The 72,089-nt window shown below is 41.9% G+C and overlaps 2 protein-coding genes across 2 annotated transcripts; one reads left to right on the top strand and one right to left on the bottom strand.

The window, feature by feature from the left end:
- Nucleotides 1-23,495: 23,495 nt before the first annotated feature.
- On the bottom strand, nt 23,496-35,842 carry LOC142796345 (uncharacterized). Its single transcript, XM_075886715.1, has 8 exons — nt 35,569-35,842; nt 32,063-32,172; nt 31,799-31,996; nt 31,647-31,734; nt 28,363-28,578; nt 26,622-26,796; nt 26,434-26,507; nt 23,496-23,817 (listed from the first exon to the last, which is right to left on the bottom strand). Exons 1-8 carry the CDS (start codon nt 35,707-35,709, stop codon nt 23,557-23,559), a joined length of 1,263 nt encoding a protein of 420 aa, XP_075742830.1. The 5' UTR covers nt 35,710-35,842; the 3' UTR covers nt 23,496-23,556.
- Nucleotides 35,843-36,237: 395 nt separating this feature from the next.
- Nucleotides 36,238-38,697, top strand: LOC142791002 (uncharacterized). The gene has a single exon (XM_075885399.1). It carries the CDS (start codon nt 36,238-36,240, stop codon nt 38,695-38,697), a length of 2,460 nt encoding a protein of 819 aa, XP_075741514.1.
- Nucleotides 38,698-72,089: the final 33,392 nt, after the last annotated feature.

Raw genomic sequence — 72,089 nt, 5'->3', positions numbered from 1 at the left:
GCACGTTGCTTCTAGCGTTCTCCAAATTGAAAACAACAAAGGAAGCAGTGCTATTACGTAAGAAAAGTAAGGATTGTTTTTCAATCGTCCTATACACCTGCTCAAGTATGTTTCAAAGGAAAGGGATCGGGCCTTCGGAGAATATGCAACGTGCGAATATATTAAAGTGTCTTTCTCACTTTAGCAGTACAAAAGAAGAAATCGTTTTGAGAGGTCAAGCAAATGACATACTCTTCATAATAAATGGAAGGATGGCATACTTTGTTTGAATGATCGGTCAAATTCTTGCGCAAGTAGGTGGCACCAGAGCGAAACGTTTCTTGAATGCCAATTGAGAATGTGTGCAATTCTGCTGTTTCTCGGGGCGCCCGAAACGGCTCATGACAGTGATGCCATAACAAAAAGATCCGGTAGTTCTTTTTCACTGCTTTTGTTGAACTGCACTGTGCTGTGTTTTCCGTCGTTTATTATATGAGAGTTGTTCCTCCTGTCAAGGGTTACATTTTAAGATATGTGTAGATTACTTGAGAGGCGCCTGGAATATATTTTTTTTAAATCTCGCAGACTAGGCTGCCTCACGCAGATGTGTACCAGATGCATTGTACCCACCTACAAAAGGTCTTTCCAAAGACGATACTAAAGAGTGTGCGTTGGCCCATATATAAAGACGGTGTAGTGAATCAATAAAAAAGATAAGAGCGTCCTGTATTGACTTCAATAAGAATTTCATGGTGCTTGTGTAATTATCATCCTGACTGCGCCCACTGCACAGCAAAGGCCTGAGCCTAATCCATAAATTAACCCTGTTCTCTCCTTTCGGCTCCCACTTTACACCTGCAAACATCCTAATCTTATCTGCCCGCGTAAGTTTTTGTCAGTTCATTCATAAAACCAACAAACAGGTTGATGCATCAGAAAATGCAAATATGGACCAGTCAGGATAATAACTGACAACCTTCAGACTATGCACGCATACTTTATTAACTCATATAGGGTGGTGGGATGCGTCCCTTGTGGACGTGAAAATCACCACCCATAGGCAACAGTAGATACCAAGATCACTAACAGCAACAGGTACAAAAGGTCTCTTCAAGGTGAATAAGTTTTGTTTCTACGTATTTCTTACCTTCTAACATCCACCCAAATGCCTGGCGGCTTCAACCCATCTCTACATTTTGCCTCAGATAGTATCATTTCCATTTTTCAACCAACCATCGGTTATCTGTCCTGCGATTTGCGTGACACATTGTATCTACTTTATTCCTCTTCAAGTACGCAGATTTTTACAGCGAAAGGTGCTGTAAAATCACAACTCGGGCTTTGCGTGGCGCAATAGTTGCCCACCGCCGCCGCCTCCACCACCCCTGTCCTTAATCACTATTGCATGAAACAAAAGAAAAACTTGTAAGTTCAAAACACGAAAAACACAGCGGGCTCCAACCTGGGTCCACTGCGTGCCAGCCCAGTTTTTCACCACTGAACCAAGCCGGTGTTTGGAACTTGCTCGCGAACTTCAATTAGGCAGGCTTTATGTCAGGAAAGAAATCGAGTTATTATGTGTAATAAAGCGTTTTATAGCAGCGAAAGAGCAACCTAGGCGCCACACAGTAAGAATAGCGTAACGAGTGGGTCGTACAATGTCCAAACCCATTACAAAAGCTTGTTCTTGATCACCTAATAACTGGGGTGCATGCACACTCAGGCATAATTCTTTATCGTTATCAGCCACTGCCTGAACAATTAGCACGAAATTCTTTGTAAGTGTTTAGCGGATACCACGCTTCCGAGAATAATGACGGAGGATAGCATAGCGAACGCCGGTCTACTGCCCACAACGTATGATTATTATTGCCATAGTGCGTACCAAGCAAGTGTGCTTGCAGCAGTTACCCAAAGAATGTTTAGAAAACTCTCTAAAAGGCCGCTTTTCTAGCTTTTGTTGTGACTGTGCTGCGTCTTTGACGAAGGCTTGGCGTAATTCTTGAAATTACAAAAAAAAAAACGAGCGGATAATTCAATCAAGAAGTTTCTCGTCTTTCTGGTGCATTTCATCACGCAGGAAGAGTGATTCACATGACGTGCTTAAGGTACCCACTCTCGATTGGTCTATGTACGCAAAATAGCAGACGTAAAGTGCCAACCACTGGCACGCGTATGCTTGCGCCTACGCGTCAAAAGCGTCTAGTCGCGCCTGTGGAGGAAAAGGGCGTGCAACTACTGGCACGCGTCGACCACGTTGACGCCCACGCGTCCAAGGCCGATGCGCAATGTTGCTTGATCTTTTGGCTTGGAACTGTCCAAGTTCAGCACAGAACGGCACGTTCTCAACTGGAGCGGGAATGTATGTTTCAGAGGATATGAGAACACGTTAACAAGTTGATAGTGCTTCAACCACCACAGTTTAGACTATTTTAGAGGTAATTGACATTTCAGTGCCCAAAGTAACTACAGCGGTAGCACCAGAAATCAACATCGGTGCGTGTGCCGCTCCCGCGAATGAACATTCGCGTCTAGCATACTGTACGGCTATCATAGGCGTGTGCAGGGCTCTCCTTAAGGGGGGGGGGGGGGGGGCAAAAGTTTGTCCCAGTGCCCCTCCCCAGGGCTGACTTAGCACCCCCTCCCTATTATGTTAATATATGGAATTGACATTGAGCTCCCCCCCCCCTCCTCTCTGCGGTGAATGAGGCGTGGCTGCCTTCCTGATCAGGTTTACAAACCACCGGGTTTCTATACCTGCACTACCAAAGTTACTAACAATATCTTGTATATGCTGGTACCTTCAGTATATTTACACAACATATTTTATATCAGTCAACTTAATAATCACGCCTGCAACTTCATGATCTGAGAGATTTAAGTCAGTCATAAGACTACAATTGAGGCCAGAGTAGCAGGCTTTCGGTTGATGTGTGTGTTCGAAATATCCTCTAATGCAACAAAGCACACCCGGTTCTTATTGACACAAGAGATATTGGTCATAAGATAGGAACCAAATACTGCGTAGAATGCCTTCGGGCATTTTCCATAGCTGAAATGTGCTCTAATGCAACTAACTGTGCCTGACACTTCATGATGTGACAGATATTGGTCAGAATATTTCAACTGAACCTTGCACTGGAAGACTTCTGGACGTTGTCTTTAGTCAAAGTATTCTCTAAAACGACAGACGACACCCAACTGTTCATGAAGTGACAGATATCGGTCATAATATTAGAACTGAAACCTCAATACAAGACTTCTGGACGTTGTCTTTAGTCAAAGTATTCTCTAGAACGACAGATGACACCCAACTGTTCATGAAGTGACAGATATCGGTCATAATATTATAACTGAAACCTCAATACAAGACTTCTGGACGTTGTCTTTAGTCAAAGTATTCTCTAGAACGACAGACGACACCCAACTGTTCATGAAATGACAGATATCGGTCATAATATTATAACTGAAACCTTAATACAAGACTTCTGGACGTTGTCTTTAGTCAAAGTATTCTCTTGAACGACAGACGACACACAACTGTTCATGAAGTGACAGATATCGGTCATAATACTATAACTGAAACCTCAATACAAGACTTCTGGACGTTGTCTTTAGTCAAAGTATTCCCTAGAACCACAGACGACAATCAACTGTTCATGAAGTCACAAATATCGGTCATAACATTAGAACTGAAACCTTAATGCAAGACTTCTGGACGTTGTCTTTAGTCAAAGTATTCTCTAAAACGACAGACGACACCCAACTGTTCATGAAGTGACAGATATCGGTCATAATATTAGAACTGAAACCTCAATACAAGACTTCTGAACGTTGTCTTTAGTCAAAGTAGTCTCTAGAACGACAGACGACACCCAACTGTTCATGAAGTGACAGATATCAGTCATAATATTAGAACTAAAACCTCAATACAAGACTTCTGAACGTTGTCTTTAGTCAAAGTATTCTCTTGAACGACAGACGACACACAACTGTTCATGAAGTGACAGATATCGGTCATAATATTATAACTGAAACCTTAATACAAGACTTCTGGACGTTGTCTTTAGTCAAAGTATTCTCTTGAACGACAGACGACACCCAACTATTCATGAAATGACAGATATCGGTCATAATATTATAACTGAAACCTTAATACAAGACTTCTGGACGTTGTCTTTAGTCAAAGTATTCTCTTGAACGACAGACGACACCCAACTGTTCATGAAATGACAGATATCGGTCATAATATTATAACTGAAACCTTAATACAAGACTTCTGGACGTTGACTTTAGTCAAAGTATTCTCTTGAACGACAGACGACACACAACTGTTCATGAAGTGACAGATATCGGTCATAATATTATAACTGAAACTTTAATACAAGACTTCTGGACGTTGTCTTTAGTCAAAGTATTCTCTTGAACGACAGACGACACCCAACTGTTCATGAAATGACAGATATCGGTCATAATATTATAACTGAAACCTCAATACAAGACTTCTGAACGTTGTCTTTAGTCAAAGTAGTCTCTAGAACGACAGACGACACCCAACTGTTCATGAAGTGACAGATATCAGTCATAATATTAGAACTAAAACCTCAATACAAGACTTCTGAACGTTGTCGTTAGTCAAAGTATTCTCTTGAACGACAGACGACACACAACTGTTCATGAAGTGACAGATATCGGTCATAATATTATAACTGAAACCTCAATACAAGACTTCTGGACGTTGTCTTTAGTCAAAGTATTCTCTAGAACGACAGACGACACCCAACTGTTCATGAAATGACAGATATCGGTCATAATATTATAACTGAAACCTTAATACAAGACTTCTGGACGTTGTCTTTAGTCAAAGTATTCTCTTGAACGACAGATGACACCCAACTGTTCATGAAATGACAGATATCGGTCATAATATTATAACTGAAACCTTAATACAAGACTTCTGGACGTTGTCTTTAGTCAAAGTATTCTCTTGAACGACAGACGACACACAACTGTTCATGAAGTGACAGATATCGGTCATAATACTATAACTGAAACCTCAATACAAGACTTCTGGACGTTGTCTTTAGTCAAAGTATTCCCTAGAACCACAGACGACAATCAACTGTTCATGAAGTCACAAATATCGGTCATAACATTAGAACTGAAACCTTAATGCAAGACTTCTGGACGTTGTCTTTAGTCAAAGTATTCTCTAAAACGACAGACGACACCCAACTGTTCATGAAGTGACAGATATCGGTCATAATATTAGAACTGAAACCTCAATACAAGACTTCTGAACGTTGTCTTTAGTCAAAGTAGTCTCTAGAACGACAGACGACACCCAACTGTTCATGAAGTGACAGATATCAGTCATAATATTAGAACTAAAACCTCAATACAAGACTTCTGAACGTTGTCTTTAGTCAAAGTATTCTCTTGAACGACAGACGACACACAACTGTTCATGAAGTCACAAATATCGGTCATAATATTAGAACTGAAACATCAATACAAGACTTCTGGACGTTGTCTTTAGTCAAAGTATTCTCTAGAACGACAGATGACACCCAACTGTTCATGAAGTGACAGATATCGGTCATAATATTATAACTGAAACCTCAATACAAGACTTCTGGACGTTGTCTTTAGTCAAAGTATTCTCTAGAACGACAGACGACACCCAACTGTTCATGAAATGACAGATATCGGTCATAATATTATAACTGAAACCTTAATACAAGACTTCTGGACGTTGTCTTTAGTCAAAGTATTCTCTTGAACGACAGACGACACACAACTGTTCATGAAGTGACAGATATCGGTCATAATGCTATAACTGAAACCTCAATACAAGACTTCTGGACGTTGTCTTTAGTCAAAGTATTCTCTTGAACGACAGACGACACACAACTGTTCATGAAGTGACAGATATCGGTCATAATACTATAACTGAAACCTCAATACAAGACTTCTGAACGTTGTCTTTAGTCAAAGTATTCTCTTGAACGACAGACGACACACAACTGTTCATGAAGTGACAGATATCGGTCATAATATTATAACTGAAACTTTAATACAAGACTTCTGGACGTTGTCTTTAGTCAAAGTATTCTCTAAAACGACAGACGACACCCAACTGTTCATGAAGTGACAGATATCGGTCATAATATTAGAACTGAAACCTCAATACAAGACTTCTGAACGTTGTCTTTAGTCAAAGTAGTCTCTAGAACGACAGACGACACCCAACTGTTCATGAAGTGACAGATATCAGTCATAATATTAGAACTAAAACCTCAATACAAGACTTCTGAACGTTGTCTTTAGTCAAAGTATTCTCTTGAACGACAGACGACACACAACTGTTCATGAAGTCACAAATATCGGTCATAATATTAGAACTGAAACCTCAATACAAGACTTCTGGACGTTGTCTTTAGTCAAAGTATTCTCTAGAACGACAGATGACACCCAACTGTTCATGAAGTGACAGATATCGGTCATAATATTATAACTGAAACCTCAATACAAGACTTCTGGACGTTGTCTTTAGTCAAAGTATTCTCTAGAACGACAGACGACACCCAACTGTTCATGAAATGACAGATATCGGTCATAATATTATAACTGAAACCTTAATACAAGACTTCTGGACGTTGTCTTTAGTCAAAGTATTCTCTTGAACGACAGACGACACACAACTGTTCATGAAGTGACAGATATCGGTCATAATACTATAACTGAAACCTCAATACAAGACTTCTGGACGTTGTCTTTAGTCAAAGTATTCCCTAGAACCACAGACGACAATCAACTGTTCATGAAGTCACAAATATCGGTCATAATATTAGAACTGAAACCTCAATACAAGACTTCTGGACGTTGTCTTTAGTCAAAGTATTCTCTAGAACGACAGATGACACCCAACTGTTCATGAAGTGACAGATATCGGTCATAATATTATAACTGAAACCTCAATACAAGACTTCTGGACGTTGTCTTTAGTCAAAGTATTCTCTAGAACGACAGACGACACCCAACTGTTCATGAAGTCACAAATATCGGTCATAACATTAGAACTGAAACCTTAATGCAAGACTTCTGGACGTTGTCTTTAGTCAAAGTATTCTCTAAAACGACAGACGACACCCAACTGTTCATGAAGTGACAGATATCGGTCATAATATTAGAACTGAAACCTCAATACAAGACTTCTGAACGTTGTCTTTAGTCAAAGTATTCTCTAGAACGACAGACGACACCCAACTGTTCATGAAGTGACAGATATCGGTCATAATATTAGAACTAAAACGTTAATACAAGACTTCTGGACGTTGTCTTTAGTCAAAGTATTCTCTAGAACGACAGACGACACCCAACTGTTCATGAAATGACAGATATCGGTCATAATATTAGAATTGAAACCTTAATACAAGACTTCTAGACGTTGTCTTTAGTCAAAGTATTCTCTAAAACGACAAACGACACCCAATTGTTCATGAAGTCACAGATATCGGTCATAATTATAGAACTGAAACCTGTAAGGAAGACTTCTGAATGTTATCTTTAGTCAAAGTATTCTCTAAAACGACAAACGACACCGAACTGTTCATGAAGTCACAGATATCAGTCATAATATTGGAACGGAACCCTGTATGGAAGACTTCTGGACGTTCTCTTTAGTCAAATTATTCTCTAAAATGACAAACCGCACCCAACTGTTCATAAAGGCAATGTTATCAGTCCTAATATTGGAAGTGAACCCTGTATAGAAGGCTTTTGAACGTGGTCTGCAGCCGAAATGGCCTGCAGCCAAAATGAACGTTGTCTGCAGCCGAAACAACGCACACCCTACTCTTCATGATGTGACGGATTTAGGTCATGAGGCTGTAATTGTGCCCTGTTCAGAGGGCTTTGAATGATAAGCGTATTGGAAATATCCTGTCATGCAAGAAACCGCATCTAGCTCTTAATGATACAACAGATACTGTCATAAGAATGGAACCAAGCACTACGTAGAATGCCTCTGGGCATTTTTTGTAGTCAAAATATGCTCTAATGCAACTAACTGTACTTGAAGTTTTCATAATAAGACAGATATTGGCCATAGGGCTGCAACTGAACCTTGTAGGAAAGACTTCTGGATGTTGTCTGTAGTTAAAGTATTCTCTAAAACAACAAACCGCGTCTAACTCTTCATGAAGTCACAGATATCAGTCATAATACTGGAACTGAACCCTGCATGGAAGGCAGCCAAAATGTTCTCCAATGCAATAAATATACCCGACACATCACGATGCAACAGATATTAGCGACTAGATTGGAACCGAGCACAGCGTTGAACACTTTCGGATGGTATATTTATTTATTTTCAAATACAGCTGCTCACTGTGAGGCTACTGCAAAAGTGGCATACATATATACAAAATGAAAGAATATAAACAGTAATATCACATTAAGTGTGCCAAGGTAAACAAATATCACTACCCTTGAGTGCACCCCTGTAATAAATGAGAGAAATAGGACATTATTATAATACAAGTGCCTCCAAAAAGTCAGACACACTGGGATTAGGAATCAAACCAAGTAGATCAATCCAGTGTTTGATAACTTTATTTGAACGTGTTAGAGAACTCTACAAATGACTTCTAAGCTGGGTGGTGATTGCGGATCAGTGCTGTGTTGAAGACTTCAGCACTTTGCTGGTAGTTTAAATATCCTTTAACATCTACAAAATGCATCTGACACTTCTTGATGAGACAGACATTGGTTTTGAGATTACAGCCAAGCACTGTGGCTTTAGCATGTCATTAATTGTCAAAATACACTATAATGCAATAAAGCATGCCAAAAATTTTTGATGGGACAGATACTGATCAAAGGATTGCACAAGAGCACCGTACAGAAGTTTTGGCAAGTTTTCCAACAGAACTACACAGAATATGCTTAAGTGAATGCGTATATATAATCCAAGTTAATGCATATACTAAAAAACCGAACAGAAATGAAGGACTCCTTGGAAACACATACAAATATTCAATGTTCAGAACCATCGAATATATTGAGCTCATTACAGTCTGGAGGCACAGATAAATACAAGCACAGCTCTGAAAGGACTCATAAGTCACATGAGGTACTTTTTGCATTTCTTCTACACAAAGTGCAGTACCATACTAGTGTACCTTCATTCATTCTGTGCATACATGTGGTGATCTTCTCTTCCCACAATCGTGTCATCGTGCAGCTGATTTCAAATCAGGTGCTTCTCACAAGGTTTTCAGTTATCTGTCCAGCTGTAAACAGATCGCGCGTTATGTTATAGTAAACTGTAAAATGACGGAGAAGCGCCATTGTATGCCTATAGCTATGAGTATCAGAATGAACTACAAATTAAGAATGTGTGTGTTAGAATGCCTCCAAACAACGTATGTGCTACTGAGCGTAGCACAGAAGCAGAAGAAGCGAGAAGTGAAATAGCAGGCAATACCAGCAGCACTTAATCATGCAACTTTCTTTTTCGATCACCACAGCGACGCACGCTCGAGTTTCTGTCTTGTACGTGAATGGAAATGAGACCGCTGACAGCCCAGTGTGTCAGCGTCGCTGGTACCCGACACGAAGTCGCATCTCACTGCTACCAACCAGCGCACGCTTATGATTAGCTTGGCAACACACAAAAACGATTAGCACCGAAGCCAACGAATGTTTCCGCGTCATACAATTCGCGAATACACTTATATAAGTACGTACGTTTTCACATCACGGAAATGTGTTGGCTAGTGCGAGGTTCGCTTTCAGCGATGATGAATATTGATGTTGAAAACAAACACAAACACAGTGCAGATAAAAACTCCTCCGTATGACCTACGCGATATTTCGGTCGTCGTATATGGTGTCTATGTTGCGACGGAAACTACCGTAGAGTTTTTTTCAGCCGATGTGCCTCGCATGTGCTGGTTCATACGAACTAGATGGTAGAGGCCTGCGCTGGATGCAGATGACACCGATCTGAATTGCCTCCGCGGTAGGCGAGGGCTCACGCTCAAACCTTCGAACCTCCGAAGTATGTTCGCACTCGTTTTTAGCACAGAAAGTCACAGATGAAAGCACAAGAACACCGACATGCTCCTTTCGCTCGGCCGACGATCGCACAGGGGTCCGGCGCTAGCATAGCCGGCCGGCATTCGCTGGATTTGTCGGCGTCCCTCGAACTCGGCACGAAACCGCGTCACGCTGGTAGCACTCGCAGTCGTTCGTCGTTTCGTTGTCGTTCTAGATTACGAAGCGGTCATTCAGGAACGTTAGGAGTAGTTTTCATGCTTGCTTTCAGCACTCGGCTGTGCCTTCGAAGCGGCGGCCATTAGGCACAGCATTCGGAGTCATCGCGGCCTCTGGTTGGTTGGCGCGCGGCCTCTGGTTGGTTGGCGCCGCTGTACGCGTGGTGACGTAGCGTACGCGAGGCGAAATATCAAGCCCGGCTTGATCCCTCGCGCCTGCTCGCGTATTCCCCTCCGAAGCCGACGCCGAGAGGCGCATTTGACGCTTTTGACGCGTAGACGCGAGCGAACGCGTGCCAGTGGTTGGCACTTAAGTGTATCTTATACAAATTGCCTACGCAGCCACCCAGCTGTTTTTCATTGTCTCGCATAACTATCGTGCCCTCTCAACTGATTTCACTTCATTTTGTGTGTTTACGGTTTGCGCAAGCGTGAAGTCGGTAGCCGAGAAGCGCGAAATCTAGACACCCTCAACGCTTAATGCTGACATTCTAAAAGTCCTTTCAAAAAATAAGCGGCGAGGAGGAGATATAGCTTGTAGGATAATGCGAAGAAGCCACACTCTTGTCTGGGGTGGAGAAGGGCCCTTCAATGCCAACAATCATGGAACGAACGATAGAATTTTTATGCTCGCGCCTTGTCCAGTGGTGGCGGCCGGCAATGTCACCACGTTGCCAGTAAACCCTTCTCTGGTCACCAATTACAACGTTTTTCCTGGTGATTCATACAATGCTCTTTAGATTATACACGCCACCACCTATGGCATCCGTTATCGGTGGCACGCGAGCTTGCCTCTTCATCATCGCAACTATGACTTCGGTCTCGTCACTTCGTAAGCTCGGTAGCATGTGACAAGTTCCTACAGTGAGTGTTACTCACAGGTAACGACATCCTTCCGAGCCCCTCACCTGCCTGCTCTCCAACTCCATTAAAGAACGCTTGATAGCTCCACGTCTGCAATTGATGAACGTTAAGAATCTGACAACCGGCAGCTGCCAGTAAAGCATAAAGTGGCAGGTGGTTAATGTACCGATCAGCGGGGCCAACACTATGCAGTTCCAGGCGCAAAACGTGTCCGACAACGCTGCCTTCAGCGCACACATCTTGCGCCGGCTCATTAACAAGCTTCCCTACAGGAATTGTCTGGCAAAGAAACGCCCCGTCCTCCTGCAAGCAAATCTCAGTGTCTTGAGGCTGTTTACTGGTCTTTATTTGTCATTTTTGTCATGTTTTGAGCACCGTCAGTGCCTTTTCTATATTAAACGTATGCATACCTTTATACAGGGTGTTGTGCTCCTAATTGCAGGGCGTTGTGCAGGTTGCCCAACAAGCATCAAAAACGCTTGCTGGGCATTCGAAGTGGTTATCATAGATATACCGCGTGCCTACACGTCGGTACAGCCACTGAATCAACATTTCAGCACTGCACGACCTTTAGCTTGATCGTTGCGATATCTTTTAGCCAACTGTGCACGCACCTTTCACAGGGGTGTTCGCGGGCGTTTGTTCTCTTTTGGACAGGTTTGTTCGTTCTACCGGCACCACGGTAGTTTTCACTCTCGAAATTAGCAAGAATGCAGACGCAGAAATCTCGTGCTGCTCATTTTGCTTCTATCAATTATTGCAATTAAATATAAGGGCAGGTTTTCATCAGGGGCATCATGATGGCAATGCGGCTGCGAGTGGATACATCGTGAGCGCGATGAAATTGAATGCAACACATAATATGTACAAGACCTTCTAACTTTTACTCCTGCGTGCGTGGGTGCATAGGCAGCGCGATAAAAGTGATACCTGAATTGTGTCGCTCGCAGGTGTTGCAGTGTGAGCACTGCTCCTCGGCAGGAGCAAAAGTAGTGGGCGAACCTTATCTTCATCACGGGCATTTATCAATCAAACTGATTCACGCTTGAGCTCGGATATAAACTCGTTGATACTGAGAAGGCCCAGTTCAACTTGTGACTGTCAAGGTGCCTTTGTAGGTCAGGCGTTTGAAGCCATGGATGCTAAGCAACAGCTTCTTGCACGTGAAATAATTGTCACCTTTCACTGCCATGGAAGAGCTTTTGATAACACAGCTTCTTCGAGCTATTCAATTCGGTCTTCTATTCGTCTGCTTGATCTGCTTTGAAGTGAAGGCCGCATCAGCTCACCTAATTTTATTTATGCTGGTTACCTAAGGCGTATTGACACCTAACACTGAATGTTTTGTTCTAATTGATAAGGTTTCAGTTGAAACAGCAATAAGTTTTCTGGTGCAATAAGCCAAACCACGATTATTATAGAGGTACTAACAGATTAGTTATTAGCATGATAAGGAAGCTCATCTGGTCAGCAAGATTTAATTAGCATAGGTTTACTTAAGGTGTTCATGAATAACAAAGTAATTAGCACAATTTAGTTGGCATTTCAACTAGTATGCTTTAGTTAGCATGGTTCTAGCTTCGCGTGCCTTCATTGCCATTAGGGTGGCGTAATTACCTCGCTCTTATTACGACTTCGCTCAATTACCTTGGCAGTGGAATGTCCTTGCCTGACTAGCCGAGTATATCGCCCAACCAAATGGCTAATTAGCCAGCCGCACGTGCTCGCAGGCTAGCAGACGATGAAGATGACAAAGGCGCGCACCAGCAGAGCAGCGTGCTGGAGTGTACAAGCTGGCCATGATGATTAACACGTGGCTTCAGATTCAGCTGCGCTTTTAGTGTTGTGAGGTGCTCGTTCGGAAGAAATCTCAGAGACCGGCGTGCTGATTATTCTATAGCAGGCTTAGTGTAAACACTAAAAGCTTCAAAATTATTCTAAACAGCACATGCGTCTAAAATTATCATCAGGAAATGCTTCCACCTCTTCTGTTGAGTGGGTGCACTTCTGCACCCAGTGGAACGACCAAGAAATAAGGAAGCCGCCTGTGGTTTGAAAACATCGCCGAACTTTGCTGACTGCTCTTGACGCTATGCAGGGTTCCATTGTAACCAAAAAAGAACATCGTGATGAGGGGTGGATTTGATTTTTTCGCACTGCGTGTTCATTCTAAAGGGGGTGTCGCTGGAGCTCGGAAAGATCTCGAGTTTTTTCAAGCACGGGAGATCCTGCATAACGCACCAATCTTCTCTTCACTTACGTGACAGGTTAGCTTTTTCATATTGTTATCGTCACTGCTGAAGATTGTGATTTCAACTTTAGAGCGCAGCATGCATATGTAGTTACCAATAATAATTATTTCTGTACTGTGAAAAAATCATTTCACCTGGATTTCTTGAACATTTTAAGACGTGTAAATTTGGAGCAAGTACGTATTTTAGGCACTCCCATTGTTTTATTCTAAGCACTTCAATTGTTTTAATGCAGCGTCAGATGTAGAATATCAAAGTTACTATTAAAGCTCATTCCTACGTGTTGAAGCTCAATCTTACGATAATGAGGTCTTATAAAAAGCCATTTATTTTGCCTTTTGCCACGCCTTACAAAATATACGGTCAGTGCGAGAAACGCCACGCTACAAAAATATTCCTACTGATTTCTTTCATGAGGGCTCTAACACCAAGTTCTGCGAAGCGACAATACGCGTGACCGCGTTTCTTCAGTGATGACACTTTCATCCTTGGTGTAGATTCTGTAGAGAAAAATGCTGGAATGCGTAGAGCTTCTTCTGCTTGCGTTTCTTGCAGGTCCATTCATCAAAGTGGAACGTTCCGGCGGCTTTTCCCTGCGTGAGGCAGCCCGAGATGGGCAAGTGAACGTCAAACTGCAAGACAAAACTGTCTAGAAGTGCATGAGGCTACTGCGAAAAAGCTCTCAGATAGAGGATAGCTTTGCTCTGCGAATCGCGATCACGAACAACAACGAAATATATTGAGAAATGCGGCGCGCGCTAGCTCTTTATCTGGCATTTCGCGTTGCACGTTTGCAGAAGCCAAGCACTTTTTAGCAAACTGTCAACACTCCAAGCGTTTCTATCTATCTATCTATCTATCTATCTATCTATCTATCTATCTATCTATCTATCTATCTATCTATCTATTCATTTATCTATCTATCTATCTATCTATCTATCTATCTATCTCTCTATCTATCTATCTATCTATCTATCTATCTATCAGTCTATCTATCTATATGTCTATCTATCTATCTGTCTATCTATCTATCTATCTATCTATCAGTCTATCTATAAGTCTATCTATCTATCTATCCATACGCCTACGTCTGGGTTCTCTAGTGATCGCCTCCTTAACTTGGTGCTGAGCAAAATTGTCATGGAAAGGCAAGAGTGTTTGAGGGATACGACTGTCATGTTATCTCATAAAAAATTCATAACTCTATCACTAACTTCATAAAAGTTCTTTTTTTCAGACCATTTTGGCCCATACCACTACTATATGGGTTGCGGAATGCGGGTATGTGCGACAGGTGACTGACAGTGTGTATCTGTCGCGGAAAGGGGAACACACACAATAGTGACTCATGTGTCATAACATCACGAGAAATATACATTGACACCGTACGCCTGACGAATTCAAAGATGCACATTAAGCAGATCCCACGTACCTCGGGAATCATTGTTATGAGACGCATGCCGATGGAGTGTGCCTGTATTGTAGTTCTCTATTTCGTGAAACATTACAAAATGACACTCTAAACAAGTAGAAATGCACGCACAGACACATTAAACAGCCGGATATGTTTTATATTACGAGTAATTTGCAGTTGCGTAACAATTTCATCAACATATTGTATATTAGCAACACCTGAAGCAGTACGCTGATATGAAGCACTGGTGCTCGTGATGATGGTAGCCGTTGACACAGCCTGACATAAGGGCGGTGTTCTAGGAGTACATAAGCAGTGATTATAAAATTGGATAGCAAGCACTGCAACCACAATTGACGTTTCTCGAACATTAGGTCTATTTGAGGGTAGTTCCAAGCCCTGGCGTGGTGCTGTGGTGGAATATTTAGTCGGAACACAGAATGCTGGGTTTCAATTCCTGCTGGGACCTGGCAATTTTAATTTGCATTCGTCGGGTTGACACTGCCTATGTCAGTTCTTCCAGAAAACTCACGCGTTAAAAAAATCGATGTCTTTTCTCACCCTTCCTGGTCACATATAAACAGTCAATCGACTTTCGACCGATTAGCAAGGGCTTTCTATATACCGTTCTAGCGAACTGAAAGTCGACAACAAAGCCAAGTCCTGATGTCATTAATGTGTAAGTTCAACTCACGGACGAGTACAAAGACTTTGTGCGTTAGGTGTTTATTACAGTTTCATCCCATATGTAATTGATATTGTTACGCGCAAGGCTACTTTGGTTGTACGACTCGTTGAGGTAGGCCAATAAGTGGCTCAGTCCGAACTTCTTTGTCCTCTACCACAGGTGGGTCTCCCACGCGAAACCATGTGTCATTAAATCCCCCTTTCAGATAAAAATGCTTGTAAATAAAAAAGTCACAACTACTACAAGTGCTAACACAGAGACTCAGAGAGCGAGTACCAGGAAAAAAGTAAGACCACGCACCGAAACTTTCACCATGCGCTAACGCAAAACCATCAACGAACAACTATTAAAAGATACTGTAAGATCACTGTGAGATCATTTTCAGAGGTTAGCCGAAGTAACTAGAAAGCACAGAGGCTACTGTGTTTAGTACGGCTTGAGTTGTATGGCATGCACAGTTTCGAATCATAGTTGTCGACGTCAAGACACCGTGCTGTCCCGAAATATTGCGTAACTGGCTCACTCAGAGGTCGTATACCCTTGCATGGTCCGAATTAATGGCTCAGAAGCTTTTGAGACAAGCCTAGTCGTCGGAGAGGAGTGTACACCCCCACTCGTTTACCAAGGTGGTATGCGACCTTTCGACAACGAAGATTGCAACGCCGCACATCTGCGTCATGTTGGTGACTGATGTTTACACGAGCTAGCTGACAAGACTCTTCGACGTACTGCTTGTAGTGCTTGGTTTAGAAAGCAAGCTCATTACTAATACAGTATGGCAGCATAGCGTCAAGCATGGTTTGTAGGTTGCGTGCATAAACAAGAATAAAAGGTGACAGTGGTTCCTACATTGCCGTATTGTACGTGAACGTCAAGTATGACGAAGTCATGATTAATCAGATATGTCATGACTAATCAGATATGTTCTTCATACTGTCATGTTGTGTCACACTAAGTTTGGTATCGATACCATTATCGAAACGGCCCGACGGCCCGGAGAGCTAAAAGTCGTAGGCTGCTAGATAGATAGATAGATAGATAGATAGATAGATAGATAGATAGATAGATAGATAGATAGATAGATAGATAGATAGATAGATAGATAGATAGATAGATAGAATAGATAGATAGATAGATAGATAGATAGATAGATAGATAGATAGATAGATAGATAGATAGATAGATAGATAGATAGATAGATAGATAGATAGATAGATAGATAGATAGATAGATAGATAGATAGATAGATAGATAGACGAATAGAGTGCGTGTATTTGGTTAACCGAAAATCACCTTCGCAACTAAAAGCAAGCCTTCCAGAAGGAGACGATTATCCGAAAGTTGTGCTATATATAACAAATTCCTAACAGTCACTTGGTTTTCCGAAATAAAGAAAATTGAAGCGGATTCCACGGCTGGCAAAATCATCTAGGCCTAAACATCTGAGCAGGCAACGAAATGCCACAACTGTACAAACGCGGAATGACTTTACTTGTTTTTTTTATTTTTTGTTCCACATCTGCGTTTTTCTTTTCTTTCCAGACTCGTTGCACTTTCTTTTTTATAATTTTTTATAATGGCATCTCTCCATTCTCTTCTTCCGAAGCTCAGACGATTGCTAAGGTGTACTGTACACGGCTATGCTATGGTAAACTCCCCTCCTCCCGCTTCTGTACATCCGCCCTCCTCATGTTCACAGTCGCTAGCCTTCTACTTTACAAACTATGCAGTGACTTACTCCATACCCTCCTATTATTGATTCACCTTACCATCATGGCACTACTTATCACGTCCGCCTAACTTTTTCAGCACCTAGCTATACTATGCCTGTAGGTGCTTTACTCCCGTCCATTTTCTCTGGTGCGTACGCTCTCAGCTTTCTGCAAGTTTAGGCTTTAAAGTTCGCCAGTGAGCCTTCTCACTTCGGCCATAAATAGCTTCGTTGTTCGAATTGTTATAAACGTGTCTTCTGGGGTATGCCCTCTCTAGTTCTCTACACCAAAATAAAAAATTGGACTACCCTCCTAATAATATTAGGCGCCAGAAAACCTTTGTTTTTGGGAGCCAAGTAGAGGTCTGTGGCACATGAAACTGACAATATTTTTTGGCACCGTGGGCCACGCCTACTGCAATGTGGATCACTCAAATTATTCTTACGCACGCCTTTCTTACAACCTTTCCCATTGAAATTAAATGAACAATCAAATCCTCATGTTGGCTAAGTCTGTGTTCATGTAGGATTTCTCGTGTATTGTTCATTTGCTAGAAATATATATGTCTTTTATGGGGTGGGTTCATGTACATCAGCTTGGGTCTACGTCTTTAGAGGTGGATGGTGTCTGGCAGTGCATATTAAAAACGCAACTCGTACGCTGTGCCTTTCCTCGTGTGACCCACCAGCAGTGTTATATGTAGAATTGAAGAGACCCGTCCCACAAAGACCATGCATTGAAAACGTCGATCGTTATCGGTATTCTTTTGTTTGACATAGTCACAACGCTTCATAGTTTTATCTAGTGACCGCGGGACTCACACGGCTACTCAAAAGATCGCCTTTTGTGCGCATAGTTCACAAACTTTCAAGTCATCTTGGTAAGTCTTTAGCGGTCTAGTAATTGCAGAAGAGCTTCTCAATGTCAATGCAGAGAACACAATACCTCAGCATGTGTGAACAGAACTATGGTCTTTGTGAAAGAGTTATACGATCGCTTTGACCCCCGAAAAACTGTGGTCGTTGGCTGACCCCCTTGAATATGTATGCAGCGAGTCATTGAGGAAATAGCCGCGAAATTTAGCGCTGATGACCCATACCAACACAGACTGCTACGAGAGTACCTTCTTAGCTGCTAACGCTCAAACTCTTCGTTTATGAAGATGGTGAATCTTTACTTGAAGAAAGAGGCGCACGAAACAAGGAATACGGAAATTCGGACCGTTCCTTGCTAGCGTACTAATTGGGACTTTCAGATGCTTTGATGTAGTGTTTGAAGAATTTTATGTAAATATTTTAGCAATTTTGATATGTGGGGTTTAACGTCCCAAAACCACCATATGATTATGAGAGACGCCGTAGTGGAGGGCTCCGGAAATTTCGACCACCTGGGGTTCTTTAACGTGCACACAAATCTGAACACACGGGCCTACGACATTTCCGTCTCCATCGGAAATGCAGCCGCCGCAGTCGGGATTCGAACCCGCGCCCTGCGGGTTAGCAGCCGAGTACCTTAGCCACTAGACCACCACGGCGGGGCAAAAAAAAAAATATCTTAGCAAAGATATCTTTGTGTCTCGTTTAAGTGTCACAGATTTAGCTGCTCTTTTTGTTGTGTAAACTATGTAGTTATTTCTTTAAATGCATAAGATCGCATCGGGTCTCTTTTTTCTGTGAGTTATCTATAAACCGCGTTTATAGTTTTTTTTACGACACAATATTTAAGCAAAGAAATGTAACAGTCTAAGGGAAAAAAGTATATCATATTTTGATGCCCTGTACGAGGTACATAATATTATGATAATGTTGTAATGCCTTTCATCTGCTGGCATTACTCATAAAAGGAGCGAATGATTCCTCAAACCATCATTAAGCCTTTTTTGTCCGTCTCCTGTTACACTGTACTGTAAAGAATCGAATAAAGCAATCAATCAAATAATCAACCAATCAAAAATATTACCAATTTTTTTTCCCTGGTGGTATTTCCACGGTCATTAGAATTTGTGTAGTTCAAGGGAGGATGATCTGCCAGGTACGGATAATGAGAAATTCTCAATTCAACAATCACAATGCATGCTTCCAAATAACCTACTGGGATGTAAAAGCATATAGTCTTTAGTTAGGGATAACGGCTGCGAAATGTCAAATTTTTCCAAGTACAGTGTTTCAGTGAGGATGTGCAGAAACTTTTTTGAGGTGCATAGTTTTGTTAAAGCTGGTTAGCGTTATGCTCATGAACATGGGGAAATCTGTACATATAACACAAAACGAGTATCTCGAGCTCTTTAGTCGACAGTTATGAACGCCAAAATGGTTTCACCTTCAAGGCGCCACACCAGGGCCTCGTGGAAGGAAATAACAATGGACCCCTTTACAGTGCTCGTTCAAAGCCACCAGGCAGGAATCGATTTTGGCGGAGCCGTGAGAACGCTCCAGGAAAGTGGGAAAAATCCATATGTCGTACCGTTTGCCAACTTTTGCACGCTGTACCGAAAAACAGCTTCGCATTTCCATGCCACCTCAAAGCCATTTTCCCCTTTTGGACGATTTCGTCAGTTCTGCCTTAAACATGGTGCTCTCGCGGCTGTATGCATAGCTTCAGCACCCGGAAATGACTCTTTTGGATATATATTCGCCTTCAGATCTCTCTCTTTCCGTATATTTGTTGTGTGTCGAAGGAACATAGTTGCGTTGTATTTTGTGCTTGCGGAATACCCAGACGTCAGTTCAGTGCTTTGTTTATTTCCGTATTGACGGTGCGTAAAAAAATGTTTTCGAAAACAATTGGTTTTTCTCTATGACCCGCGGGAGCTTCTGGTCGGTGCAACAAGCCAAGAAAACACGGAAAACAAGACAATTCCGGTAGTCTTAGCGCCATACGAATGTCAAACACGCAGTAGCGTAAACATCGTTACTGTCAATCAATGCGTGCAAGGTGGCGTCAAGTGCAGTTTCTATAATTTATCAGAATCCTTGCTTACAATATTTGATCCAACTGCGAGGTAATTTTCTTCTGACTGAACGCTTACATTTGTGCGTCTGTTTGTAGGAGAAAAAAAAGAATAACTCTTGTTGAGCGAAAGGAAATGAGATTTGAAGCTAAACGGGTGGGGGCCTGTGTTCAGGGCTCCACTAAGGAATTCTGTGGTTCGTGTGATAGAAATCACACTGATGTCAGTCACACTTGGCTGGAGTTACGTTGCCGGGAGACAACGCCGCACACTGTAAACAGAAATAAGCTGAGATGGGAGTAAATGACCTTGTCCTCTAGCGCACGCCCCGGTGGGAGTTTCACAAACACCGTCCGGAGGGAGTAAAAAATTTACTGCTCATCAGTAGGGGGTTTTTGCATGGTGCCAGGGGGGTTTTTATTTACATCCATTGGAGAAGCTTTTCAGGTCAGTATGGGAGTAAAATTTTTCAATCGACCGAGAAAAAATTTACGTCAGCAGCCGTACCATGCGCAAGCGTAACTTCAATTACATTACATTTAATGCGAACAACAATGATTACAGTACACAAACATTATCACAACGTTCACGTAATATCACAACACTCGCACTCACCGCAGCTTGCCACACGCAGTACACACCTACCATATAGTCACCGGGTATATATAGGCACCACATTCTTACCTCCCATGTAGCCCTGGTGGAAGCCTTTTTTCGCTAATAATTAAGCAATAAATACGCACGGCGTAAGTATGAACTTGCAGTGGTCTGATGTAAGCACTTCAGCACACATGCCTTTTATCCTAAGCCTGCCTAATATTCAATATTTTTCTACTATAGCGAAAAAGATTTATCAGTTGATGCTCTGTCGTACGGGCTGAATTTGCATTAGGAGTACTGTTTGTGGACCCGCAAAATGCACTGAATCTTACACAAAGTGCGCGCGGCCTTGAATGAACACATTAACGAGGCACATTTAGCAGCGCCAGCGATGAACCGAGGTAGACCACCGCTACCGCATTCGACGACTAGGCCTGACTCACGAGTATGGCACGGTGATTCGATGAATGAGAGCTGGCGATCACAAAATGCTTGCTGATGTGCAGTTTACGTCTCGTTGTTTTTCCCATGCACAGAAATAGGTGTCCGCTATCCACGCAGTTTAAGCTACGGAGCGATAGACTTAAACGAATGAGACGGTTCGCAGTCGCTGTTCCCGTTGCTCGCATGCACGGCGGCCTGTGCGCAGTGCGAGCTCGATACGATGCCGGCTTGATACCGACGCCATAGCCAGGCCTTCCTACCGCTTAGGTGTTGCAGCCGGTGAAATACCGGTGACACTCCGAGAACTCACCATCGGCGGAGACGGGGCGAGCGCGTCGCCTGCGCAACTCTCACACCGGTTGCTGACCAGCCTGCCGTGGTAGAGCGAAGCCTACTTCGAACCGCTTCAAATTTTTTCACTGTTAAACTCCAGGAGCAGCCGCTGACGATCGTAACAACTTACTTTTGCCACCAATATTTTATTCTTCGAAGTTTTTTGTTTCTCGGCCCTTTGAAGCGCGGCATTCACAACGTTTCGTTGAGGATTCGGACCGATGTGCAGCGTGGTTTAACGGTGCGAAATATATTGAAATGTTCACAGTAAATACCAACTGGTCGTTGCTTTTCTTCGCTGCACTCATAATTTTGTTGCCTATTGACAGATGATTTCACGGTTAGCCACACAAAGCACGTGTGTTTCACACCAACGTGCAAACACATGCCCGTACACACACACACACACACACACACACACACACACACACACACACACACACACACACACACACACACACACGTCACGCCCAAAGACGGTTTTTAAAGCACCTATAAGGAGTTTGTAATCATGTGACCTGAAACTCCCTGGGGAGTTTAACAAGGTCATGTCGTTCATAAACTCTGTGGTTAAGCAGGGGCGTTTTAGATGACATGTGCCGAGTTCACTTCCTACCAGGGAGTAAATAATTGGGGCAGGGGAGTTTTGTAGGCTTATCTGCTGGAGAAACTCTCATCTCGGCTAACTTTTGCTTACAGTGCACACTACTATCGTTCTAACATGTGTGTTGTTGTGTTATTAGACGTGAAGCATCCTATAAGTGAGCTTCATATGGTGGTGTTCGCGTCACACTGCGCATGTGCGTCCCCTCCCCCTTCGTCACCTTGCATCAGCTGGCATCCGCTAGCCTACGCTTTTTCCTCTTTTTCTTTTCTGGGGATCCTTCCCAGTAGCGTTGACACCTACATTGCGCATGCGCCTTCCTTCCCCTGTCTTCTATTCTACATTCTCTTCTCTTTCCTCTCACAAAGCCGACGCAACCACACTCTTAAAAAAAGGGTTGTAATACTTACTAAGTTTCACTTACTAAGTGCTTGTCACATATGTTACTACCCTCTTAGTAACTGGAGTTAGTAACAAGAGGCTTAGTAACCGCTACTAAGCAAGTATGTTAGTAACGGATACTACCATCTTAGTAACAGGTGCTACCCTCTTAGTAACAGAAGTTGCAGCATCTTAGTAACATATACTACCCTCTTAGTAACTGAAGCAAGCAGCGTGTTAGTAACAAGTACTACCCCCTTAGTAACTGAATCAAGCAGCATGTTAGTAACAGATACTACCCTCTTAGTAACAGAAGAAAGCAGTACCTTAGTAACAGATACTACCCTCTTAGTAACAGGTTCTACTATTTTAGTAACTACAGCAAGCAGTCTGTTAGTAACAAATACTACCTTCTTAGTAACTGCAGCAAGCAGCATGCTCGTAACAGATAGTACCCTCTTAGTAACTGAAGCAAGCAGTATCTTAGTAATAGATACTACCCTCTTAGTAACTGCAGCAAGAAGTCTGTTAGTAACAGATACTACCCTCTTAGTAACTGCAGCAAGCAGCATGTTAGTAACACATACTACCCTCTTAGTAACTGAAGCAAGCAGCCTCTTAGTAACAGATACTACCCTCTTAGTAAATAAAGCAAGCAGCATGTTTGTAACAAATACTACCCTCTTAGCAACCAGTTAGTAATTGGTCCTAACCACTTACTAAGTGCAAATCGTAACACGTCCCACACTACTTGATAAAAACATTACGAACTTAGAAACTTCAGTAACATACTAATCGCTAATCACTCTCCGACTGCTTTAGTTGCACGGTAAAGTGCAGGAAACCTCAGATAATGAGAGGATCCCAAATATAGGTGAAGTGCGGCTCTACAACTAGATTTCTTGTGCATGTTGTTGGTGAAAGGCTTTCTGCAGACATGACGAAAACCACAAGTTTCATCATCTAACATGCCATAAATACATAACTTTCAGCATTTGATACACACACTTCAATCTTTATTATATAAGCTCTGCTTATTGCACATTGCTGTCAGATCAGCTCTTGATCGACGAAATCGTCCTTAAAAGTAGTGGTGCTCTGGGCACACTTGGTAGTCCACAAAAGTACTCGAGGAGCGTTAAGGTGTTTTTGTTACTCTCCGAGTACATGATGTCCAGTACCCAATACAGTTCCATGATAGCCGTCATGCCGGCTATAACATCGACGACATGAATGTTGAATGCCTCAAACACTACGGTCATTTCTTCGGCCTCTCTGATACTTGTTCCCTCAAAACAAAGAGCAGGGTAGATGTCCTGTAAAGTTAAACATTAGTATTAGCCATTAGCAGAATCAAAATGCTAAAAAATGGAAAAGAGCAAATTTTTTTCAAATGGTGACAACGAATAATAAAAGAAACAACACAAATGAGAGTTGACTCGTGACTCAAATTTCATTGCACATGAAACGTATATATTGTCACAGAGTCATGATCCGGACGAAGCAAGCAGTCGGGCTGCCGAAGATTAAATCTTTATTTCGCTGAACTTGTGGCCGCGAAAGGAAAAGACACTTTGCAAATAATGTACAGCCGCAGTCACGTCTGCGTATAGTGCACGAGCAGCCGGCGTTGCTCTGTGGCAAGACACCTTGCGGCCGTTGTAGGTTGTGACGCCGCGTGCACAGGAGCATGCGCGGCCTTACAAACGTGCAGGCCTGCTCTGCACGGGTGACAACGTTGGCAGGTGTGCTTGTTTAACCAAAAATCCGCGCTCGCTCAAGGCACTTTGGTCATATCTATTGCATAAGAAGAGGCGCGTTTCGACTGATAACACACGCTGCAAAACAACGCACTCTTTGTGATCGTTTTGATTCTGTGGCCGTCTAGACTTTTTTTTTTCCGCAGCTGTTGGCATCATCATATCTACATATAATCGCATGCCTCAAAAAAGCCACAAAGCTTGCATCATTGGTGCAGGCTCGCTATATCCATCAAAATGCCCTTTGTTTTATGAAATAGATGTGACGAAAGTGCCCTGAGGGATCGCGAATCTTTGGCTAAACAGGTACACTTTCCACCATTCTCACCTGTGCAAAACAGGCCCGCATGTCTGTAAAGCTGTGCATGCTCCTGTGCACGCGACATCACAACCCGCAATGACCACACAAGGTGTCGTGCCGCAAAGCAAGGCCGGCTGCTCACGCGCTATACGCAGACGTGGCCCATCTGTACATTGCACTGTTAGTGGCGAACAAAGCGATGTCCATTGGTCCTCTGACAGGTGGTAAAGCGTGCTTGTTTTTATACATGTGCGATCAAAGATTCCAGCATTATCAATGGTGGCCGCGTAATCACTCAACGAAGCAAGACTACAGTCGACGTCGGATTTCCCGGACGCCCAAAATTCCGGACATGCCCGATTTCCCGGACTCATCTGCGGCACCGTCAAGTTCCCCATAGAGTCAATGTATTAAAAAGTCCGAAATTCCGGACGCTTATAGCCTTTGGCATCCAATTTCCCGTACTTTTTACTGTTAACCGCCGACCGAAAGTTACCATTGACGCCGCCATTTTGTTTGTTTTTATATCCTCGAACCCGCCATACTCGCACCGTTGCCAACTCCCGCACCGCGCCGCGGCTGCCGTAACCTCGAAACCGCATGTGTCAATCTATTGCTAGCCGCGGCTTAGCCAAGCCAAACCTCGCTGAGTTCGTTCACGTGTTGTTTTGTCAGCTCTGCAGTCGTGCCTGCGGTTGATCGTTTGCTGCTGCGCGCTATCTTCAGTGATCACGTTTCCCGACCTCCAGCATCCATCGAGTTCCTAGCCGTTTCGTGCTGCACTTTTCGTCTAGCGGATTCACCATTTACAGCGATGGCACCAACTGCTCCTTCGTCCTGCGCCCTGCCGGCGTGTCGATTCCAGCTGGGATAACCTTTGAGGGCTTCGCCGACGCTGACAAAGACCTTGAGCTATGTGCGGACTTAACCGATCACGAAATCATTCGTCAAGTTACGGAGGATTCCGACGACTCTGACACCGTGAACGAAGAGCCATCACCTACCCAGCCAACGAGCTCGGAGTTGACGTGAGCACTGATGACACTATCATCAATGTACAGCAGCAACATGACGTTGACTGAAATTGAGGCAGACATGATCGCGGGCAAGAGGAACGTCGTGCAAAAGAAAATAGGCGACTACTTCGCGCCCAAGTGCTGACCTATGAGGTAGCGCAGGCCACGTCAGATTTTTTTTATAAATAAACGGCTATTTTCAGAGCCACCTAAACGATGTATTGGCTGAATTGCAATGGAAATCTTGTACTCCGGTCATTACCCTCTCAGTCAGCGAAAAATACCTACAAGAAAAGGTGCATTTTCACGTGCATTCGTTTTTGCGGACGTTTTCGTGGTCCCTTGAGGGTCCGGGAAATCGGACGTCGACTGTATTGGCGTCCGGCGCGCAATCATAACGGAATCATCTAACACAATCGTGAGGCTTCCAACACACCACGCCGTGGTCTGAGTGGAGTCTTGTAAACAAACATTGCGGGTGAGACCCGAATACATCAAGATAATATGCATTGCAATATACTAAGAGAAAATTTATCAACGGAAACGCTAAAGCACGACATGACCTTCTGGCATAAGCACACGTGCTCATCTAGAAATGACAATTCCCTCTGCGACAAACAGATGCAGAAGAAATGCTCATTTCTAAAGAAGCAGGCATGGTCATTCCAAAAGGTCATGTCACGCTTTAGTGTTTATTATAATAGGGTTTTCCTTAACATATAAACTTTTAGGGTGCAATGAAATTTATGTCAAAAGTTTTTATTTTTCACTTTACCATTGTTTCTGTGCAAAAAAATTGTGCCGTTTCCTTTTCAATATGCTTTACTTTACTAAATGAAACGTAAAGTTACTTACAGGGCCCCTCAGAAATTTCGGCTTCTCTTTCAGCAGCAGTGGGAGGAGTTCTATTAAGGCAACTGCAAATCGATCTGGAAAAGGATTGTTATTGCAATATCACAGCAATAATATCACAATCACACAGCAATATCACAACAGTAATACAAAGAGAACCTAGAATGACTGAACATACTTTACATACTTACATTTACGGCTATTGCCTTCCAGTTTTTCAAGCTCCTTCTCGAGCTCCTTCACCAGGTCCTTTGTTGAATGGCGAGTTTTCAGTAGCTCCAGAATCCTGGGTCCAAAGTTGTTGAAAAATTCCAACAGCTTTTTTTCCATCTGGATGCTTGTTATTGCTGTAAATTCTTCATGAAGCTATAATCATAGAAGTATATTTAAATTAATTTGCAATTACAAATCTGGGCAACAAGTTTCCAGCTAACATATAAATGAAATGAAGGTCAAAAAGACACTTGGCAGTCAATTCGTCGTAGAGAAAACAAAAACACACATGGGTGTATCTAGATATTTACAGAGCAGGTCCCAATTTTTTTTGGCTGAACACATTAAAAAATTTTTATATCGCGAAGTGGCTTATTTTATCAAAAACAAGTTTATTTGCTTCTGCAGGTGTAGTTGTTGTCAGAATGATACTAACCTAAAAAAAAATGATTCAAATGCAGTTTATGGCATCATTTCAGTGCTTACGTCAGAGTGAATGCGAATGGACAATGCCCAATATACCTTGATGCATTTTCAGATTTGTCTGAATTTGAGCACGAAAAAAAAAATTGACTCAAATATTGACTCCACTGCAGGCCTTTGTCCTGCAGTGGACGTAATCAGGCTGATGATGATGATTCAAATTATCAACACTATGTGCCATCTGCTACCCAAAATTATTTTTTTTTTGGCAACATCATAAGACATTCTCGAAAATTTCTGTTGTAGCTGACAGCCATCATGAGTAAAAAAAGAAAAATAAATGCAAAAGCAAATATATAAAACTAAGCAGACAAAGTTGTCTCAATGCACAAGTCATTTACTGCAATCTGTTTTGCTATTGCTATTGTGGAATGGTGGCATAAACATGTTATTATTTTACATGTCGGCCAGTGTTTGCCCACTGAAATGAAATCAATTAAAAATGCTTTGTCAAACAAACAAAAAATAAATAAAAAAGCCAGGAGTTAGTGTCAAGTGCTTTCATAACACTGGTAGCGGCTTAGGCTTGTTGGATATTCATGACAGTAGAATACTAGCGCGAGAACACATGGACAGAAGAAGAGTGAACGGCACACTGCACTTGTTACAACATAGTTTATTGCTGCAGCCGTAACATACACCTAATTAAAAAAACACGAAGGTGTGTAACATAATTTTAATTATATACTTGAGGAGTTGCACCTACATGTATTTAAGCGCATGTTACAGCTGCAGCAATAAACTATGTTGCGAGAAGTGCAGTGTGTCGTCCACTCTTTTCTCCATGTGTTTTCGTGCTAGTATTCTACTGCTTTCATAAGCCTGGTAGTCAAGGATTTGGGACTGTATAATGATCGTATCGAACCATCCACGGGACGCTTTTTGGTAAACTTTGTTAGAGTGTGAACATACTTAAATTTTAAAACAGATTTGGAGCCAGTGGTCTGGGAAGCAGAAATATGCTCGAAATAGCTAAGCAGACAGCCTCTTGCTTCCCTGCATGCATTTAACATAAAAATGAGGCTTTAAGTCAGTAAAGAATGAATGAATAATTCCTTAAAAACTTGACCATAGCACTGTTGTGCAAGCAATGCCTGCTTCAATGTAGTACAGCTAAAGACCCACTAACCTGTTCACAAGCTACTTTTGAAAACCTATTCAAGTTTCAAAAAGACAGCTGGTAAATATCGTAAGTGAAAGCATGCAATGCAGATGCTGCATTCACATGATACTGACCATCTCAACATTTCCTAAAGCGGGATACTTTTCAAGTATCTCAGCTGTTGTAGGCACTGTATCTTTCATCCACGACCTCCTAGAAGAGCGTGTCTGCTTCATCGATTCGCTCAATTTCTGGAGGTCCGGAGCACGCTTCGACATCTCTTTGGACATGAATTCCAAGTGTCCCACTAAAACACCTTCATCGTGGTCATCATATGGGATGCTTGTTGTCTAACAGGGTAAAAAAAAAAAGTAGAACGAACACTTGTATAAGGCAACCATAGTCTTCCTGGAATTAAGGCAACATGCTGCTACCTAGTTATGTCATTAACCCCCCCCCCCCACATTTTTTATTTTTTTTAAAATGGGGCTTGTTGAAGCAGAAAAAGACAGCTCATGCGGAGTGCCGTTTTAGTGCCAAAACATTTCACTTACTCAAGCGATGATGAAGCCGTAGACTGTTATTAGCGAGCTAAGCCCCATGCAAATGTTACTTGTAAAACATTGAAATGAACTTAAAAACAGAAATTGCTACCACGCGGCGTTGCCGTTTAGTTTGTGCAGCAATGGCACTATCTTGAGGTTTCCGTTTTCCATAGACCTCCTTGGCTTCCTGCACAGCAGGCAGAGTACTGAGAGTTCTTCGCATGTACCCGAATTTATACTGGATGGATACTTTCCAAGAGTCCTGCAAATAAGCATATTGGACTTTGGAAGACTATTTACATAGAGATTACGTAGTGGTCTCATTGAAGTTCATGCTACATAAACAAATATTTGAGATAAAAAGAAACATGATGTTAGGTGCAACACATTAAAGGGACACAAAAGAGAAACAATGAATTTGTTAAGATTGATAAATTGTGCTCAGAGTTCTATAGCGTAATTTATTTCACCATCATAGGTGTATTGATAGAGGAGAAAATTGAGTTCAAAATTTCATTTTTAAATTTTGTGTGCACGTGATCTAAAATATTTCAAAGCGTATTGTATTTTGATAGTGCCATTTTTTGGGCTTGCTGGTAAATAGAACTTGACGACATATTGAGCGCTAAGAGACAGGGACATGAGGGAGTGGACAACACAATGCGCTAGCTTCAACAATTTTTATTTTCAGGAAACGCCAAGCTATATATCCGTGCACAGTGGTGCCACCAGTCTATCCACTAGCCACTTTCCCGATCTAACAGGTCAACTGACGGTGCACTTACGCACGTGTCACCTTTGCGAAAGATAGCATCAGCTTCAATTATCTCTCGCACGTCTGTATCTTCATGCTTCGCCACAGCAGGCCTGCTGTCAGGTGCTCCTAGAACTATCGCAAACATTCGCAAGCATGATACATTCGCAAGCAGAAACATTCGCAAGCAGAACTATCGCAAGCATGATATCTCGTTAAAGAGCCCTGAGCCTAATTTAGGCATGTGTCAAGTTATAAAAAAAACTTTTAAGCATCTGCAGGATCCTTCATCCGATGCAAATGAAGCTGCAATCTGCAACCACAACAATAGAGTGTTCTTCACACTTAAAAGTGGGAAGAACACTACGGTTCATAAAAATATATGTTGCTATATCAAGGACACATAATTTTGCACCAACCTATGGCACTGGTCAAACATCATCACTTGTATAGGATTGTGTGTGTTCATAAGTGCAACTTATCTGGTATATTCAAGCAACAAATATCTTTTTCTTTTCCCACATTTAATTAAATGTGTAGGTAACAAAGTATCACACACATGAGTGTTAATTACCCCTTATGTAATCAGACAATGCGGGCCATCAATGGAAGCCGTACGAGGTTAAACACACTCCAGTAGGGCTCGCATTTCTCACTGACCAAGGCTAATACTCAATATAAAACATTACAGTAAGCACAGACAACAATGCAACGATGATTATGCGATTATGTAGTCTAGATGTTCCGCTGCAGAACTTGAGCCAACGTATGTTTTACTTACTGCTAGACGCATTTCTTCGATGACAGAACACGTGCAAGAACCAGTAGTACACTTCACAAATATTTAACTTTCTTAAAACAAAAAGTAATTTGATAAAACTGTCTCCACGAATAGATAATTGATGTTGCTAGTAAATATGCTATTTAGCATAATTTTACTAGAACAACCTCAGTGTAAAATTTACGACAAAACTAGAGCAAAAATTACCTTTTATGCAACTTTGTCGCCAGCTTTGCAAGCCATTTGACAGTATATGTGTCTCAAACTATTTTTTGTGTGACAGTAAAAGTTTCTGACACTCAAACAATACAAAATATTGCATATCACTAAATGTAGTCTGTTTGTAAAAAAATCCCAAACATTAAAAATTGTGTCCATATTTAAGGTAACATAAAAACCCATGCAAACATAAAAGTTTGTTAAACCTATTTTTAGTAAAAAGCCTACCATCATTCTATAGGAAAAATTTTGTCCTAACTTAATTTGGAAAGACCAGATTTTTTCACTACGCGTGTTACAAGCTAAAGTTTCAAGCTTTCCGAAAAAACTTCATGTGTGGCTTGCTGCTCCCAGTCAGTCAGTGAAGAACTTTGTTTATTGATCCTGAGGACCTTTTTTCACCCAAAAATATTTCGGCGGGCCACTTCTTGCTTTATATGGATGGTCCATTGTTGATATCGCAGATGGTTGAGCGCCAAGGCTCGTACAAGTTGGCGTTGAATGACCCATACAATGACCCATACATTAGCTTACCGACTTACCCAACTCCAACGCACACAACATTTACATGAAAAAAAAAAATAGTGCAAACCCCGATTCTAATGTGCACTTGTGCTCCTTCACCCCCCCTCCGCCCTCAGATAAAAGGACTTGTTACTTGCTTGTGCTACATTCTATGTTTAGCCTTGTAGCTCTCAAATGTTTGTTTTCGTTCTTTATTCCTAGTTTTCCCATTCACATACATTTTGCTTTTTTTTTTATTGCCATGAAAGCAGATGTTGGTGCACAAATGAGGCACCAGCTACTCCTTAGTTCTAGAAGTGACAAAACATGCCACAAGCCAGGTTCGAAAATTGCACGTAAAATAGTGCATTCCGCGTGACACCAGATTGTTACTAATTAGCATGCAGCACACACAATATACAATTTTAATATCACCGTGCCGGTCCGATATGATGTCTCGAGAATGCAAAGAATATAGTTATTCAAACAATCTTATATGTTTCACCGTTTTCTTTTCCAGTCCCTTTTTCTTTCCAACTGATAGCATTATCATAATCTGCCAAACATTTTCTGTGGATATTGCGATATGTCCAAATCGTAAAAAATTTCACTTACCCAACCAGTACCAATTGTGTCTCTAAGGACAGGGTATTCAACAACGAGTGCCTTTGAAGCAGCCTCATAGAGCCGCCTTCCTGGGTATCTATGAAAGCAACAAATGTTCAGCCGGTATTCAATAATATACAGGAGAGTACGGAGGCACTTACACAGTGAAGTTCATCAAATGGTGGCTTAACCAAGACACAATCCTTGATTTTGTCCGACTCGAAACTTTTCCGAGTTCTGTATTGCCAATGGCAACTTTTAGGTCTAAGGGAAGGGGTGGCAGTCTATAATCACTTCCGTGAAAAGGTTGAGTAGTTGATGGCTCCAACTCGGGAGAAACCACAAGCAGTTCATTTGTGCTGAAAACAGGATAAAAATCAGCAGGCTTTCAGTTTGGTGCAACAATTCGAAGTTGAGCTACTCACCTGCAAGCATGAGGCATGGCCTCATCAGTGATTATTCTAATTTTGCTCCCATCACAAAAGACATGGTTCCCTGGAGGGTCGACATAAGCTTCAAATTGTGCATTGTAAACCTGAAAGAAATTTAATGCTTATACAAACACAATTACCGTGGGCAACAAATAATAAAACTTTCAGCTGTCAGTATTATTTCAAAGACATTACTATGCTAGCCACACAGGTGCAATTTGTATGCATGAAGTGAACAAGTGGCAAACTGTTCTTGTTCATTCTTTCCATGTCCCTGTCATGTTTATTTACACATACCAGTTTTACTTTCAAGTGGCAAAAGACAGGCTAGTTGGCGCGTGTACGAGATAAATTAACAGCGCAACCACAGGACGAAGAAAGAAAACATGAGGATAGACGCTGAATATCAACTGTATCAGATAAATTAACAGCGCAAACACAGGACGAAGAAAAAAAAAAAAACATGAGGATAGGCGCTGAATGTCAACTGAATAGCAAATCCCACATACATCTTGCTGCATGAACATCGAGTGAAGCTTTGGGCTAGTTGGTTTTGCATAAAAAAGTCCATATCGCGCTGTATGTAATTCATTATGAACATCGAATTTTATAGACGATGCATGTGGCAGACTTTGTGTGTTTTTGGAACAAGCAGCACATCCTCTTCTCTTTTTGTTCACTAGGCAACACGTACCACCTGTTTCGTGGGCACTGAGAGCACATGTGAGCAGTAGCACGTCTGCCAGCCTCCTTGATTCGACACTACACCCTATGGATGTCGGGACTGACTGCAGCTTGTCAGATGAACTTCAGTACGACATGAGCAGATGATGCAGAAAACCAGCAGTAGTCAGTCTCGAAAAGCAGGGCTGCGTCTTGTGTGTGCGAGTGTGGTATAATGAATTTTGAATGATGGACAGTTCGATACTTTTTTTCTTCTTCAAATAAGTGAACTCAAAGAGCAACAGGCTCTGCTATGAATGAGGCTTTCAGGAACGACAAGTGCAATGTTTGTGAAGAGGAGACAGAGAAACATTGAAAGATGAAGAAATGCGAGGGGCGCACGAGGAGGCCAGCATGGAAGGCTGGAGTTTCATTGCTTGTTTCCAGTTGCTTGATTTCCATCTGTGCTTTTCCTATACAGCTGGCAGTGCCTATAATGTGCCAAAAACACATGTATTGACTCAGGCTCGGCACCAGTTCTCGGTGACTTTCTGGAGAATCGGTTGGTTTATAAGTGGTTCACATGTTCGGAATGTGGTCGATCTTCTAGCGATATTTACGTCTACAATGGGGAAGCATTAAGAAGCACAAAGCATCATCAGAACATTCGAAATCGCTCGGAATTTGTTCACACTAACAAATGATCTTTTGTCAAAAAGTAGCATAAGATTTCTTGACCTTGTTATGCACTTCTTCACCAGCTGTGTTAGCTAGGAGTATTCACCCTCTCATAGAGCTTGTTGCCCTTTTGAGAGCAAAAGGAGCTAGTGAACCATCTGCCATGTGGAATGCAGTATTTCGTTCCTGCACACACAGGGTGTGGCCCAGCTTTCCAAGCTAAATTGAGACTAATTACTGCTGGTTTTGCATGTCATCTGCTCGTGTCGCTGCTTGAAGTTCTACTGATGGTGGTGCATGAGCATGATGCAGAATTAGTAATACTACTGTCATTCCTTCTTTCCATAGTGTGTCGCATCAAATAAAAATGACAGCTGGACACACTAGTGCTCACATGGTGTTTTTCAGCACCCTTGAAGCTGGTTATACATCACTTCCTGAACAAAAGGTAAGAGGCAGTGCCACTTGTTTCAAGAAAAAGACCATGTGTGCTACAGGCAGCATCTAAGAAATTCAATGCTGATGCGGCAAGATCACGGTGCAAGAATATTCTAGGTGAGTGAACGCCGGGACTATTCGCTGCCTGATAATGTTCTGGTTCGCAAGAGGCCCGAGAGATGGCGCTACAAATTTTGCCCCGGCTTCTCTCCCCCCCCCCCCATCTGGGTGTAGGAAAACCCCGTGACGTAAGAAAGTAACGGCGCTCATTTATTGTCGCCACAACAACTTCGCGCCGCCATCAACCCCGTTCCCTTATCACCCCCCTTTTCAGTGGTGCCGCTCTATGGGTGTCGCGTGGTTGATATCGTGCGATAGGCCAGTTTTCTCAGATTGGGACCCACCGCCCACGTGCTGGATGTGCTTTGCGGATTTTGCCAACAGCCCGCCATGGTCCTCAGTCTGTCGAGCCATCTATCGGCATGCCGCAAACGAGAACATAATCGGTACCTCCCCGCCAAGCGCTCGCTTCGCAACGTTCGTTCACCTGAAGTATTCTTGCACCGTGGGCAAAATGTATGTGGGACAGGCTGAGTGGTGAATGAATAGGTGGCTTCGAGAAGATGCAAATTAATTAAACACTTGTGTCGGGAGCAGCAATTTTGCCATACGTTGTCAGCACTCGTCCTCATGTTTTCTTTTCTTCGTCTTATGATTTTACTGCCAATAACTACTTTGATGCAAGCATGGCTGATACTCTGCAGGATCATTTCTTGTGAGCAGCCTATTATATTCAATGAAATTTCAGTTTATTTTATGCTTTGCATTCTCTAGTGTTGCAAGGTATTCATCATAACATTTCGCAGTAACAGTAACATTTTGGCATTTTTCACTGTGCCAAAAGTGACCCTTTCTCCAATGTAACATAGATAACATAGTAGCAAAAAGGCTGGCATTATTTCTTGTCGTTACAGCTGCATTACAAAACGGAAAAGGGACGTCATTTTAGTGGAAGTAAATACAGCCAGGGGCTTAGCACTTTATTAAGTGCACAGTAACAGTGTGGCCACAGCAGCTAATACAGAAGCTACAACTACACCCTACATTCATGCTTCCCATTATCACGTTTCTTGGTGGCATTGGTTCATCCAAATCCCTTTAGCCATTTGTGCACTGACAAGGCCAGCATACCACAACCTACTATCCCTGACTGAACTGTTGGAGTGGCTTCTGGTGCTCACACAAATGAAACACTTAGGTTCTATTCAAATAAAGGCATCCGATTTTTTTCATTTGGTTTACGTCACCACTTCCTTCGAATTGACACATCACACGTGACACACTATGTATTTTACCTTGGTGTTTATCTTTACGCACATAAGGCCAGTGCTAATTACTTGCGTGAACGAGCACCGGTGCTGAAACACGACCGCCACATTTATGCTTTCATTAAGTGCTTAACAAAGGTACACTATATACGACAAAAATATTGCAGCTCCTCAAGTAAAAAAAAAAAGACTGCCTCCCAAGTTGGGACACACTTTCCTTCTTTGTTCTCCTATTCGCGCGCTATTGCAGATGGGTCCCCTGGGTTACTCAGCAATGCCATGTATTGTTCTCCTATTCGCGCGCTATTGCAGATGGGTCCCCTGGGTTACTCAGCAATGCCATGTATGAGCAATGTATGAGCGAAGAAAACAAAAGGCACTTCCAGAACGTACCTCTATTCTGCCGGTTGACGCGACATCTCCAAAATCTGTAGCCTTCACGGCAGCCAAGACATCTTCCATGGTGTGTCCGTTAATGGAGATAATCTTCTTGCGCTCCTTCCATGACACCAAGCATTGAATCGGTGTCGACATTTTCACGGCAGCAAAAAGAAAAAAGCACACAAACGGAGAAGCAGTCCTACGGCAAGTTCAGCAAGGCGCGAAAGAGGCGAACGGCTTACGTGCTTGTCTTGGCTTGTACTACAGTGGCACACAGCGATGGAGAAATAAACACCTCGTTCTTTTACCTCTTTACTCTAGTTCTAGAAAGGCTTCAGAGGTAGTAGTGCGCGCTACCTGCAGTTTTTTTTTATTTGATAATAAAAAGATATTTCTGACGTTGAAGAGTTTAGTTACGCCAACTGCATGTGCCTTTAAAAGAAATGAAGGCAGCGCAACATAAAATTAGCACATATTTTTTAGTAATTCCTTAGTAGAGCCGATCTCCTTCATCATCGTATTTGTCTTGGAATGTTGCTGTTGCTGTGATGGTATGCTCAAGCTAGTTGCCGTGGCTGACGTTTTATTGTGCTGTGCTCCTCTAGTTTCGGGCCCAGTGCGCGCAGATTGTTCTGCGGGAATGAATCGCCGTAGTTTGTGTGAGTGAAACAAATTCACGCCATGCATACGTGCCCACGGTGCCCGTTTTCGTCGGCAAAGTTTTGCAAGGTCATATGGCACATCAGAGATCATCGCCACGATACGGATTTTTCTGTCATGTGTGGTGTGCAAGGGTGTGCAAAGACATATCACGAGTTCGAATCGTACCGGAGACACATTTACCGCTGCCATAGAAGCTACGTGGAGCTCGACGAGCCTCAACAGGGGAACGCTGCAGGAAGTGTTACACCGCGGCTGGATGCTACAACAGATGTCACTGCTTTCGACGACGCAGAATTGCCTTCTTCGAGCTCATTTGCCGAAGATACGAGCAACGGACAAGAAAGTACCTGCACTGTGACTGCACACGGTTCTTCTAGCTCTATTCACGACTTCACACTAAAAGTCAAGAAGCAGATGTGTTTACTTTTTTTTCGCGTAGCTGAAGTGCACAAGCTGCCGCACTCTATAACAGAGAGCATTTTTGCCGATTTCAAGGACACCTTTTTTGACATAATGAAGGCATTTGCTTCTCAAATACAACAAAACATCCCCTTAGATTCTGCTGGAGAAGATGTGCAAAAGTTGCTTGCTTGTGACTTTCTGGAAGATGTGTTCCAAAGTGCCAGCACGAAGTCACTCCGGGAAAATTTCGCAAAGGAACATCTTCCTTATGTCAAACCCGAGGAGCACATTCTTGCTGTTGGCGAGACATTTCAGTATGTGCCTATACGTCGTGTCCTCCAAAACCTGATGTTGTCCGAGACTTTTCGTGAACGTTTAGACCAAAGCTTCACAATTGGGCAGCCATCACCAGTTCTCCGAAGTTTTTTTGATGGTGTATTCTTCAAGGAAAAACTGTCGGCACTTCTGGAGAACGGGGCACAATACACTCTGTTTCTTGTTCTTTACAGCGATGAGCTCGAGATTGTGAACCCCTTGGGGTCAAAACGAGGCATTCATAAAGTAATTGTTGTGTACTTTAGTGTGCTCAACCTACATGCTCGTCACAGGTCACAGCTACGCTCCATACATGTAGCTCTTGTTGCGCCATACAGGCTTGTTGACAAGCATGGCATGAAGGCAATCTTGGAACCTGTTGTTTCAGACATTGTGAGATTGGAAGCAACCGGCTTTACAGTGCACATAAATTCAGCTACTGCTAAAGTCAGAGCAATTCTCGTTGCATTTAGTGGCGACAACCTTTCTATGAATAGGCTGGGTGGATTTACCTGTTGTTTTAACAGAGGGCGCCCGTGCAGGTTTTGCACTGCACCATATGCAACTTTTAGCTCTGTATTCCATGAAATGGATGTGCGAATTCGAAACAAGAGTTTGCATGAAACTCACATTGAAGGTGCTAGGGTGAACCAGCCACTAAGCACTGCACTTTATGGTGTGAAAGGTGAATCGCCCCTTTTAAACATTTGGTACTTTGATGCAACACTGCAGCTACCGCCGGACCTGATGCACGATGTGCTTGAGGGAAGCATACCTCACGTTTTAAAGCATGTTTTGCAAGGCCTCATCAGTACCAATGTTATTAGATATTCAGACCTAGATTGCATCACAGCATTCAGTTTTGGTGCACATGACAAGAAAAACAAACCACAAGCTGTCGAAAAACACTTTCTTACTTCGAAAACTCCATATAAGGGCACTGCATCGCAGAAGTGGTGCCTGTTTAGGTTTTTGTCCCTTATGATTGGAGACATTGTTCCGGAACTCAACGAGCACTGGGAAGTGTACTTGCTTTTCAAAAGGATTGTTGACCTCATATTTGCTGACAGCCTTCCACATGACCACCTTGCATGTCTGCAGGATGACATTCGTTACTTTTCATCTTCTTTTGAGATTCTGTACCCTGGCCACGTAATTCCGAAACTTCATTTCCTGGTGCATTATCCAAGACTAATCAATGAACTTGGCCCACTGAAGCAATACTGGTGTATGCGCTATGAGGCCAAACATCAGTATCTCAAATCCATTGCTGTGCGTAACCAAAATTTCAGGAATATTTGTAAGACAATTGCGGGGCGACACCAGTTATTACAGAGCTATGAACTCTGTAATTCAGAGTTTCACAACTCTATTCAGACAACTAAAGCCAGGCCTTTAAAAGAGAAAGATTTGCCCCCTTGCATGGCTGAAGTTTTCTCACCCGGCGTTCCTGTGTGGAAAGTTAATTCTGTGACTGTCGATCAGATAACGTACAAAGTCAAAGATGTGGTCATTCTGCAGAAAGCCATACTACCTAGTTTTGGACAGATCTCAGAGCTGTACATATATTGTGGAGATGTGTTTTGTCTTGTGAATGTGCTCGGGAATACAATGTTTGACAGACATCGTTGGTGCTATGTCGTCGAGAAAACATCAGAACAGAAACTTGTCAAACCGACAAACCTTGCATCATCACAGATTCTCGACCTCTACTTTGATTCTCGACTTGTGTTAAGGCCTGAAGTAATGCTGACTGGTTGAACTCGCAACACTCATCGTATGCAAGCTCAAAAGCTTGAGAAACTACATGCAATACATCGTCGTGCAGAACGTAGATACATACGGACAAAGTGCATGGATGATTAGAGGCTGGCTAGACGATTTGATATATATGTGGCGTTTAACGACCCAAAACCACCATATGATTATGAGAGACGCGGTAGTGGAGGACTCTAGAAATTTTGACCACCTGGGGTTCTTTAAGGTGCACGCAAATCTGAGCACACGGGCCTACAGCATTTTCGCCTCTATCGTAGGCTAACTAGATGCACTCAAAAGAAAATACGACGGCACATGAATAAACTGGCTTGGTGACGTTGGGCATCCTTCTGCGAGTCGTCGGATCCGTGAAAAGCCCCTATTTCTGATATGGAGAACTGTCCGGGCTCTTAGCACAACCTTTGGTCAGCGAGACCCATTCACATCTCTGGCACTTCACCTACAATGTAGATAGATTGACCTCGCAGAATCCTTCTGTCGAAGAATCGCCGTCAAGTCCAATTTCATGAAAACAAGAATAGCAATACTCGACAACCCGCTTCTCTCACGTGATCCCCGCATAGAATGCCCACTTTCTATGGATGAGGTAGAAGTGGCACTGGCACTGTGCAGACGTTCTTCAGCACCCGGACCTGACTGCATTGTGTACCCTTTGTAACCTTGGAGACGAATCTCGGAAGGCACTCTTATGCCTATACGATGACTCCTGGCAGACTGGTATGGTTTACCAAGCATGGAAGTCAAGTCGCCTCATTCCGCTTCTCAAAGCTGGTGAATCTCGTGGATATTGCCTCATACCGTCATATTGTGCTTATCAGTTGTGTGGGAACAACAGTGGAAAGAATTACTTTAACACAAATGAAGTGGTATTTAGAGCACTATGAAATTTATCTAGTATCCATGACTGGATTCAGGCACGGCCATTCATCAATTGACAATGTTGTTAATCTGGTGACATATGTTGAACACCAGAAAGCCTCTAAGAAACTGTGTGCTGCCCTGTTTCTAGACGTTAAGGGAGCTTAAGACAATGTCGCCCATGAAGCCATCCTTAGTGCTTTGGAAACAGTAGGTCTTGGTGGAAAGGTATATGTGTGGGTGTACAGCTACTTACAGCTGAGATCATTCTACGTGACGATGGTGAATGGCCCAACACCTGAGTATTGCAGTAGCCGAGGAGTCCCTCAAGGAGGAGTGCTAAGCCTTACACTTCGCAATATAACCCTCAGTGGACTAGTCGAGCACCTACCAACCACTGAAGAATTTTCTATCTACGCTGACTTCATCAGGTGTGACAAGGCTACAGCTTCGAGACTGCCTTCAGAAAACTGCCACAACGACGTCATGCTACGTTCGTAAACAAGGTCTCGAGGTGTCCTGCGGAAAATGTGCAGTGGTAGCATTCACGCGGAAACCGATGCCTGCTTACAGCATCTCGATTAACGGAGAACACATATCGTTCAGCAGAAGCCACAGATTCTTAGGAGTCATAATAGACAGAAACCTGTTGTGGACTCCGAACGCGAACTATGTGAAGAAGCAGTTGATCGCAACATTCACATGTTCAAATTCCTTGCAGAAGAGAAATGGGGAGTGCCCGTACCGTCCATGCTACAACTGTACAGGGTGCAGTTTATCGGATTCTTATGGTAGAGTTTAATTACAATATCTAACACAGGCAAGACTAACCTGCATAAAATTCAGAGCATTCAAGCCCAAGCACTCAAGATATGCCTTGGATTACCCTGCAGTGTTTCAACAGCTGAAACCATTGTCATTGCCCGAGATCACTAAATCAAGACACATAATATTACCGAGACAACGCGTATGCACCACAGGCATTATACCAGGACCCCTTCCCACCACCCGGGGAGCCTCGCTGCTGAAAGGCCCCGCACGACATACGGTGCCACTGTCTGCAAGCAATGCTCATCATTTACTGAGGCGTATGCACCTGCATCAAAGCCACTGCTTCCTCCTTGGGGCTTGAGTCGGCCACGAGTTTACTTAATGAGCCCAGAAATGCGGAGAAAATCTGACCTACCGACACATGCCCTAAAACAACTGAGTCTATTAGTACTGGACCAGACCTGCAGTAACCACGTGCACATCTACAGAGATGGCACGTCTACATCGTCTAGTTCATGTGGAGCAGTGGTTATACCATTACAAGAGGTAACTCTGCGTTTTAAGACTTCGCATGCGACGATGTTCACGGCGGCAGAACTCGAGGCTTTGCGCAGTGCACTAGAACTCGTCAATTTTGAAGAAAGACCAAGTAAATGGGCCGTGTTTTCTGACTCAAAACCAGCGTTACAGTGCGTGCCATCAGTTCACCGACGCGGATGCCACGGGCAGTTGACTTATCGAACCGTGAAACTTCAGCACCTCTTAATACAAAAAGGCCACGACATCGACTTTCAGTGGTTACCTGGGCATTGTGGCAGCAATGGAAATGATTCTGCAGATCATGCTGCTCACACATCAGATCAGGAAGTAAACAGTGTTTTGATTCCGCTTTCAAGAGCGGACGCTGCGAGGCAAATTCGCCAACTGGCTCGCAGTCTCACATTGACTGAGTGGAACACACCAAGCATACGACGTACCAGACTACATGAACATGACCCTTCACTACAACTCTGACCTGCACCCGGCCTACATCGACGTGACACTTCGCTTCTCTATCGTTTTTGACTGGGACTTGCTTTCACGAAAGCTTGTACCACGTTAATCGGAATGACTGATAGTGCAGCATGCGATGTTTGCAACACTGATGAAAATATTGAACACCTGCTGTTCTCGATTGACCTCAGAGAGACAAGTACTTGCCAACGCATTGCGGCGACTGAATGATCGGCCTCTTTCTGTGCAGGTGCTAATACAGCACCGTCCACATCCCTCGACAGCCCACAAGACAGTGAAAGCCCTCTTATGTTTTTTGAGGACTACGAGTTTGTGTGAATGCCTCTGACTTGCGGTAGAGTTCTACACGCCACAGTGAATTGACTGTCTGTCTTTTCCTTTTTCTTTTTCTTCTCTCTTTCTCATCTTTCTTGTCCCCTTCCCTAATTCCCCAGTGTAAGGTAGCTTACCTGATGTCTTTCTGGTTAACCTCCCTGCCTTCTACCTTTGGTTGCTTCCTTCCTTCCTCACTGTACGCAAAATGCTTGCAATGACAATAAACTTATTAATTTAAAATCATGTTTATTTGTTATATACTACCTACACATTACTTGCCACAGTTTGATACATATCCAACTGGAGGAAAAATTTAGGCAGAAGACATTTTGATATGAGTGCCAGGGTTTAATGTTGTACATTCATAATCAGTTCACCACGTTCATTATTTCTATCTATAAACATTTTGTAGTCCTCTCATAGAAAATTTCAAGAAGCATTATATCACATTGTGGACATGAACGTTTTCATAAAGTGTCATGCCAGCTACAACAAAACTAATGTAAAGTAAACTTGCTTTAAGTGAGGACTGCAATACTAGTCAACTGTTATTTCAGAACTTGAAGCAGAAATATAAGATGCACAGTGAATGCAGTTTCATAATTGCATACATGCCCAAGCTAAATTTAGCCAGAAAAAGTAACAAAAAATTGCATACAGACTATCACAATACAACCAAAATAATGCTTGTGGTTATTGCATGGAGAATATTGCGCTATTTCGTTGCTTCATTTAACACTGATTAATTAGGCAAGAATTATGTATCAGCTTTTGAGGCAATGAAGCTGGCCGAAAAAGTTTTAAATAAGATGTAGTTGATCGGTTTGTGAAACATCCCATTTGACTGTTTCTAACTTATTGTGCTTGAAGTATTGCTGTTCTCTGATTATTGCAGATGCCCGCGAAATAAGAAAAAAGTTTAAGTGGCGTGCCCGCTTACGCACCTTGAATACAGTGCTCCCTAATGTTCCGCGCGCAAACGACCCCTGTATTTGACCGAACGTTCTGCCACCGCGGCCGCTCTGCGACGATGGCTGTGGCTCTGCGACGACGCACCTGGTGGTTGCGAGAGCAAAAGTGATAACCGCTGCGCCTGCCTATCGCTGTTATGAGCCGCCGTGAACGAAGCATATAGCTTATACGTTAAAGGGCCATTAAGGATAACAACAATTTTATCTCATTAGTGAATTTCCAAAATCGGCGCGCTTGCCACGAGAAGACCCGCAAAAAGGAAGTGTGAAGAGAAAACACCTGAAGTTCCCGAACCAAACGCCTTGACGTGATAGAGTTTGATCGCGTCTACGAAGTCCTATGTAGTTCGTAATCAGTGAAAATGAAGTACATTCTCCACTGAGGGGGCCATCGGTATTACTTACCAAGTTTAAGAGAATATCGTTTATCATTCACGCGAAAGTACAAAATATATACGTGGACTTTGCGGCGCAAAATTTAAAAATGGAACAGTGATCAAAATTTTCTCTTTTAGTAGACTCTTAATAGTGAAATTACGACATTAAGGTTCTCAGAGAGCAACTTATCAATCGAAACGATTTCATTGTTTCACTTCGTGAAACACATCGTGGCGCGAAAGTGAACACGTCACAATTTTTTTGTAATTCACGGGCTCCTCATTAAGCTCATTATGGTGAAACAACGCCTTACTAAACGAAGGACGAGAAAATGTGCACAGGGCGCAGTAGCGAGTTCAGCGCAGGCAGTGTTTGCAGCATAAACTCGCCTAGCAATGACGTATACACCACCATGCGTTCCCTAGCAAGGTGTTGGAGGAAAGAAAAGTGGATAAATGCAGAGAAGAAGAAGAAAAAAAAACTCATAGGGTCTCATGTGCTTTCACGTAAGACGAGTCGAAGACGAAAGCCATCATCTTGTTCATCTCCGTCGTCGTATTGATCCCTCCGAAAGCTTCTGCACCTAACGTGCATGGTTTTGCACATCATCCGTGATAGATCTACCTTTGACCAAGCTACAATGTCGTGTGATGACGTTATTTTGTAACGGGACGTGATAACGGCATAACGGCGTCACATATTTTGGCGATTTATGACGTAACATCAATAGTGACGTCATCACGACATAATTTCTCGCTTCACTTGTGCTTTGCCCGACGCCGCGGGACGCTGACGGTAACTTTTCAGTTCGATAAATCATCTAAGGCTATTTTGGCTCAAAAGAAAAAAAAAACAAATTTCTGGGCATAGTGGGGTTCAAACCCAGGGGCCCATGGTCCGAAGAAGAGCGTCGTATCCAGAGGAACAAAGATAAACACGACAGCATAAAATTTCGGGTGACATGCAGTTAGACTCAAATATCAATTCCTCTAAAAATGTTGGCCGTATAAATTATATGCATTCAACCTATGATAAAAAAAAGTGAATATACGGGAAGGGTTTGAGAAGGTACGAGGGGATAAATGGCAAAATTTATTAAAATCTTTCACTCAGTGAGTGAATGCGTGTTTTTGCAGCACTGTGAAGGGTTATAAGCAAGGTAGCTTTTTGTTACTAACTCGAGTTAGTAACTAGGCGGTTTGGGTAGTAACAACACGCCTGTTGCTTTCAAGTTTGTAAAAGGTTAGTAACTGTCTCAGAGAGTTAGTAACAGTGGCTGTTACTAACATTTTCCTTCCAGTTACTAGGTTTTTACGAACTTTTTTTTAAGAGTGCAGTGTCTGCTAGTGAGTTTATATATTGAACAAACAATCTCCACGCGCGGCGCAACCATTAAGTGGCCACCCCGTATATATAGACACTGCATCTTGACCTTCAAGGCAACGCCTCTGGGTGATTTCTCCTGTGCCTTGTTGAACAATAAAAATCCGCAGCTTGCCCGTTAACTTAAAACACACTGCGTGTATCTGTGTCCAATCAGACTCTTCTGTCTCCCATTGTTCATTAGCAATGATTCGCATCTTCCGTTACGAAGTACCGGTTCGTCACTGCGTGATTTGCGCCTCTCAACATTTGTCTCCCGCACAACTCTGTGATCCGCGCCAGTGGCCTAGCCACCAAAAAAGTAAATACTGCCACCTGTTTCTTCACATCCACACATAATTCCTATTAGCGGGAACAGGTGTATTTTTCTGATACGATGGCTAGCGTTAAGCGCTAAGTATGCTGTACGTGTTCTACAGGATCGTGAAAAACCACGGCACAAGAATGACGAGTGCCGTGAGAGAGTTTGTATAAGCTGCGCTGTCAAATAACTCCTCATGCAGGTAAGAGTAAGGGGTGGAAAAGTATAAATACAAATTGAGCGCAGGCAACATAAATAAAATTGCCCAAGCAAAACCTGAAACCGTCTGCATATTGTAGCTTTACGAAAATCTTGCCTCAGATTTTGCTACACCTCACCATCTTGAGATGATTCGGTCAATTACAAATTTATCTGAAATGTGCACACAGAACTATAAGGCGCAAGTGACACAACTGTAACACAATCAAGCATAGAGTCCATTTCTCGCCCTAACATTCGTATATCGTTTTGATTCATATTTTGATACTGAGGGTTTCATAGTTTTTTGAAGGATTGTGTGTGTTATATTGGTTTAGAGTACTTCCTTTATCTGCGCAATGCTTTTAATTATACACACGTTATGTTTATTGAAGAGGTGACTGAGTGAACATGTTGGTGAATCTGGGAACATTTAATTTTCGGGGAATCAAGCGACGGTAATGTAAATAAAAAACTTGGGAAATACGCGTGGTCAGCCCCAACTAAAAGACCACTATTGCTATCAAACTGTTTATGTATTGAAAACTGGCATCCCATCTACTTTCATGAAGTCAGTGATACACTTTAACCCCTATTCTGGTCTTAGGTAAGTTAAGTCAGAAGTGGACCATTTTCCTGACGTTGAATTAATAACTACGGACCGTGTGTAATGATTGTTCCAGAGAGAAGAGGGTAGGTGGCAATTTATCTGACCTCAGAAAATACGTAAAGGTGGACACGTCCAATCAAGTGCAGAACGAATAAGCTATGGTCTACTACGAACAAATTGGATACAAAGAGAGGGGAAACACATACGAGAGAGCCAGCAAGTTCAATTCAGTGATGAACACGTGAACATCGTGAGCCCAAAATGGAAAGAGCTAGCATAGCTTAAAATAAATTGTAGACAAATAAAAGTGCCAGCATCTGGCTCTCAACATATAATGATGAATGATGATGATGATGATGATGATGATTTTAATAAACACACCTATTTCATCGACTTATCTTTAAAGTAAACTACCGCGGCATTTTTTTCTGGTGCAAATAGAGTGGGCTCAGTGGGAAAGTAGGAAAAGGTCGCCTGGGCATCTGAAGAGCGAAAGGGAACACGAGTGGGATTTTGCCTTTCCTTCGACCGAGTTGCCACAGCGTCGCTTCACGACAAAAAATAACACCGTTCTTTCCAAGGACTACTTCATATGATTGCAAATATTCCTGTTCTTCTTGAGACGGCTGTCCCATTCACTTTCAAAAGTCAACATAGAGAATTCAGTGAGTGAAAGTTCTAGAATTCAGGCGTTAGACCCCGAGCACAAGCAACGACACCACAATACTACGGAAAGACGGGATAGGTGGTTTAGCTGCATACTAAAGCTTTATCGCGCACACACGAGGACTAAAAAGAAAGGAACACAAGGACCAACGCAGACTAACAACTGGTTTTTAATAAATATTTAAACATATATACGCTCTTTTCAGCAGACCATGATCACTGCGAATGAGCAAAAACGGCATAGTACAAAAAATTCAACCAATAAATCCTTTAACATATGCAGCACAACATCACATGTTATTCAACAATTCAGTTTTTTGGGGGGGTTCAGCGACACCTAAGGATGATTACCGCACATGTATTTAGGTCTAGAAATATGCCACGCTTGTCTAATTTTTCTTGTCTAATTAAGGTTAATATACAAAACATCAGGTTCAGTAAACTTAAACCTACACGTACTAAAAGAACAACGTGTCTGATTTCACCGCAACGCAAAACCGCAAAATGTTGCGTAAAAGTGCAGTATCTGACAAGACAATACAGTATTATTATCATCACAAGAAAGCTGTTCTTAATACACACATTACTTATAAAATTGAGACATTAGGTGGTACGTTGGCTTCAACGCCATTGCTGACATTATTATCACCACTTCATCATTACTATTTTTATATACCTACCAAATTTGGCACTCGTTATATTACTGGCAGCACATTTATTTATTCATTTATTCATTTAATAAATTACTTTTTCTTAAGGGTCCCTAACAGAAGGGACATTACTTGAGGGGTGGGAATACAAGAAATGAGGAAAGGCAAAGTTGGATGTGCAACGAAACAAAAAACAAGTTTTAGGACATAGCTGAAGCGGCAGAGACAAACAAAACAAAAAATAGAAGAGGGGGGGGGGGTGTAGCAGGTACAATTGTTTGTGGATTTCAAATAAAAACATTTTGCGGGGACAAAAGATACCCCTTATCAAGTACAAAACATTGCCAAGTACACAAAATATACATACACGCTACACTAGGAAGATGGCACTATAAACCATTACACAAGAATTAGCATGGTAAGTCACCTATTACTGTTCAGTGTTGGTTGACAGAGAATTTTTAAAGGCTTCGGCATCCTGAATGCTAACAATAATATCCGGTAGGGCGTTCCATTCCTTAGCTGTCCGAACGAAGAAATATTCGGCAAATGGGGTAATTTTGGGACGAGGGTAATGTACTTGAATAGTGTTGCAACAACGAGCAGAGAAATAGGGGCGTTGGGTGACGTAAAGGCTGGACGGGGATGCGTGATAGAAATTGTGGAATAATACGAGCCGCGCTGTTTCTAGCTGTTGACTAAGAGGAATGAATGCCGCGCGATTCTTTAAGTCTGTTACACTGGCGAACGATAAGTAATCGGAAAAGGCGAATCTGGCAGCGCGGTTTCGGATGGCTTCGAGGTTTTGGATTAGATAATGCTGGTGTGGGTCCCTAATTGCTGCGGCATACTCCAATTTGGGGCATAATATTGTGGTGAAACTAATATTTTTAAGTGGCTGGGAGCAAACTTCAGGGTTCTTTGGATATAACCTAAGCATCTACTAGCTGTTGAAATGGCGTGATTGACGTGGAGGGTGAATGAGAGGTCACTTGAGATATGTACTCCAAGGTATTTATATGAGCTAGTCGGTTGTAGAAAACTGTTATGTAGAGCGTAGTTGCACTTTAACGGATTAGTACGTCTGTGAAAAGACACTTATCTATATTTAGAAATGTTTAAACTCATCTGCCACTTGTGGCACCAATTTCGAACGACTCTTAGGTCGGCTTGTAAAGCTTTTTTATCTTCATGACTAGCGATTGTTGCGTAAATAAATCAATTGTCGGGGAATAAACCTATGTCTTTAGTAATACAGTGTGGAAGGTCGTTGATTTAAATCAGGAAAAGAAGAGGGCCCAGTACGGTTCCCTGGGGAACACCGGAGAGGACGGGGGAGATTTAAGACCTAGCTGTATTTATGACGACGACCTGTTTTCTCTCAGTGAGAAATTTATTAATTAAGGACAAGACGAATAGGTCGAGATTAAGCAAAGAAAGTTTGGTCATAAGGTGGTGGTGATAAACTTTATCAAAAGCCTTTTCAAAGTCAAGAAATATGGCGTCAGTTTGCATGTTCCGGTCAAGATTTTTGTGCAAGTTATGGATGAAGGCAGCAAGTTGCGTTTCACATGACAGGCCTTTTCGAAAACCATGTTGGGAAGGGGGAATGAAGTTGTGCTGTTCGAGGTGATTAATGATCTTGGTAAATAAAATGTGCTCCATAACTTTGTATAGGACACTTGTAAACGATATGGGCCGGTAGTTATATGCGGATGCTTTGTTGCCTTTTTTGAACAATGGAGTGATTTTACCGAGTTTCCTATCACTTGACACCTGTCACTGTGAAAGTGATTGAGAGAAGAGAAGCTGAAATGCTGCGCTAATTATCAATTGTGTATTCTTTAATATTTTGCTGTTGATGTTATCAATTCTACTTGCAGATGAGAATCTCATTTTTCTAATTACGTTGCTTATTCCAGTTGCAGATACTTCAATGCGTAACATTGGCTCGCTTATAATAGACTCAAGGTTCTCCCTGGAGTTCACACAATAGCTATGTTAACGCGTGAAAACAGAACAAAGAGCATGGTTTAAGACACTGGCCAAATCTACGTCACTGAGAGGTTTGTCATTAGTACTGGATAAGCTTATCGGCGATATGTTTCTTGCGTTCATTGTTTGCCAGAATTTCTTAGGGTTATTTTTGAGCATGTCTGGTAGTGTTGTTCGAAAAAAATCGTGTTTCGCGTTTTGAATGTCAATCGAGAGGCATCGCACAGAGTGGAAATATTCTTTGCATAAGCATGGTTGGTTCTGTTTTTGCCACGTCTGAACAAGCGTTTTTTCCGGTTTATCAGTTTTTTAATCACTTTGTTAAACCAAGGGGCGGATGTTTAGTTTTTAATTTTTATGCTTGGTATATATGCATCAGTTGGTTGGTGGAGTTTTTCGACTAATAACTTCAAATTGTTTTCTAAGGTGCTAAGACGTGGTGCAATGATATGATGTGGCGCAATCAATAAAAGTATCACAGCATGTCCACGCAGCAAATGATGAGTGGGGCGAAGCATCCATCCAAACATCCGTCCCTCCACCTGTCTGTCTGTCTGTCTGTCTGTCTGTCTGTCTGTCTGTCTGTCTGTCTGTCTGTCTGTCCGTCTGTCTGTCTGTCTGTCTGTCTGTCTCTCTGTCTGTCTGTCTGTCTGTCTGTCTGTCTGTCTGTCTGTCTGTCTGTTACGCCTGACGCAGAACAAGGTTGAACTAAAGAGAGCTTCGCCCTAAAAACGCCAAGTCTGTGCGGATCGTGAAGCACTGTCACAGGAAAAGCTCGAAAAGTGGATTTTCAAAGTCTTTTCTCGACACTAATTGAGTAACTGCTACAAGAACATTTTCTGTGCACGCAATATGCGACAATTATTCATAATTTTTGTTTAGTAGACTACCATTCAATACGCTTCCCTTCATTGTTTTTTTGGGAGGAGCGTGGTGTCGATTTCACACTTGCTAAGAAATACGTGCAATATTTTGATGCAGTGGCTCATGATGATAATGAATTACACCTGAAGTGAGTATGCGCCACAGTTAATCGGTGACGATGAAGCTTTCATGATGGGTTGGATCTTTCAACGACGTTCTATTTACGTAATTCGTATTGTGTGACGCCTGGTTGATTCTTTGGTGTTCTAAAACGCTTTATTAGTTATATCGTTGCGATTCCTTTCTTCACATCAAGCCGGCCTAAAGGAAGTTTTGAAATCTGTATTTTACCACTGAGCTCTGACGTGGTCTGAGTGGTAAAATACTGGGCAGGAACGAAGCATACTCGGGTTTGAAGTCGGTTGCACCCTTGGTGTATAATTACAGAGTTTTTTTTTCTTATTTCTTGCGATATCGGTTGCGGACACTGGCAGGCGGATCACTACGGCGCTGCATGTGACCTGTGTCCTGATGTCATAGCAGTTTTCGCTGTAAAACGCCTGAACGTTTAACCACGGTACATATTGAACTACAGTTTAGTCGTGTCACACACTCTACAAATTTCTTCATGTTTTGATGTTACTCTACATTGAAGATTTACAAACACTGCAGTATAACATCTCACGGTATAGTCATTCTAAATAATGACTCGTAACTTAAGCTACAACCCAATATATAAAACGAAATAGGCTGAGAAAGTAAGGTGAAGATAAATACATGTCTTTTCTATGAATATTTTAACATTTAGTCGATAAACTTTCACACTTTAAGCTTAAAGTGAATTGGTAGAAATGGCGGACAGAAATAGCTGCTTTATTCTAAATATGGTGTCATTCATGGAATTCTGTACCGGAACAGTACGCAGATTGCACTGACGTGTTTGTTCCAATAAAAAGCAACCATCAAGAGGTCGGCAGACGAAGACCTCAGTCCTAAAGTGCCTTCCTAGAAAGGCGGATATATATATATATATATATATATATATATATATATATATATATATATATATATATATATATATATATATACATATATATATATATATATATATATATATATATATATATATATATATATATATATATATATATATATATATATATATATATATATATATATATATATATATATATATATATATACATATATATATATATTGGAATTCAATAAAGGGCCTCTCAATTGTGTGCCGTTGGGAATCGAAACACTCTAGCATTTCAGATTTGCTGGGAAGTGCTCTGCCTCGTCTAGGTTAGATCTGTAAAAACACCTGGAAAAATCTTTCTGATCGCGCAAGAGAGCACACTCGGGGTTATTTTGAAGTGACACTGAAAACTACTTTAGCTCAAATGCATCTCGCTGTACTCGCGACGTCTTGAGGGAAAAGCTTCGATGCCGTTGACAATAAAAGTATCTCAGTGAGAGAGCGTTAGAGAGAGAAAGCCTCAGTAAAAGATTTCTGCCAGCTAGTGGCCAGTTAACAGATCCTTCCAATAGGAAACGCATCAAAATGCCCCGTTTAATGTTTCCTACACAAAGGCATTTTTGCTGCATTATTCAAGGTAACGAGCTGTTCACGAAGCGAGGTCTTGCGCTTATGACACTGGAGATTGAAGATGCTGTCCTAATGTGCCGAGTACACGTCGATGGTCGGCGTATTAGCCGACGCAAAACCAAAAAGTTGCGTGAGAGCTAGTGTGCTTGATTGGAATACACGTGTATGACATTGCATTTCAGTTTTATTAGGCATGGTAATACTATTAGTCCCTGATACCTTGAGCTTGTGAAATATTGTAGTATAGGAGTTAGATTAGTGCACTGGTACCGAAATTGCCCGCGGTGGGGCGCCGCTGTTTCCTCCTTTGGCGGCGGCGCGTCTACGGCACGAGGTACATTGAATCGGCGGTGGCACAGCGCGGGAGGAACGGGGGGGAATCAAAATTTAAGGGTCGGTTGGAATAAAAATTTGTCCCTTGAATTCTGAAATAAAAAAGTTTCTCTTGACACGGCGAAGCAGCTAACGCTATGGCAGCATGATTTGATGTTACTTATTTAAAAATTCCGCTGTCTCAGATAAAAAAAAAACAGGTTTAAATATAAATGTTGAGCACCTTGAAAAAATACAGTTTAAAGAAATACATGTTTACGCAATTCTTTTTTTTTTCAATTGCGCAGTACCGAGTCTGCGCAGGTACCCTGAATGCTCACTCCAGAAATGCATGTCCTGCAAAAAAACAAAGAAACAAATCAAAACAATTCTGAATTGATCTTACGGTCATGTGCTCACAACTTGGTGCTCGTCAAAGAACTCCAGGTGTTCAAAATTTCTAGAGCCCTCTACTATACGTCATCTCTCATAATCCTATGGAGATTTTGGTGCAATAAACTCTACATATCAATCAATTATCAATAATCTAACGGGCACAATATATGCTTGATGAAATCGTCGGGTATGACGTGCACAAAGTACAACGAAGGATGTGGGTGCTGGAACGCTTAAACCCCAGTGTCTACTAGCGTATGTATTCAGGAAAATGACACTAGTGCAAATGCGCCAATGTTAGAGAGCGGCAGCAGCGATAAAACATGCGCATGAAAGTAGGCGGGAGACGCTGGTCATAGCAAAAAAAAAATATAAGCAGTGTGGGTTAAAGAAACAGCTCCTAAGATAGTTACGTTGTGTTTGTGGTGAGACGACCAAGTAACCAACACATAATCGAGTTTGACCAAAGTCTTATGATCTGCCAGTGTGTAATATTTTGTTGAGTTCGTTAACGTGCATCGCAGACTCAAAAGTTTTTAAAGAACATGTTGCAGGTAATTTCTACCTACCTGTGGCATTTTAACTTTGCTGTGAGAGTGACACCAATGTATTTACACTTCAAAACACCTACTAGACTTACACGGGCAATAGTATACGTAAACTGAAGAGTCTGTTTCTTCTCTATGAACGCCGTGACTACAGTATTTTTGAAGTTCGCAATGCTGTACATTGCCGTTACAAAACGACGAAACAATAAAATTATTCAGCGCATTTGACCTTGAGTATTAGAGTTGGTTCTACAGATAACACAGTCATCTGCATACATTCAAATTTTATTTTCAGTATCACTGATACTTTCTTCTCGGTCATTCAAATAATTAAAAAACTAAAGGGGACCAAGCACCGAACTTTGAAGCCTATTCCTGATGTTATATGTCTATGAGATGACTTTACGTGGTTAAATGTAATATTCTTTGAGTGCGAAAGCAAGTAATTTGCTATCCATTAACCACCTTGTCACAAAAAATGCATGAAAAGGGTAAAAATTCGGTCTGGTAAACCATGTCAAAGACGATCGAATATGACATCAACCTGTTTTCGGTCGTTAGCTAAAGAATCAATGTCGTGCGTGAACAGTAAAACAGCCAGCACAAAAACCGAACTGTGATTGTTAAAGTACGTGTTTTGCATTTAGGTATTCTACTATATAGTAGATGCAGTGATCTTCTTGGCATACTGTAGACACCTTGAGCCTCTATATACGTTTCTATCGATACAACTATCTAGCCAGCTACGTCTCGGTGCTCTCATGATGAGCCCCTTAACTTAGCGTAACCAAAATTAGTATGGAGTAGCGAAATAGATTAACGGATAGGACTGGACGGTCATGACAGGAATAATGAGACAATACGGTCTGTCTCATTACGGTCAAATGTAGTTACGGTCAAATGCAACGTACAGTCACGTACGTTGTCAAACCCTTGCCAAAAACACTGGCGCATACTATGTGCCACTGGTGTTCGACAGTTTCTCTACCCATGAAGGGCGAGAATGCACATGGATAATTTCATCCCTTAAGCGTTAAGAAAAACCTGACATCGGCAGTGTTGACCGGACGAATGCAAAGAATAAGCGGCAATGTTTTAACCAAAATTGAATTCTATCATTCTGTGTGGCAATCAAGTACTCTACCACAAAGCCATGCCAAGTCTTGGAAATATGTTTCAAACAGACCCATATGTCCGTGAAACGCCTATTGTGGTTGCAGCGCTGGCTTTCCAATTATGGTAACATTACATATGTACTATTATGATACAGCCTTAACGTGAGCTTAACATCAAATCTAGTCAGGTGTCATCCGCAAAACTTCACTTATGTAACAGTGTCAAGGGCGACAGTCCTCGCGAGCAGCAGTGCATCAGATCTGCTTACCTCCTATAGTGTTGCTGATACGCATGTTGCTGTTGGCATCATTACACAAGTGTGAAGAACTGGTGATATAAAACATAGGTGGATGCCTAATGCACTTCTGTGCGTGCTTTTGTTATATGTCTTTAGAGCAGTTTCAAAACACTTTGCTACATAAAAAATTACCCCACACGCACCTTGCATGCGCAGTCATCGCATAACATTGACTCTAAAAGTAGGTAAGATCTGCCGATATTTATTTGAATGCGAAGCCACTTTCAGCGACTCTAACTCTATCTATCTATCTGTCTATCTATCTATCTATCTATCTATCTATCTATCTATCTATCTATCTATCTATCCATCTATCATCTATCTATCTATCTATCTATCCGCCTACATCTTTTAGCTCTCCTGGCCGTTTCAATAATGATATCTATGTCAAAATTATTGTGCCATAACATGACTGTATGACGAGCATAAATAACTATTCATAACCTGAAAAACAGGACAGTTTGTCATGAAAACCATGATTTACATTTTTATGGTCAAGCAGCTCTGGCGGTGCTTTCGTTCGCATGACATATAGCAATACTGGTATGGTATGGCATGACTGCGTGGCAAACATAAGTGACAGACCCTAACATGGAAGACATGACATGCATGCCATGTAAGTCTTGACTACGCGCTACCCTCATGGTGCGCTCGCGGTCTTTTTGCTAGCTTCACATATACCAAATGTCGTATTACGGGACGCGAATTGACGATGAAGGTAAATGACTCGTTGAAACATCATAGCCATGACATGCGTGCCGTGTAAAACATGATTAGATGCTACGCTCATATTGTGCTCACAATCGTTTTCCTATCTTCATCTATACAAAATTCGGTGTTACGTGACGTGAATTGATGGCTAATTCATGTGACTGGTGCAAACAGGATTATCATGATATGCGTGACATGTAAGCACATGACAACATACCATGCACATCATGCGCTCGCAGCAATTTCGCTAGCTTTGTTTTACCAAATTTGTTATTACGGGACGTGAATAGACGGCGAAAGTAAATGACACATTGAAGCATGATAATCATTACATGCGTGTTATGTAAAACCTAACTACATACTACACTCATAGCGTGCTCACGAGCGTTTTGTTAGCTCTGCAATAACGTTTTAAAATCACGTTTATTACAACCTGGACCTTTTACATCATCTCATTTATATAACAACCTCCAAGTACCCAATTCCCGTAGCAACACGTTGACGTACCTCGTTCACTTCTTCATAGAACTGGCTGTGGATGAAACCACATGTTTGCATAACTCGTCAGTATTAATAACACTGACACATTCCGCAATGTATTAGATACGTCAAGTTGACTTCATTACATGCTTACATGATGCAGCAACCTCTGTTTTTTTTCTGTTTCTGTTTTCCTATGTATATACTATTCTTTTTTGTCAAATATGGCTTGTTGTAATTCTGTGTTGTTGTTTTACTAATTTTCTCTAATGATTGAAACTCAGATGTCTTAGTTGGAATGTTATCTTCTATTTTGCAGTTTCTCTTGCCCCTCCTCTCTATAATCATGTAAAGTTTTCAGGGTAGAATAAATAATTAAATATGTATACCGAATTTTCTATAAGGTGACAAGAATAGACAACAAAGGTAAATGACACGTCCAAAACATGAGAATTAGGACATGCGTGACACTTAAAACAGGACTATATGCTACGCACTTAGCGTGTTCACGGCCGTTTATCTGGCTTCACATGCACCAAGTTTGATATTACGTGATGTCAGTGCACGACGAAGACCAATTCCAACCGCAAACGTGATAATCATGCCATGGAGGTGATGTACGGAATAATTTACGTCCACCTCTTAACATGATGCTGATTTTAATGTTGCGTATCAACCTTCCTCATTCGTGTTTCGCGTATCACTGATTCTCAATAGATGTCAGTTATGTCATTTTTTAGTAAAGTGCTCCAACAGTTTACGGCTCGTAGAAAGCAATTGTAATGATATATATTTTCATATTATTTGCATATTTCTGGACGTAAATACGGGTAGACATTCGCTTATTTTCACAGCTGGGGAGCTGCTTCAAAGGTTATTGATACCTTAAATATAACAGTAGGATATACGGCACACAATGCTGAAGACTACTTTAGAAAATTATTTGTGATGATGTCAGGACTAGACCGTTTCGGAACCTTAAGAGTTAGTATAAGCTTATATTCTTAAGAGGTGCTCAATTCAAGATAAGAAAAAGTCGGTAGCTTGGTCCACCCGGAAAATGAAGCAGTGATACCGCTACTGGTACAAAAAACAAGTCCGATAAAAATAAAGGCTTTTGCTATAGCTTGGGGATTTCAAGAAAATTGGTCGTTCAGAATAAGCGATGAAATCACAGATGATGCAGCGTTAGTTGACCTCTAGAACTTGGATGCTTTTTTTTATTAATGAAGCAACGGCATTGCCAAAGTTGTATTTTTAGCCTCTCTTGTTATACCTTCTGATTTATCTATTAATACATTATGTGATGAAGATGTACTATTACACCCTGAATGACGGTTCTAACGTAAGCGCATTCTGCGATGAGTGAGATGAATTATATCTTTATGGTACTATGAATGGCTAGGATTTTATTTAATATATTTTTGAGGCATATACAATAATTGAAATTAACGCACAATGCTAAAAACTTAAGAAGGAATACATCAACTTTGCAAACTTTGCTACAACATTCAAATCGTTCATATGATGAAGATAAAGTGCCCAATACGGAAGTGTCAGGAACTTTAAGAAAGTTCAGAACAGTTTTGATCTCAGAACCTTGAGGAAAGCACGCTAAGTTTGTAACGCCTTCAACCGTTTTATGGTCGGAAAATTCTCGGGGACTTCATATATCACGCCGTGCAATAGTAGCACGCATTTCCATTAGGAACAAAGGCTGCAGCGAAATCTCTTTGGCTGATTTAGCGAAACTGCAAAACTCTGGTGTATTAAAACACGGCCACTACCAGAAAAAAGAACTGTGTTTGTGCAGTAACATATCAGCGCATAGAAGGGTACACGTGAAGTTCGCTGAGGCCTTCAGGAATAGCATACTCTTATGACCACGCCCTCATAATGAAAGTTCGCAGTTGTGAATCAAGCCTCCTGCCTCCTACCTGCGTATCTCTTCATAACCCTTTGTTCGGCAAAAGATTGACAGCTATCTTTCAGGCTCGTGAGCAACCAATGGCAGGCATGCGGAGTGATGTTGTTGCATTCACCCTACGTGTGGATAGTGTGGACGGATGGGTAGTTTTTTTTTCATTTGTGCTTCAGCAGTGTTCCTCGATAACGCTCGCGACATTACATCCGTGGGAACAGCGTATACAGTGTGCGTACAAAGCTATTGATTTGAACTTTACACAGAACATGACAGTGTTGAAAGCCGTTAAAAAGTGTTCATTTATTATTTTCTCGCAATAAAAATAGAGAGATATCATCAAAGTGGACTGGCCTTTCTTTAGGGCAAGCTGCGTCATCTTTGCTTTTAAATAATTTTTCCGTTGGAAAAAGCTGGAGCCTCTTCCTTTTGTCTTGTTCTCCCTTACACTCCATTACGCAATATTTACAAAATCTTCTCGATTCGCCAAATCTCTTACACGCTATGGCTCTTCGACATTTATGTCTTCATAAAGCACGAGTGCAATGAGTGTTCTAAACACTCATTGCACTCTTACGCTGATTTGCATTGCATCTGCGATAGGCAGACGCAATGCAAATCAGCGTAAAAAACAATATTCAACTGATATTTTTAATATGTGGACCATTCAAGAGCATCTACGCTAATTATGTCACCATTTTTGCGTCACGAAGAGCGCAAAAACAACAAAAACGCCAAGAGTGAACACAAGCTCGATTGTATGTCTTCAGAAGCTGTTTTAGGGTCCTTATATAAACAGGGAATGCAAACACGTATGCTGTAAAATAGTGTAGACTCGGCAAACACCGCTCTCGAAAATTCTAGAGGTGAGAGAAATTAAGTGAAGTGATCTGTTTTAGGCGCAGATCCCTTGCTTGGGTTAAAATAAGAGAAACAGCGACGCGCCAAAATTATTGCGTGGCGGTGCGAACGATGTGAGTTAAAAAGTGTGGCGGTGGTGGCGCGGCGCCACACAGCTTTAGAATACGTGCATTATATGCGTTGAAAAATATTTCTGAGGGGTAGTGAGACTGCTATATCATCAAATTGCGCAAATTAGGATGACATCTTGGCACAAAAAAAAAAGATAACGCTATTAAGATTTGACTACAACTCACACAACGCAGAAATGTTGGTTTGTACATGGATTTCACCCAAGAACAACTGTTTACAACACTTTTAACGACACAATACTGTTATATCCTGCCTTATTTAAATTTCACTGAGATATTTAAGGAAAATTTAAACGAATATTTTTGATGACACTTCTAGAAAATTATAACATTTTTGTTCGTGTAATCTTCCAGCAACCTGGTGCAACCATTACATACGAGCGGTAGCCTGAAGGGCTGCCTGATTATAAGAACAAGGAATCAGTTGTGGTCAAGAAACATAGCAAAACTCGTTTTGTTCTAACGGTCGCGAATGTATCCTGTTTTCGATCTATGTTCAATTCAGGTATACCTTGCATAAATATTTTAACAGCACCACGTGTCGTTAAATAGAGGTTGTGTAATTGGTCGGGGTATTCGGAGACCTACTCGACAAACAATGATAGAAACAAGTTTCGTTTTCATGGTGTGAACAATGAGGCTGTCCTTTAAAAGTGTTATTTCAGGAAACAAGACGTCATAGACAATTATAGCCGCACACTTGCAAACTGCTTCTGAATCTCATCACGGGTTTGTTGCGTGAATTGTTCATATTCGCCTGCTTGCGTGGTGCAGCAAACTTTAGTTCTGAGTGGAAACCACTAGGCTTGTTATTAAAATCCGCAGTCGCTAACGCTCAGCTGCCTTTTGTTGCGCGCCGCTGCGTACAACGCAAGCGGATAGGTGGTGCGTAAAAAACTTTATTTGTGGCCTGCAAGGGGGACTTTGGTGGGTATTTTCAAACAAATGCTTCAGGGTAACGTGCTTGCTTCTGGAAATTAGCGGTGTCCTCGAACAACTCTGACATCCATGTGGCTTTATTAAGTTCCCTAACATTACGCAAAGGAGTTAACGTACCTTGGACAGAATACTAATTAGAGAAGTGAAATGTTTGAAATCTGCTGAACACAAAGAACAATCCTGTGTTCTAGGAGAATACGTGGCCCACCCAGAAGGTGTATAAGCTGGTAAGTGGAAAGCAAAAGCATTCTCGTGCGAAAGATTCAATGCACCTCGTTGACGGACTAAAACGGGAGATGACAATTTTCTGTAGAGTCGCAAAACGCAAATTTTAAAGATAACATTGACTTCCAATTTAGTGTATGTGTTAAAACTACGTTGAAATTATCCGCGTTGAAAAAGCTGTAACCAAGTGTATGTGCATTATTTATTACCAAGTTTTCTCGTATTAGTCTGTGAGTACTGCATTTGAAGTGCCAAAATATCATTATCGCTTGAGTTCAGGAAGTGGACCTATTTTATTCCCGTTAGTAAAAAATGTTTCCACTTCGATGACCCCAACACCTCTGCACTACAAGCAGGATGCTTATCTCTTAAGTCCAGCATCGCCCCACTATGCTGCAGTTTGCAAGATATCTGCTTGTTTGCGATACATTATCGTTTCTACCCTCTTCAGTCACGAATCATGATGCGCAATCAGAAACACGTCAAATTTGCGTGGATTAAATCCAAGGCACTCATTAATACTTTACAAGAAAGAAAATGAAGAAAAAGATGATTCCGTGTAAGTTCTGGTAACTACAGTTAATCAGTGCACAACTAATTTTCTAAATATTCTGCCACCAGTCAGATTCAGTACTTGCATAAAAGAATCCGCAATTATTCCGGAAATGCAAGTACAGTTTGTTATAAGTTGCATCTGTTTTTGATATGTGGGGTTTAACGTCCCAAAACCACAATATGATTATGAGAGACGCAAAGATTATGAGAGACTGCATCTGTTTTTAGCGAAGAAAAAAATACTCTTCACGTTGGTCTTCAAACGTGCCATGTTGAACGATTGTCGAACATGGTATTGTATTTAGTAAAGTGATCTTCCTCAGCAACACATTGCGTAATGATAATAAATGATTGCTTTTTGTCCCCTCAGGAAGACTGCAAGATAGTGCACACTACGTTTGAAGCCGTTTTAAGAAACACGTAGCGTGTTACGTGCCATTATATTTGGCGTCTTCATTCGTACACACCATGACTGAAAAAGCTATAGTTTTTTTTTCTCTATATTGTCGCCCAGGTGTTTTTAAGTTGTTTAGACTCAGTTCCAGTAATTACGCCCGCCTCTGATTTGTTCGTTGCTTTGATATATATGCAGTTCGTTCCTGAAAACGATGAAGAATAGGAAACCACCTACTGAGTAAAGACTCATGCGTGAGAAAAAACTAAACAGCTTCTCGATTTTGTTCTGCATTCAAGTGATTTTGGCCTGTACTTTGATCAAACTCAATGTCTTCCTATTAGACAGCTGAAATCTACAGGTAAACGCTATTTGTTGAAGAAGCGAACTGCTGCTCTATCAAACAAATATCAGGGATTGAAGAGCACGGCCCCATGAGTCCGTTTATACAACTTCTTTCACTACGCATTGGGGTTAATGAAATATGTGCCCTCCGTAGGCAGGTATACATTGATCCGAAACATGCATTGCAAACAGAGACAGGTTAATGAAAGAGGAAGAGATAAAATGGAGTCTAATTTCTGTTTACCATCGCATTGCAGCGTAGTCGTTATGTGGTTGATTTGGTTTTCATTGGAGAGCATATGTGGCGGTGTCTGCAAGTTTCGGGCTTGTAATGTTCACCCTTTTTGTAAGATTAGGATTTCCATTCCAAACTCAAACGTGAAAGTTGTGTGCTGAATTGTTCTGCGGAGGATTTCACCACATGCAGGCTGGTGCTTATTTACGAGGCAATTTTTACTTATGCTAATATTGTGCATAGTGGTGGAACTTCAAAAACGAGTAGAAGTGCTGGTGGCAAAGACTGTTATGCTCTAGATGCCACGGCTACAAACGCCAACAACTAAAACTCCCAGGCTTTGATTGAACAGAAACATCCGATGAAGGAAGCGGGATAACAATCACCGTTGTAGCTCAATTATTGAGCATAGGAAGGATTCTGCGAACGTTTGGAGTTCCGTCGATTTCTGCGACCAGTTGACCTTTTGTCAAATTTAATTAGGTCAGATTTGTATCACAATGCACAGATGTCACATTTACAATACCCTATTAAAATCTAACTAGCCACTCTGGTCTGGTGGCTCAGACAATTGGGTGTTGCCATGCGGATTGCGCCACGATTCTACCCTGAATCAATGAAAACCCAGCAACTAAGAATATTTAAAATCGCACAATTCATGAATGTGCTAAACAAGGACACGAGCCTTTGAAATTCCTTTATTTCATGCGTACATAAAATGAATAGCAAATGGAACGCTTACATCAGTCTACATGCCTTTACAAACTTGGTTGGTCCTTAATTTGATGTTTCGAGTGTCCACTTTTCGCACATATTCCCGTGAAATGTGCCCACTACCACCAATTTACTAGGTATGCCTCTAAAATATATGTATAGACATTTACAGTTGTGGTCACAGTGAAGGGTGGGGAGGGGAGGAGAGACCTGCATAGCTATATATAGAAATAAATACATTAGCTTCAGACACATTTTACACAGGCCGAAATACAATGAGGCAGGCAAATTTGAGGAAGTTGACTTGAACCAATAAAAATTTTTGTGACCAATACAGTCTTGTTTTATGGAGGGATATAGTGAGATCATTCATACTGAATTACATATGCTTTCCAGTATGTCAGAAATAGGTGAAGCACTTCAAGCTATGCGCCATGAAGGTTACCGTGAGACGTGCTGAACACTGTTTCCATAAGTTGCTGAAAGAAAAAAAAGAAAAGGTGAGTGACATGTTAAATGCATCAGCACTCTCACTCACCTGTTCTTCATTTTAATGCAGTATGTACGGCACTTCGATCAAGACAAATTGCAAAAATACCAGCCGGGCGACATCAGTGAAAATTTCCAGAGCCCTCCACTATGTCGTCTCTCATAATCATATGGTGGTTTTGGGACGTAAGCCCCACATAGCAATCAATCAGCCTGCCAACTTCAACATTCAGTGCAGTGAGTTGCGCTTTGTTCTCTGCTCTGGTAAAGGCCGTGTCAGTAACCTTACTAGACATGCATGAGGAAGATAACTTGCAACAAAACACACTTTTTTTCATATAGAACTTTTTATTTCCATATATTTTGTCGACATATATTTAGTCATAGATCTCAGCACATAGCAGTTGTACAGAAGCTCAACACTCCTGAAGTAGGATCTAGACTTATGCGACTGTGGTGGCCGATAAGGGGCTTCAGTAGGCTAAAATACGTATTTTGTTAAGTGGTCGATAAACAATGCGAACTCCGTGAAGAGCTTGCAGTGTTTGCGACAATTGCTTGATTACCGCTTGATTACCGTTTTGTAGGACCGCATTTTAGTTATTCTTTTAGGGACGCAGCACCTTCGGATCGGGGCTTGTCCGTCCATGGTGCCCGTTGGCTGTAAACGGGAAAATGCGTAGATGTGAGACCCCAAAAAATGATCAAGAATAAATTATTATCAATCGTAAATCCCGATTGCAGCCCACGGGATGGCTTTTTGCTCTGCCATGTAGATTACCTAGTACTATATATTGTAATACCCTGTCCCCTTCCTTTATCCCCCAGTGTAGGGTGGCCAACCGGATGTCTTTCTGGTTAACCTCCCTGCCTTCTCCCTTTTTGTTGCTTCCTCCTCCTCCTCCCTTTTCTAAGCGCGATATCAAATACCAAGTAATACCAATAAAAACTGGTTTGTTGGAGAAATACCGACCATAAAGACGATGACGAACTGTTCTGTCTTTTATTCACGTACTGCTGCAGCAACCCAAGGAGTCAGGCTGAAATTTATGGAATATAAACTACTTTTTATACGCAACGGAAGCTTCGATTTCTTTCACCTTTAGTTCAGACGGCGCCTTCAACATACGCACTATAGACAATATCAGCTAGCGTTCATATCAACGATAGCAGCTTGCGTTCATACGAAGCTCCTCGTCCCCTGAAATGGTCATTAGAAAACCTTTGTTCTAATCGAAACATATATGCTATCTAAAAAAATATCGAGTAAAAAGGGTGTCTTTTTGTCCCACAACAATAATCGTCATCAGGCTTGCGTGCGCTTCCTTCCTTAAAAACTCGGTGCTGGCCACTTTTCTATAGAGAATGCAATGTAACCCTGATAATGGGCATGTCGATCGTGACCGGAATTTACCTGGCGCGGGGCAATAGCGCAAGGATGGAACGCATCATAGATGACGATTATTGTTGTGCGACAAAGAGACACCCTTTTTACTCGCTCTTTTTTTAGAGTGTGTGTGTGAATCAAAAAAGGTTCATAATAGACGAACAAAAATTATTGCTGTCAACAAAAAATAATAAACACAAGCAAAAACTCAGCGTACTAGTCAGTGACTCAAGCGTAGAAATTATAGACCTTAGGACCTGGCCCTTTTGTGGACTCTTTATGGAACTTTATTTTGCTCAGTGTGCATTATATCGGGCACCACTCGGATAACGTACGGTATAGTGAAAACATATGTAGGACACCAAATTAATTTAACAATTCACTAATGTCAATCATAATTGGGGCAGAAAATCATAAATTATATCGCATACAACTACATATCCTCAATACTAGTAGGTGACATGAAGGAAGACATCATAAATCTTCGAACCTTACTTTGCCCACTCATCATGATTTACTTAGCAAAGATGCGTGACTCTTTTCTCTAGACCAGGAAAGTATGATTGAAGATCATAAAAAGGCTGATGATGATGATATGTGGGGTTTAACATCCTAAAACCATCATATGATTATCAGAGACGCCGTAGTGGAGGGCTCCGGAAATTTCGACCACCTGGGGTTCTTTAACGTGCACCCAAATCTGAGCACACAGGCCTACAACATTTCCGCCTCCATCGGAAATGCAGCCGCCACAGCCGGGATTCGAACCCGCGACCTGCGGGTCAGCAGCCGAGTACCTTAGCCACTAGACCACCGCGGCGGGGCTCATAAAAAGGCTGCACTTCTTGAAAAGGCATCACAGTAATATATGGTTTGGTGTAATTTCTTGATGTGGAGTCGTTGGTCGTAGCACGCTGTCGGAGGCACCATTTTGCCACGCCATTCTGTTTTGGAAGTGCCAGTCGTTTCGAGCACTCGTTTCATGTCCGCTTAGAAGAGAGGCTTAGGGTGTCATAGCAAGTAACTACCAAGGGGTAGTGCGTACGCGGGAAAAGTGCATTACTTAGAACAAATAAATCTTCCCTGCAAAAAAAAACAACACTACAATAAACTATGCAGCCACTTTTCCTGTCCATTCTTTATCAGTGCGTACCCGTTTTTTTTTAAAAAAAGGGCAATGGCCGCGTACTACTTCCCTTGACATTCCCTCCGTGGCAGCATAACAGATATATGAATTTGCAAGGTCAGCAGCGGCGACAGAACGTGTGCAGGGCATTTGACTTTTGCCCCACGCTTCATCTGTCGAGTTGGACTGCAGTGCATACTGAAGGGGCACTACGTTTTGAGGGCGTTGACGAAACAAAAGTTAGCGATCCTCCTCTTATATAAATTGGAGTTGTTAAGCAATGTTTTTGGCAGAAAAATTGTATCTAAATAAAAGATTTATTTTACACGTTGTCGTGGTACAAAACGAAAACCATGTAATTCACTATAAGCACAATATATATTTGACATTGACCTATAACTCTATCGAAACAAGAAACATTTATTCCCTTCGGCTGCAGTTAAAAAAAAGCTTTTTGGAGTACCATCTCCCGTTAAAAAATAGGAAGATTGTAGAGAATACTATCTAGCAGGGAATGACAAATACGTCGCAGCATTTAATCATCGGAACGGAACAGGGGATTTAAAAAAATGGTGCGACTGTTCATTGTCACACATGGGACTTCACTCAAGTGCGGCACCATGTAGCCGTGTCTGAAGCGGTTCAGGGCACCTGCAGACTCTAACATGCTTGGACATCACATTCTCAAAGCACACCTAGCCAATCTTTCAGTGTATATGGCCATTGCAACTGCGCCAACACTGGAGTCATCATTCGAGGCAAGATGATGACGAAGATTTCCGGCTAACACCGGCTCAGTCTGTAAGCCGCATGAGTTCCGCAAGAATCCCGCTTGCGAAAGGTGCCTCATTGATTTATTCCTGTGCAGGCGAACCAGCTACACATGCGTAGAGACCTCTTCTGATATTCTCTAAACGTTTCCTCTCCCTCTACCTGGATTGAGAAGAAAAGACAGAAAGAAAGAAGTGCCAGTCCCCATACACTACAGATGCGCAGCCGTCGTAATCCTCTTCTGCGAATTGGCCGAAGCAGGTGCTGTGACTCTTGTGCTCTCGATGTGTTATACGTGTCATCGATGTAACCAACAGACGAGGCAAGTTGCAATAATTGAGATCACGCCTGTTTATGCGAGATGCGGGATCAGTGTGCTCGATATTTTTTGTATGGTTCGTTTTAAGGGTTATGTCGTCTATCCGATCAAGTATGAATGATCCCAGCACAATCAAGAAACCTTCAAAATGGAGACAATTAACACCTAATGTATTTAGTTTATCATATAGCTGCAAACTATTAGGCATGTATCCAGATTGTAAACATATATTAGAAATTATTGTATAATATTGGGTTGCGTGAGCGCAGCTTTCACGCAGCATACCAGTCAGCGCATCAGAAGCAGGTATGTAAGTAAGTGGTAATAATTCTTCCAAGCATATCTGTTAATATGGCCCACTTACCAGAACAGTAAACTGCAACAGGGAAGCTTCCATATGAGCAAATGAGAAGACCAACGTGAATAAATAAAAGCTTCGAGGATTGTTTTCTTGCTTAAGCAAAAACAAAATAATCAATGATGAAACTTACATGCATGAAGAAATCTTCGGTTGCTTTCTACGATGCAATCCAACTATTTTCGGGTGAGATCAGAGAAGTATAACTTGCGCCTCGACGTGACAGTTTCATTGATAGTGTAATACTTTCCCTTAATAATTGGAAAGTTCAGTGGTCGGTAACTATTTCTGACGCATGGTATGTCTTCTGTGGTGTTGTAAGTTACAGTTATCAAGACGTTCGAACATAGGACTGAAATGTGAGCCTAGCACAATCTGCTGAGTTTGGTGGAGGTAGTTAAGGCAGAAAAATTCTGGCACAGCTTAAAGCTTCGAGCTCCTAAAACAAGAGTGTTTGCTATGCATGCAACCCAAATTTTTTATAGCCACAAAAAACTGCTTTCAGAGCAGCTGTCCTTAGGAGCATACGCAGAAGACGTTGCCCAAAAATTAGGAGACTTCCACGCAATCAAATTTTTTTCCTCATTGAGCATTCTGGCATTTCTATGTTTTCGTTACAAGAAATAAGAACCTTTTTCGAATATGTTTGCAATGTTCACCTCAAGGTCAAGAAACTTTGTCCTAGATCGGTGGTTTGTAGAAAAACCTGAACTGTGCGTGCGGTGTGTGTGTTATGTGCAATGTGTATCTCCTCCTCTTTCTCCTTTTTCTCTGGTTCCAATTTCCCCTTGTAGGGTAGCAAACTGGACTTAGCCTAGTTAACCTCCCTACCTTTCTGACATAGTTTTTTTCTTGTTCATGGTTTTTTTGCACTCAAGTACAAAAAACTTCATATCCCATGTACAGTGGGAATCGATCATATGCAATGCACCAATGAGGAAGGTTGATATGTCCCCTAAAATCAGCACAATGTTAAGAGGCAGACGTAAATCTTGCCGTACATATCTTTCATGTCATGATTATCATGTTTGCACAAGTCATTTACTTTCGTCGTCTATTAAAGTCATGTGATACCGAATTTGGTATATGTGGAGCTAGTGAAATGGCCGTGAGCATGCTATGAGCGTTACTTGCAGTCATGTTTACATGACACGCTTGGCATGATTATCTTGTTTGCATGTTTGATTTACCTTCATCATCCATGCACGTCACGTGATATCAAATTAGGTGTATGTTTATCTGGCGAAACAGCCGTGAGCGCGTTATGAGCGTAACATGTAGTCATGTTTTATTTACGCGCATGCCATAATTATCACATTTGGTCCTTCGTCGACCATACACGTCAGGTAATACCAAAATAGTATTTGAAGCTTGCGAAACGGCCGCGAGCGCATCTTGAGCGTGGTACGTTGTAATGTTCTTACACAGCACGCATGTGATGGTTATCATGTTTTCACAAGTCGTATGCCTTCATCATTTATTGACGTCACGAAACATCAAAATTGGTATATGTTAAGCTAGCCTAACGACCACGAGAACACTATGAGTACGTACTCGTCTTTGACGAGACATGAATGTAATGATTATCATTATAAGATTGCCAATTATCATCATTGTCCGTTTGCGTCAGTTAATACCTAACTTCTTATATGTGAAGTTATAGAAACGGACGCGAGCGCATCAAGAGCGTTACACGTGGTCTTGTTGTTAGATGACACGCATCTCATGATTATCATGGTTGCACCAGTCACATACCTTTGTAATCCATTCAGGTCTTGCAATGCCAATTTTGGTGTTTGTTAAGCCAGCCGAACGACCACGAGCGCATAATTAGTGTGGCATGTAGTCGTGTTCTTGAATGACGCGCATCTCACGATTATCTTGTTTGAGCCAGTCATATACCTTCCTCATCCATTCACGTCCCGTAATACGAAATTTGGTATATGCGAAGCTAGCTAAACGACCACAACCGCACCATGAGTGTGGCGTGTAGTCATGACGTACATGACATGCATGTCATGATTTTCACGTCAGGGTTCGTCACTTTTGTTGGTCATGTAGTCAAGTCATGCCATACCTGTTTTGCAACATGTCATATGAACGAAAACCTCCGCAAGTGACAGAAGGCCACCACGCCGCGGTGGTCTAGTGGCTAAGGTACTCGGCTGCTGACCCGCAGGTCGCGGGATCAAATTCCGGCTGCGGTGGCTGCATTTTCGATAGAGGCGCAATTGCTGTAGGCCCATGTTCTCTTATATGGGTGCACGTTAAAGGAACACGGTTGGTTGAAGTTTTCGGAGCCCTCATATATGGCGTCTCTCTTATTCATATGGTGATTTTGAAACGTTAAACCCCACATGTCAATCAATCAATCAATCAATCAAGAAACAAGACCATGATTATAAAGTACGACGTTCTGAACACACGTGTCATGACTTTTGTTTTATGACTTGTCCCTTACGCTCGTCATACAGTCATGTTATGCGATACAAATTTTCGCATTGATACCAAAATGAAAACGGCCAGGAGAGCTAGAAGTCGTAAACGGCTAGATATATAGATAAATAGGCACAAAGCCGCTGAAGTTCACTATAAGTTCTTCGCATTTTAATAAACTTGCGAACCATGCAGACTTCTAACTAGTTGATGAGAGAATAACTTAAAAGTTCTATAACTCTTGAGAGCCAGTGTGTAATGGGCAGTCACCTAATTTCATTAAACATTCGGCGAGATTAACCAACTACACGAATGATGTCAATAACAGTGTTAAACTGCTAGTACTCAAACTAAATACTAACAAAATAAAGCAAAGTACTGTATTACCCAAATAAGGCAAATTTATCAAATTGCCGTGAATTTCAAACCTTTGTCACACAGGAAGCAAGCCTAAGTGAATATCCATAGAAGTTCTAGAAGTGCGCCTTATTTATGTGCTAACGTGAACTATTTTGTATTTAAGGTAGACGTTTACTACAATATAAAAGCTCAATCAAATGAACAACGATCTGTAAAAGAAATAATAAAGAAGTTCCCTGTGCACAGGTCTGTAACAAAAACGCATAAGAAAAGGGTTGCAATGCATGCTTTACAACAGTTGTTTCCACTTTTTTGTGTCAAAACCACTCGCACATTTTAAAACATTGTGAGAGTGCACAGTAATACACACAATAGGCTGAGTTTGATTGCGTAAAATACATAAGCAGTCGCAACGATGTGATAACTGCACGAAGTGTGGAGTGGTGATTCACCCGTAATTCAATCGGACAAAACGCAGTGGGTGTTGAGGGGATTGTTAGTTGTTGTTGCTGCTGAAAAACGTTCTTCAAAAACAAGAGAGACAAGAGAGCGGCGTGCATGGGTTCCTAGTCCATGACTTTAGTGGCCATTGCTGTATGTGCAGCATGATCCAAGATGCCTTTCGGGCTTCGAAGTCAGCTGGGGGCTTGTCGGTAAGACAATATTGTCCTAACACAAAACATTCCTAGGCTGAGCACCAAAGTAGATGCACACAGCACCATAGTGCTCATTTGGGCCGGTAGGTACGTATTCGATGAGAAAGAGTGGCAAACACAGGGCAATGACACGTACGGAACAAGACCTGGCTCACAAGCACAGCTTGATTTATTCCGTTAAAAGAATTATAAACGCAGTTTCAAGAGGCCCCAAAGTCTCTTGAGCAGCATGACGCGAGAGCCAACAGACTGGGCAGGTAGCATCCAGAGTGATAAGGCAAAAGTAGCCGGACAAAAAAAGTCACAGCACATCTATGGAGTAAATGATGGTGAGCGACAGAACCGTCCCTCCGTCTTTCTGTCTGTCTGTTTGTATTCTCTTTCGTCTGTGTGCCCGTCCGTACATGCGTGTGTTCCTCTACCTAACCATCTGTCTGTCTGTTTGTCTATCTGTTCGTCTGTCTATTTGATGCTGCCGGTTACGTCTAACTCAAGACAAGGTTAGATAAAGAGGGGCTTCACACCTAAATGCATTCACCAGCCGAGCTGTGAGTGACCCCGGCATAAAACACTTTCATAGTAAAAAAGCATGCTTATATCATCATTTGGTTTATTTCCAAAGATTCAGGGTGGCGATTGCATTTAACAACTTGTATATATGATTTCCAAAATGAGCTTAATCTGGACGTAGAGCCTGAATACCGTTTTGTTTTGTGAGTACACTTCAACACACACACACACGCACACACACACACACACACACACACACACACACACACACACACACACACACACATATATATATATATATATATATATATATATATATATATATATATATATATATATATATATATATATATATATATATATATATATCTCGAAGCGCTGCCCTCGGAAAAGAGCAGCGCTTCAAGATAGGTAATAGTGCCCTTCAAGTTGTAAAAGACTATGTCTACTTAGGGCAGGTAATAACCGCGGAGCCAAACCACGAGATTGAAGTAACTATAGAAGAATAAGAATAGGGTGGAGCACAGTTGGCAAGCACTCTCAAATTATGACAGGTAGATTGCCACTATCTCTCAATGGGAAGGTATATAACAGCTGTATCTTGCCGATTCTTGGCTACGGAGCAGAAACCTGGAGACTTCCAAAGAGAGTTCCGCTTAAATTGAGGACGACGCAGCGAGCAATGGAAAAAAAATGGTATGCGTAACCTTAAGAGACAAGAAGAAAGCAAAGTGGATTAGCGAACAAACGAGATTAAGGATATCATAGCTGAAATCAAGAAGAGGAAATGAACATGGGTCGGGCATGTAGCGCGTAGACAGGATAACCGCTGGTCATTAGGGGAACTGACTGCGTTCTCAGAGAAGGCAAGCTAGTTCGGGGGAGACAGAAGGTTAGGTGGGCAGATGAGATTAAGAAGTTTGCGGGTATAAATTGGCAGCAGCAAGCACAGGACCGGGTTAACTGGCGGAACATCGGAGATACATTTGTCCTGCACTGGACGTTGTCAGGCTGCTGCTGATGATATATATATATATACGACTTTGCTGAAACTGTCCTAAGGACCCTGTACAAAGTGTGACTCGAGGAGTTCTTTGATTGAACATGGCTGAAGTGAATGACCATGTCTGAAGGACCATGAAAGATGCCTCTAAAAAGCAATCATATAGACCAGTGATGCCTGAGTAGCTAATGAAACTACAAAATATAAAAAAGTAGATGCGAATATAAAAGATAGGTGCAGTCTACGGGCTTGAAGCGAGAAGTGCGCGGACCTATTGTTCGAGATCCCTGCCTTATTTCATCCTAATACAAAACTTTTAGAAATTTTCTATCACATTCCTTGAGTTGGTGAACTGAACTTTATTCTCAGTTTTTCTTTTCCAATGGGCCAAATAGACTGTGTGGCAGGTTACTTGGGTGTAGCTCCTAACACGCAGCCTTTGATTTTTATGGTAGGGCGTCATGCCGTTGCTTGAATCGTTTGTCTAAACCTCAATCAAATCTTCCCCTGGGCAAAGTTTTACCACCATTCTTTTGTGGTATTATTGTTCGTCATATTTTATTTAACATAAAAGCTACTGTAGCCCTGCCAAAACATCTCGCCTTTTTTCTTAGGACTCTAAGCAGGCGCCTATTCATCAATCTTGCATTTCTTTTGTTGCTGAGCTGAAGAAGGCCATTGTCGCCCAAGGCAGAATGAAGGCGACGTGTTTCGATTTCGGATTATCCTTTACACGTTCTTTCACCAAAGAAAGGTACGTGACCTGAAATGCCATGTTTCATCTATCTGGCGTCACCTATACAAATGTCGTACTACCACGACTGCTGGTCAAAAAAAAATACAGAAACTCTGTTCATGCCTTTACCATAGGAATCGGTATCACACGAAAGTCAACCACGTCTTCGCTAAAGTAGTTGATTGTCTTTTGTACATTGATGTTTTAGAGATTGCATTATGTTACTGTGTTTGGCAGAGGTAGCACTTTTCGACGTCACTGCACCCACGTTCGCGTCTTGTCCGTATCTCCATCCCCGCTAACAACATTCATGGTTATGATCCATCGCTTGTGGTAGCTAATACAAAAAACAAGTTGGCAACAGCTTAGAATTATGCCTGTGAAGAATTGTCAAAAATCACTCTGTTTACGCACTCAAGGTGCTCGGTGACAAAAAAAAAACATCTGCACTGG

Source organism: Rhipicephalus microplus, chromosome 2 (genome assembly GCF_043290135.1).
Source record: "Rhipicephalus microplus isolate Deutch F79 chromosome 2, USDA_Rmic, whole genome shotgun sequence".
In the NCBI taxonomy this organism is placed as follows: Eukaryota; Metazoa; Arthropoda; class Arachnida; order Ixodida; family Ixodidae; genus Rhipicephalus; species Rhipicephalus microplus.
This window is presented reverse-complemented; position numbering and strand designations above follow the sequence as displayed.

Excerpts from the sequence above, each read along its gene's own strand:
- LOC142791002 (XM_075885399.1), top strand. The coding sequence starts at position 36,238 with ATGCATACGTGCCCACGGTGCCCGTTTTCGTCGGCAAAGTTTTGCAAG.
- LOC142796345 (XM_075886715.1), bottom strand. The coding sequence starts at position 35,709 with ATGTCGACACCGATTCAATGCTTGGTGTCATGGAAGGAGCGCAAGAAG. Across the intron at positions 31,997-32,062 it reads GCCATGCCTCATGCTTGCAG|CACAAATGAACTGCTTGTGG; the intron begins GTGAGTAGCTCA and ends TCCTGTTTTCAG. Across the intron at positions 26,508-26,621 it reads GGAAGGCAATAGCCGTAAAT|ATCGATTTGCAGTTGCCTTA; the intron begins GTAAGTATGTAA and ends ATCCTTTTCCAG.